This window comes from Oncorhynchus masou, chromosome 5 (assembly GCF_036934945.1).
Source record: "Oncorhynchus masou masou isolate Uvic2021 chromosome 5, UVic_Omas_1.1, whole genome shotgun sequence".
NCBI lineage: Eukaryota > Metazoa > Chordata > Actinopteri > Salmoniformes > Salmonidae > Oncorhynchus > Oncorhynchus masou.
In genome coordinates this window covers 21,357,902-21,429,990 of record NC_088216.1, presented here as the reverse complement: position 1 = coordinate 21,429,990, position 72,089 = coordinate 21,357,902, and the positions used below count along the sequence as shown (strand labels likewise).

The window sequence follows — 72,089 nt, the reverse complement described above, 5'->3', positions numbered from 1 at the left end:
GGAAGGCGACGTGTCCGATAGGGCAGTAAATGATAACGCTGAGGGGAACTGCAGGGAATGTGTGTTTTATCCCTTAAGAAGGCAATGACCTCTGTCGCTTATGACATTTTCCCTCTGCACCATCTCAGTGTGCGTGTGTGTGTGTGTGTATGTGTGTGTGTGTGTGTGTGTGTGTGTGTGTTGTTGTGTATGCGGCTGCTTACAAGACCTAACAACACAACACGCCCTGAAGAGGTATACCTTTTTCAGTCACCAGCAGCCTTCCGAATCATTCAAGATGAAACCTCACAGGAGTATTAAGTGTTTTTGATAAATCACGTTTATGCGAGACGCTTTAAAACAAAACTGAGAACAAACTGCGGCAACGGAGAACATGAATTGAAGAAGAAAAATGTATCCTGTGTGTTCGTAGAGACACGTCCATTAGTCTTTCTCACTAACATATGGCACGGGCAAAAAAAAAGCACACAAAAAAACAGACATTTTCTTGGCAGAAGCTTAGTGTAAAGATGCTATATGCGGTACATGCTGTATTACCTCATCTTATCATTAGTATAGAGAGGAGGAGAGATGAGAGGATGAGGAAACATAACAAGAGAAAGAGAGGAGAAGACATAATACGAGAGAGAGAGAGAGAGAGAGAGAGACCGGGGAGAAGTTGTTTTAGCTCTCCTGAAAGATGTAAGATGGCGCCTCGCCAGCGCTGTAGTTTGGGTTGGAACCCTGAAGCATTAGCATCACACCATCAAGCTGTTCCAACAGCCTGAGCGCTAACGGGCTAATGCTGCTAATGGCTAATGGAGCTACCGCGTTAAAGACGGTGTCTAAAGAAAAGCTGGTCTACAACACAACACGAGATGCTACAGTCCATATAAAGTATATCAACACTTATTTCACTGCTGATTTTTATTGGTCACTGTCCATACAAAACACCTTTAAGAACAGCTGTTTTTCCCCTCAGCAACGAGTTAATGAGCTAATGGCTAATGGAGCTAATGTGTTAAAGACTGTGATCTAAGAAAAGCTGCTTTATAACACTGTCCATGTAAAATATAGTCGTGGCCAAAAGATTTGGAAATGACACAAATATTAATTTACACAAAGTTTGCTGCTTCGGTGTCTTTACATATTTTTGTCAGATGTTACTATGGAATACTGAAGTATAATTACAAGCATTTCATAAGTGTCAAAGGCTTTTATTGACAATTACATGAAGTTGATGCAAAGAGTCAATATTTGCGGTGTTGACCCTTCTTTTTCAAGACCTCTGCAATCCGCCCTGGCATGCTGTCAATTAACTTCTGGGCCACGTCCTGACTGATGGCAGCCCCTTTTTGCATAATGAATGCTTGGAGTTTGTCAGAATGTGTTTTTTGTTCACCTATCTCTTGAGGATTGAGCACAAGTTCTCAATGGGATTAAGATCTGGGGAGTTTCCTGGTCATGGACCCAAAATATTGATGTTTTGTTCACAGAGCCACTTAGTTATCACTTTTGCCTTATGGCAAGGTGCTCCATCATGCTGGAAAAGTCATTGTTCTTCACCAAACTGTTCCTGTATGTTTGGGAGAAGTTGCTCTCAGAGGATGTGTTAGTATCATTCTTTATTCATGGCTGTGTTCTTAGGCAAAATTGTGAGTGAGCCCACTCCCTTGGCTGAGAAGCAACCCCACACATGAATGGTCTCAGGATGCTTTACTGTCGGCATGACACAGGACTGATGGTAGCGCTCACCTTGTCTTCTCCGGACAAGCTTTTTTCCAGATGCCCCAAACAATCGGAAAGGGGATTCATTAGAGAAAATAATTTTACCCTAGTCCTCAGCAGTCCAATCCCTGTACCTTTTGCAGAATATCAGTCTGTCCCTGATGGTTTTCCTTGAGAGAAGTGGTTTCTTTGCTGCCCTTCTTGACACCAGGCCATCCTCCAAAAGTCTTCTCCTCACTGTGCGTGCAGATGCACTCACACCTGCCTGCCATCCTGAGCAAGCTCTGTACTGGTGGTGCCCCGGTCCCGCAGCTGAATCAACTTTAGGAGACAGTCCTGGTGCTTGCTGGACTTTCTTGGGCACCCTGAAGCCTTCTTCACAACAAATGAACTGCTCTCCTTGAAGTTCTTGATGATCCGATAAATGGTTGATTTAGGTGCAATCTTACTGGCAGCAATATCCTTGCCTGTGAAGCCCTTTTTGTGCAAAGCAATGATGACGGCATGTGTTTCCTTGCAGGTAACCATGGTTGACAGAGGAAGAACAATGATTCCAAGCACCACCCTCCTTTTGAAGCTTACAGTCTGTTATTCGACCTCAATCAGCATGACAGAGTGATCTCCAGCCTTGTCCTCATCAACACTCACACCTGTGTTAACGAGAGAATCACTGACATGATGTCAGCTGGTCCTTTTGTGGCAGGGTCGAAATGCAGTGGAATTGTTTGGGGGGGATTCAGTTAATTTGCATGGCAAAGAGGGACTTTGCAATTAATTGCAATTCATCTGATCACTCTTCATAACATTCTGGAGTATATGCAAATTTCCATTATACAAACTGAGGCAGCAGACTGTGAAAATTAATATTTGTTTCATTCTCAAAACTTTTGGCCACGACTGTAGAAATAGAGAGAGAGTGTGAGAGTGAAAGAAAGATCGATACGTTAAGGTGGGAAGTTTACATACACCAGTTTTTCACAATTCCTGACATTTAAACCTTGTAAAAAATTCCCTGTTTTATGTCACCGCTTTATTTTAAGAATGTGAAATGTCAGAATAATACTAGAGAGAATGATTTATTTCAGCTTTTATTTATTTCATCACATTCCCAGTGGGTCAGAAGTTTACAAACACTAGAATTTGGTTGCATTGCCTTTAAATTGTTTAACTTGGGTCAAATGTTTTAGGTAGCCTTCCACAAGCTTCCCACAATAAGTTGGGTGAATTTTGGCCCATTCCTCCTGACAGAGCTGGTGTAACTGATTTAGGTTTGTAGGCCTCTTTGCTCACACACGCTTTTTCAGTTCTGTCCACACATTTTCTATAGGATTGAGGTCAGGGGTTTGTGATGGCCACACCAATACCTTGACTTTGTTGTCCTTAAGCCATTTTGTCACAACTTTGGAAGTATGCTTGGTGTTATTGTCCATTTGAAAGACCCATTTGCAACCAAGCTTAAACTTCCTGATTGATGTCTTGAGATGTTGCTTCAATATTTCCACATAATTCCCCATCCTCATGATGCCATCTATTTTGTCAAGTGCACCAGTCCCCCCTGCAGCAAAGCACCCCCACAACATGATGCTGCCACCCCCGTGCTTCACGGTTGGGATACTTTTCTTCGGCTTGCAAGCCTCCCCCTTTTTCCTCCAAACATAACAATGGTCATTATGGCAAAACAGTTCTATTTTTGTTTCATCAGCCCAGAGGACATTTCTCCAAAAAGTACGATCTTTGTCCCCATGTGCAGTTGCAAACCGTAGTCTGGATTTTTTTATGGCGGTTGTGGAGCATTGGCTTCTTCCTTGCTGAGCGGCCTTTCAGGTTATGTCGATATAGTACTTGTTTTCCTGTGGATATAGATACTTTGCACCTGTTTCCTCCAGCATCTTTAAAAGGTCCTTTGCTGTTGTTCTGGGATTGATTTGCACTTTTCACACCAAAGTACGTTAATCTCTAGGAGACAGAATGCGTCTCCTTCCTGAGCGGTATGACGGCTGCGTGGTCCCATGGTGTTTATGCTTACGTACTATTGTTTGTGTATGTATATTTCTGACCCACTGGAATAGTGATACAGCGAATTATAAGTGAAATAATCTGTCTGTTAATATTTTTTAGAAAAATTACTTGTGTCATGCACAAAGTAGATGTCCTAACCGACTTGCCAAAACTATAGCTAACAAGAAATTTGTAGAGTGGTTGAAAAACAAATTTTAATTACTCCAACCTAAGTGGATGTAAACTTCCAACTTCGATTGTAGATAGATAGTTAGCAGTTTAGTTAATGGGCTAATAGATAATGGAGTTTGTATGTGCTTGTATGAGAACCTGCTACAACACAGATACGTTCATACACAACTAGCAAACACAAGAATCTGCCATTTTGGGTAGTTAGTTTAGAACATGTTTCCACTGTAATGTGGAGATTCACTCATTAGGCTAATCCCTAACGGCTAATTGTAGTGCATCAGTGAACACCTGTAGTACAACACAGAAACAACAGGCCAAGTACAGCAACATTTTACAGAACACACTGCTGTTCTGTTTGTCCCGAATCCCCATCCATACAAAATACCTCTAAAAACAGGTTGTTCCTCCTAGCATCTTCTGTTTTCAAACATTTACGTTAAAATGCAGAGGTGAGTAAGACGTCCAATGTGTTCATTACACATGGCAAATAAACTTCAAACTTGGTAAAGTATTTATTTAAAAACAAGTATTTCACATAATGATGCCTTTAGAAGTTCGGTTCAATTACAAAACGTGTTCAGACTAGTCTACCTTCTCATCAGTCAGTTGACTGTCCTCATTGTATTGCAGACACTGTAGAAAACAGAGCAGGTTGACTGGACTCTGGGGCTTCTATTGTGTGCAGGCTACTGCTATCTAGTGGTGTGAGGCTCCATTGCACAACCAGGGTATCTATTTCTCCCAGGCCAGAGACTGACCTCTATTACAAAGCCAAAAACCAGTTACATTTCTCAATAGTACACACTTGGCATAAATAGTGAGAGAAGAGTACAGCCAACAATGTTCCATTAGGTTACGATAGAGTTTCATTAGAATGCTCATCATTTAATGCTACAATTCGCCAAGAACTGATACTGAAAAACCTACTCTCTCTTTCTCTCCCTCTTCCTCCCTCTCTCTCTCTCTCTCTCTCTCTCTCTCTCCTGTTCTCTCCCTCTCTCCCATTCTCTCTTTCTGTCTCTCTCTCTCCCATTTTCTCTTTCTCTCTCCCGCCAGCTACCCAGCTGAAGTGTGACTGTGGCAGCAGCAGTTCAGTGCAGCAGTGGTGGAGGGAGGGATGGCAGGATGAGATAGATGAGTGATGAGGCAGTGTTTGGGTTAATGACAGGACGGGGTGTTAAACCTGAAGTGTTTAATTAACGCTACAATGGGCCTGCATGTAACCCTGCCGCCCATTCCGCCTTGATTGAGACCTCAGTCCTCACACGCACATGCGTGCGAATGCACATGCACGCACACACACACCTCCTGCTATACGATCTGCAAAACAACGAGGGAGGAGGGAGGAGCGAGGGGTGGAAGGGAGGTAAAGGGATAATGCTCCGCCACAAACACAAGATTGCTTTTTTTTCTCCCTCTAAACTCCATTTTCCGGGTCACTGCTATTGAATTCATTACTGTCTATGAAGAAAACATTGGGGTGGAGGAAGGAATAATGCTCTCTCTCTCTCTCTTTCTCTCTCTTCCCCTCACAGAGGAGTTGTGACTAGAGAGAGCTAGGGGCCAGGGGCCTATGAGGAGGGGATGGAAGAAGGAGGAGTAGAGGGGAGAGTAGTTTAATATGTGACATCTTTATCTAGTTTTAATTTCGGTCATAAATATTGAATGGTTTATTTGCTCATCTGCAGCTGTCTGCTCTGCTCTCCACATCTCTCTCTCTATCTCCCACTCTCTCTCTCTCTCTCTCTCTCTCTCTCTCTCTCTCCTCTCTCTCTATCTCTCACTCTCTCTTTCCCTCTTTCTCTCTCTCTCTCTCTTTCTCTCTCTCTCTCTCTCTCTCTCTCTCTCTCTCTCTCTCCCTCTCTCTTTCCCTCTCTCTCTCTCTCTCTCTCTCTCTCTCTCTGTCTCTCTCGCTTTCCCTCTCTCTTTCTTCCCCGCTCCCAGCTGTCTGCTCTGCTCTCCACATCTCTCTCTCTATCTCTCTCTCTCTCTCTCTCTCTCTCTCTCTCTCTCTCTCTCGCTCTCCTCTCTCTCTATCTCTCACTCTCTCTTTCCCTCTTTCTCTCTCTCTCTCTTTCTCACTCATTCCCTCTCTCTCCCTCTCTCTCTTGCTCACTCTCCCCCCCCCCCTCTCTCTCTCTCTCTCTCTCGCTCACTCACTCCCCCCCCCTCTCTCTCTTACTCTCACTCTCTGACTCTGCCTCTCTCTTTCTCACTCTCTCCGTTATTTAATTTGTTCTATCCTAGCAGCATCTCTCCAGTCTGTTTTATTCTCTTTCTCTTCCTCCAGGCCAAGCCGAGGCAATAGCATTAGATAACGATTTTTCTATTTTCAAATGAACTCAAAATGGACTTAGCAGATAGAAACAGGAAAAGCCAACCTCTGGTACAACTCTATAGATTAATATGAATAAACAACTGTTTGAAAATTGCTACATGACCAAATAGTGAATCCAATAAGCCACCCATCTCGTAAGACAATAGAGAGATGGAGGGATGGAGTAGTAGTAGTTCCTTGGTTTTAGGAGGATGGAGTTTGCTCTTTTCTATCCGATGCGTGATAGCGCTTTCTGCCACTAGCGCTTCCCCCTGTGAGGGGTGACAGTGTGCATTCTGGGAGATCACCTGCTTCCTCCCCTCAGTCCCCCAGTGAGTCAATAGGCGCCATATGACAGCAGCTCACCCATCACCCGGCACCCAGCGCGGCGACTGAGGCTGCTGCGAGAAATTTGCTTAAAGCCCATACCAATTAACTTCAGCCTGTCACGCCGGATACGAGCCGGATACGGGCAGCCAATGGGTGAGGGCCCTGTGTGCCTATTTGGCTGGCTTTCAGTCTGCCTCGGTGCGGACACAGAAGAGAAAAAGGGAAAGCTCAGCTGTTCTATGGATGGAATAGAGAGGGAGAGAAAGAGAAGGAGAGAGAGGGAGAGGGAGGGAGAAAGAGAGAGAGAGACACACACAGAGACAAAGAGGGAGAGTAAGAGATAAAGAGAGAGAGAGCGCGAACGACAGAGACAACGAGACCAAAAGAGAGTCAAAGAGAGAGATCAGTGGATGGGAGGAGTGAAAAGGAGGCGTTTCTTCTCTTTTTAAAGTGTATAAATCTGCAGCGATTCAGGCCTCTCTCTCGGTCTCTCTCTCTCTCTCTCTTGGTCGGTCTCGGTCTCCCTCCTTAATGATGATGTCAATCTATGAAAAGGCTTGGCACACATTGGAGCTGTCATGGGCCCATCCATCAGACAGGGGTTTGTCAAAGGAGCCAGGCCGCACAGCTCAGAGTAACGAGGCGCGCACAATGACAGCAAGCCCCCATTTGCATAGAAAATGACCCTCTTCTCTTTGGGAAAGTGATAGCGAGGATGAAGGGGATGGATGGTGTGTGGGAAAGGGGGAAGGGGGGGGAATAAAGAGATTGTTTTTGGCCATTGTGGGTGTTTGTTGTTGAAGTGCCTTGTTGTGAGTCGCGAATGGTTGTTGAAGTGCCTTGTTGTGAGTGAATGTGAATGGTAGTTGAAGTGCCTTGTTGTGAGTCAATGTGAATGGTTGTTGAAGTGCCTTGTTGTGAGTCAATGTGAATGGTTGTTGAAGTGCCTTGTTGTGAGTCAATGTGAATGGTTGTTGAAGTGCCTTGTTGTGAATCAATGTGAATGGTTGTTGAAGTGCCTTGTTGTGAGTCAATGTGAATGGTTGTTGAAGTGCCTTGTTGTGAGTCAATGTGAATGGTTGTTGAAGTGCCTTGTTGTGAGTCAATGTGAATGGTTGTTGAAGTGCCTTGTTGTGAGTCAGTGTGAATGGTTGTTGAAGTGCCTTGTTGTGAGTCAATGTGAATGGTTGTTGAAGTGCCTTGTTGTGAGTCAATGTGAATGGTTGTTGAAGTGCCTTGTTGTGAGTCAGTGTGAATGGTGTGAGCGTTGACTGGGATAGAAAAGGACAAGTCTTTGATGATTTCTCTCTTTCATTTCAAAGTGGAGATTGAGAACAATAATAGTTTGGTTGTTTGTTGCTGTTTCAAAATGTTTATTTGTTTAATCCTCAGCTAATATGTATCTATAGCTATCTCTATATATTTCAATTCTACTCAATTAAACCATGTCACTTGATTAGGTTGATTAGTTGAGTGATAAATCCAAGCCCAGTAGTTTATGTTCAGAGTGGTTGCCTCACCTCCACATCCCCAAAAACACAGAGGTACCACGCACCATTGGGGCCCAAGCCCCTCACGTGCACTTTGTCCGCTTTCCTTTCTGGCCCAAATGAGACATTGAGTAATCCGGTGGGTTTTTCAACTTGTTTTTATGAACTACTCGAAGGCTACAGACTGACTTCATCTGCTAAACAAACACACCCACACACTCACACTGCTACCTCTACATCTACTGCCCCTCCCACTGTGTGCTGGGAAGACAATGGTTAAAGCTACACATTAACCCTGTCTGTTGTAGCGGCTATTCAGACACTAGTGCCATCTGGTCTGACTGGATTGTCCTTCTCCCTTCAGAGAGCGGACAGTGAGGGTCAGATCACCTGCAGGGTTAGGGCAGAGTACATTACAAAGTGCTGGTCTATAATGAAAGTGTGTGCGTGTGTGCGTGTGTGTGTGTGTGTGTGTGTGTGTGTGTGTGTGTGTGTGTGTGTGTGTGTGTGTGTGTGTGTGTGTGTGTGTGTGTGTGTGAGAGAGAGAGAGAGAGACAAAAAGAGCGAAAAGGGGGCAAAAGAGGGAGCGGATGTGAATGGGTGCACGTGCACCAACCCTAACCCTGTATGCCCCTGTGTGGATAGTGGTGGGGGTCCTCCTGTTCCTCCTCCTGAACAGAGCCAGGGGACAGTAAAGGTGTCAGCATCATGATGGAAAGAGTGCTCCTCCACGGGACATCAGCAGCTGCCAGCCAGCCTTCCAGCAGCTTGGCCCTGCATGGTCCCCCTGGTCACGCCACACCAGCCAGTGGTCTGGCCAGAGGTAAGACTGGTTAAGATAAAGGACCGTAAGGGCTGGACCCTCTATTGGTCTAGAGGAGTCAAGAGGTTGGAGGTCAGTGTGAGGAAGGTCAGATTATAGGTGCTTGAGTGCACGCTCAAAAGCATAGACACACACACTTCTGAAATACAAGTGCTGCATACAGCTGTGATGCAGCTGCTCAGATTAGCTGAAGTTGGGCCACCAGGACAACTATCATGGAGGGAAATTAAAAGCCATACCATGGATACTATTAACACAGACTAAAACAGGAACTCTCCAAGTCTTGTGACTCGCAATACCTTGAACTATGTCTCGTTATAGAGTTCTAACCAAGCAGAGGCTCCAGCACATAGTTTTATCTACCCCAAACAACTTATAAACAACTTATTTTGGACTAGAACGTTCACCATCGTCAGCAGTACCTCCTTTACAATTGTCAAATCTAAACAAATGCTACCTAAACAAACACTCCAACACTACCACTGCACCAGCAACAATGTCTGGTTCGTAACTACCCTTTAACCCAAGCTTTACTAGCACAAACCTCTGTCCAAATCTCTCTTCAGTTGGATAGTTCAGCTTCCACGAGTCCAGTGTGTGTGTGCGTGTGTGTGTGTGTGTGTGTGTGTGTGTGTGTGTGTGTGTGTGTGTGTGTGTGTGTGTGTGTGTGTGTGTGTGTGTGTGTGTGTGTTTGAATAGGTAGCATCATTAATCACATGCATACCAGAAAAGACAGTTAAAAGCCTACTAGACAGTACACTTGGCAGACTTCCTTATTACATTGTCATGGACCAATAAGCATCGAGCCGCAATCCCGCTTTTATCCAATCAAACAGCTGGCTTCCCCGGGTCGTTAGGGAGGTGACGAATCAAAACGCTCCATACTCGGCCCGTTGCCTAATCTCACCAATGGGAGCACTGCGCTCTTGTAATCCAATTATAGAGCAGATAAGCGATTTGTTAGACACTGTGTGTTGGTCTGGCAGCTAGCCAATATGGTGGGTCTGTCTGGTTGGTAATAGCGTGGCTGGGGATAGGAGCAGAGAACGAGCACAGGAATAGAGATGAAAACACACACACAAGAGCAGGATGATACAACAGGAGGGTGTAATGTACTAGCAGCACTAGCAGGATCAGTACATTTTCATGCAGGGTTTCTCCAGCGGTCTTTTGGAGAATGAGTCTCATTGATGCCATGCTGTATGATGACTGTAGCACAGGGACTATTAAGCTGATTATTGGGTTGTAACAGCAGGTTGACCAGCTCATCGTGGGAACAACCCCTGTGTTAATTACGAGAACAGTTGTAGAAGCGAAAAGCATGACTTCTGCACGTTAATTCCGCCATAGGCCTGCTGTGAAAATTGGTGGATATATGCATAATATATGGGTAATCAAATCAAACCAAATGTTTATTGGTTGCGTTCACAGATTTGCCGATGTCATCGCGGGTGAAGCGAAAGGCTTGTGTTTCTCGCTCCAACAGTTCAGTAATGCCTGGCAATAAATAAACAAAATACACACATAATCCAGAGCAATTAAGAAATGAAGAAATATCAGAATGAGCAATATCCGAGAATATAAATATATGACGTGTATAGATAATGTATACAGTGGTGTGTATTGACTGAATGGACAGTGTATGATCAGAAGAGGTGGCTACATCAGTAGTTATATAGGATAGAGCCATGACTAGAATACAGTATATACATATAAAGTGAGTAAAACATTATGTAAACATTATTCAAGTGACCAGTCTTCAATTACTCTATGTACCATGCCTTCGGAAAGTATTCAGACCCCTTGACCTTTCCACATTTTGTTAGGTTACAGATATATTCTAAAATTGATCCATTATTTTTCCCTCATCAATCTGCACACAATACCCTGTAACGACAAAGCAAAAACAGGACTTTATCAATTCTTGCTAATTTATACAAAATAAAAACTGGAATATAAAGTATTCAGACCCTTTACTCAGTACTTTGTTGAAGCACCTTTGACAGCGATTGCGGTCTCGGGTCTTCTTGGGTATGACACTACAAGCTTGGCACACCTGTATTTGGGGAGTTTCTCCCATTCTTCTCTACAGATCCTCTCAAACTCTGTCAGGTTGGATAGGGAGTGTTGCTGCACAGCTATTTTCAGGTCTCTCCAGAGATGTTAGATCGGGTTTAAGTCCAGGCTCTGGCTGGGCCACTCAAGGACATTCAGAGACTTGTCCCGAAGCCAATCCTGTGTTGTCTTGGCTGTGCAATTAGGGCTGTTGTCCTGTTGGAAGGTGAACCTTCGCCCCCAATATGAAGTCCTGAGAGCTCTGGAGCAGGTTTCCATCAAGGATCTCTCTGTACTTTGCTCTGTTCATCTTTCCCTCAATCATGACTAGTCTCCCAGTCCCTGCCGCTGAAAAACATCCTCACAGCATGATGCTGCCATTACCATGCTTCACCGAAGGGATGGTGCCAGGTTTACTCCAGACGTGACGCTTGGCATTCAGGCCAAAGAGCTCAATCTTGGGTTCATCAGACCAGATAATATTGTTTCTCGTGGTCTGAGTCTTTAGGTGCCTTTTGGCAAACTCCAAGCAGGCTGTCATGTGCATTTTACTGAGGAGTTGCTTTCGTCTGGCCACTCTACCATAAAGGCCCGATTGGTGGAGTGCTGCAGAGATGGTTGTCCTTCTGGAAGGTTCTCCCATCCCCACAGAGGAACTCTAGAGCTCTGTCAGTGTGACCATCAGGTTCTTGGTCAACTCCCTGACCAAGGCTCTTGTCCCCCAATTGCTCAGTTTGGCCAGGCGGCCAGCTCTAGGAAGAGTCTTGGTGGTTCCAAACTTCTTCCATATAAGATTGATGGAGGTCACTGTGTTCTTGGGAACCTTCATTGCTGCAGACATGTTTTGGTAAACTTCCTCAGATCTTTGCCTCGACACAATCCTGTCTCGGAGCTCTGCCTTGTATAGACAGGTGTGTGCTTTTCCAAATCATGTCCAATCAAATGAATTTACCGCAGGTGGACTCCAGTCAAATTGTAGAAACATCTCAAGGATGATCAATGGCAACAGGATGCACCTCAAAGGGTCTGAATACTTCAATTTTCATTATGGGGTATTGTGATGTCATTAAGGGGTATTGTGATGTCATTAAGGGGTATTGTGATGTCATTATGGGGTATTGTGATGTTATTAAGGGGTATTGTGATGTCATTATTGGGTATTGTGTGTAGATTGCGGAGGATTTTTATTTATTTAATCCATTTTAGAATAGGGCTGTAATGTAACAAAATGTGGAAAAAGTCAAGGGGTCTGAATACTTTCCGAAGGCACTGTACATAGGGCAGCAGTCTCTAAGACTCTAAGACAAGTGTACAGACATGCAAACCGATTCTGCATTCGGATACTAGGTCACTTCCCATTTCCCGTAGATGTGGCAGTGTGTGAACACCTTGTTCTTGACACGATAGGACTTAATCATATCCTCTTCTCTCTTCGGAGAAGTACTGTACTGAACATAATTAGATGCTACATCACCTCTGAAAGGGGGTGTGCGTGTGTTCGCATACTGGTGCATGTCTGCGTGAGTTCTTGCCTGTGTGTCTCTGTGTGTGTGTGTGTGTGTGTGTGTGTGTGTGTGTGTGTGTGTGTGTGTGTGTGTGTGTGTGTGTGTGTGTGTGTGTGTGTGTGTGTGTGTGTGTGTAGCAAATCTTATTAAGAACACTTTCCTTCACATCCACCCTGTTTCCCTCCACTCACTCTCCACCACCGCTCTCTGAAAAAAGCCCCTCCGAGACGCCTTCCCAGCAGCCTCTGTAACTAATGACAGCCCTGGACAGATCTGACAGTGAGCTGTGTCTGTATATTGTGCTTAATATCATCATAATAATGAGAGCAAATTAGAACAATCAATTTCCACGGGCTGGTGCTTGATTGGACGAGAAGAGGGAAGTGACAAGGGGTGATCCATCATTCCACGGACCAGTCACATTAAGGGGAGCGCCGGGGAGTGTGGTGGGGGCAGGTGGGCTGGTGGCCAGTAACAGCCAATAGGGACGAGGCTGAGGAGAGCGAGGAGGGCAGGGCTAGGAATTAGATGCAGTGTTCTAGAAGCAAGCGTTATTTCAGCTGTGGTATGGACTGGACAGTGGGTTTGCTTTGCTCTCCATGACAAAAGGTCGTTTAAATGACAATAACATTGTGTAAACACAATCAATTACATTACCTCCAGCCAGCAACAAAACTACCATCACTCTATATTTTAAAACACATCACCAATGACCTTGCTCTCACCTCTGACCTTAGGACCACCTCCAATTCAAAACGAAAACATTCTGAAAACCATGACATTGAGTTAATTTCAAAATCTATTTTTCTCTGTTGAGAGACTCAGTCAGTCGCTTGACAGCACGTCACCATTGCGGGCCCAGTCGGGGGTTCCCCCGGCCCGTTTGCAGGGGATGTGTGTGTAGATGGAAGCAGCAGCAGTTAGAGAGACAGGGAGCAGCATCGTTTCATTCCCCATCATCTGATCTACCATAACGCTCCATTGCACCAGGCTGCGTGACAATACCTCACGGTGAACTGTCACCAGACCTTTGCTTGAAAATGGTTGTGGAAAACAGGCCTGTGCGCGGCTGAATGTAACGTTTGAGGTAGTTCTCTGAAGATGTTTACCGGAGGTAAAAGTTCACCTCACCGAAAGATATGATTTAAAGGGGCAATCTGGGACTTAAACAACAAAGCGTTCTCCCGCCACTTTTTTTGGGGTAGCAGCTAAGTATTTGTGCACACAACACCTCAAATGGTTGTAGCCTACCAGTTGAGAATTGCAGTTGATGGAAGTTCAACAGAGAAACCCACTATTGAACATGTAGTCTAGAGCAGTGGAGTGGACCCTGTTCAAAAGTAGTGCGCTACATAGGGAATAGGGTGGCATTTGGGACACTGCCCTTGTCATGATGAAGGTTGTGTCTGATCTTGCCTGATTGACGACCCAAATGTAAAATCTGACCTGTATTGTGACTTGTCAGGGCTGAAAAACATGATAACACTATGATGCACCATAACCAAAAAAACATGAAACATGTTCAAGCATATTTATTCATATCATTTACATACATTTGAATACAAAACGACAAAGTACTTTTTACTCAACTCTCTACAATATACAATAGATGTTGCAGAAATAGTTAAACATTAAAATATTCCAAAAGTGAATACAATGACTCTAAACAAATCTATACAGTTACTTTGATACTCGGAGCGTATGTTCAGTGGCTTGCGAAAGTATCCACCCCCCCTTGGAATTTTTCCTCTTTTGTTACCTTACAACTTGGAATTAAAATAGATTTGGGGGGGGGGGATTGTATGATATGATTTACACAACATGCCTACCACTTTGAAGATACAAAATATTTTCTATTGTGAATCAATAACTTGAGCGTGCATTACTATTCACCCCTCCCCACCCCCCAAAGTCCATACTTTGTAGAGCCACCTTTTGCAGCAATTACAGCTGCAAGTCTCTTGGGGTATGTCTCTATAAGATTGGCACATCTAGTCACTGGGATTTTTGCCCATTCTTCAAGGCAAAACTGCTCCAGCTCATTCAAGGCTGATGGGTTCCGCTGGTATACAGCAATATTTAAGTCATACCACCGATTCTCAATTGGATTGAAGTCTGGGCTTTGACTAGGCCATTCCAAGACATGTCATTGTTTCTGCTTAAACCACTCGAGTGTTGCTTTAGCAGTGTGTTTAGGGTAATTGTCCTGCTGGATGGTGAACCTCTGTCCCAGTCTCAAATCTCTGGAAGACTGAAACAGGTTTCCCTCAAGAATTTTCCTGTATTGAGTGCCATCCATCATTCCTTCAATTCTGACCAGTTTCCCTGTCCCTACCGATGAAAAACATCCCCACAGCATGATGATGCCACCACCATGCTTTACTGTGTCAATGGTGTTCTCTGGGTGATGAGAGGTGTTGGATTTGTGACATAGTGTTTTCCTAGACAGCCAAAAAGCAAAATTTTAGTCTCATCTGACCAGAGTAACTTCTTCCATATGTTTGGGGATTCTCCCACATGCCTTTTGGCGAACACCAAACGTGTTTGCTTATTTTTTCTTTAAGCAATGGCTTATTTCTGGTCACTCTTCCGTAAAGCCCAGCTCTGTGGAGTGTACAACTTACAGTAGTCCTATGGACAGATACTCCAATCTCCGCTGTGGAGCTTTGCAGCTGCTTCAGGGTTTTCTTTGGTCTCTTTTTGTCTCTCTGATTAATGCCCTCCTTGCCTGGTCCGTGTGTTTTTGTGGGCGGCCCTCTCTTGGCAGGTTTGTTGTGGTGCCATATTCTTTCCATTTTTTAATAATGGATTTAATCGTGCTCCGTGGGATGGTCAAAGTTTCAGATATTTTTTTATAACCCAACCCTGATCTGTACTTCTCCAGAACTTTGTCCCTGACCTGTAAGGAGAGCTCCTTGGTCTTCATGGTGCTGCTTGCTTGGTGGTGCCTCTTGCTTAGTGGTGTTGCAGACTCTGGGGCCTTTCAGAACAGGTGTATATATACTGAGATCATGTGACAGATCATGTGACACTTAGATTGCACACAGGGGAACTTTATTTAAGTAATTATGTGACTTTTGGAGGTAATTGGTTGCGCACCAGATCTTATTTAGGGGCTTCATAGCAAAGGAGGCGAATACACATGCACACACCACTTTTCCATTTTTTTATTTGTTTTTGAAACAAGTAATTTTTTTTATTTCACGTCACCAATTTTGACTATTTTGTGTATGTCCATTCCATGAAATCCCCAAAAAATCTATTTAAATTACAGGTTGTAATGCAACAAAATAGGAAAAATGCCAAGGGGGTTGAATACTTTCGCAAGGCACTGTATAAATATATACAGTAGCAGTCAAAAGTTTGGACACACCATTATTCCACAAATTAACTTTTATCAAGGCAGACCTGTTAAATTAAATGTATTCCAGGTGACTACCTCATGAAGCTGGTTGAGAGAATGCCAAGAGTGTGCAAAGCTGTTATCAAGGCAAAGGCTGTTTAACACTTTTCTGGTTACTACATGATTCCATGTGTTATTTCACAGTTTTGATATTTTCACTATTATTCTAGGTACAATATAACGCACGATATTCACTGAGTGTACAAAACATTAAGGACACCTGCTCTTTCCATGACATAGACTGACCTGGTGAATAGTAGTAGGTGGTAGTAGGTGCCAGGCGAGTATGGTAGTTGGTGCCAGGCGCACCGGTTTGGGTGTGTCAAGAACTGCAACGCTGCTGTTTTTTTCACACTCAACAGTGTCCTGTGTGTATCAACAATGGTCCACCACCCAAAGGACATCCAGACAACTTGGCACAAGTGTGGGAAGCATTAGATCAACAGGGGCCAGCATCCATGTGGAACGCTTTCGACACCTTGTAGAGTCCATGCCCCAACTAATTGAGGCTGTTCTGATGGTAAAAGGGGGTGCAACTCAATATTAGGAAGGTGTTCCTCATGTTTTGTACACTGTATACAGTGTATACTGTATATATCCTCCTACACACTTTCTTGTGCATATCTGTTTAACATGTACGATATAACGTATGATATAGAACTTATCTTGCCTCGGGAATATGGATGACTACTACAGTAGCCACATTTGCAAACTCTCTTACGCAAAAGAGAGAAGAAAAAAACATGAACAAGCAAACTTATTGGTTATTAAGTTATTACGTTAAGTTATTGGTTCTCTCTTCAGCTAAGCAAGGTAAACATGATCAAAGACACTGACACTTGGAGCGCCTTCTTATGAAGCCTTATAAGGGATCATAGCACCTCATAATGTGCTATGGATATGTTGTTAAGGCATTATAACACCTGAAAGGGTTTCTAAAACTATACCATTCACGTGACGTGTTCTGACCTCATTTTCTGTCAAAACCAGAGATCAGGAAAATGGTAAAGTCAGATACTGCATTCATATCGTGATACTGTTGCGGTGTCATTAAATAAATACATTCTCTCTGTACTGTACATTGTCGGAAAAGGTTTTCAGTCAGATTGAGAAAAGAAGACTTCCAGCGTGATTCACAGAAAGAGAGGCACATATAACCGAGAGGAGAGTGAAACCTAATGGTTGTAGATGTGCTGACTTCCAAACAGCACATAGAGTCAATGTAGGTTACTGTACAACTGGTGACATTAAAATGTTACATTTTGGAACGGTATTTTCTGTCCGAAAATGTTTTTCATTTCCATAGATATGGACACAATTCAACTTATTGAGAAAACATTAAAACACCACCACAGACACTATCCTAGAGCTCTTACATCAGACGTTTTGTAGACTGACACAGGAGTCTGTAATGCATGAACACAGATTCAGAAGAAGAACAAAATGAAATACTGAACCGAAATAGATGATTTTGTCCGTTGTCTGCACTAACTGGGCAGAGGAAAGCCAAGTCCACCACATTGCTTTCACCTACTCTGTCCCACTGGGCAAAAACTGGTTGAATCAACTTTGTTTCCACATCATTTCAACAAATATATTCAGTGTGATGACGTTGAATCAATGTGGGAAACGATTTAGATTTGCAAAAAGGAATTTTGCCTTTTTTTCAACTAACTTTTAACCTAAAGCCAATATCATGGTGACATTTTATGTTGATGTCACATTGACTTCACGTTAGTTGACAACTCAACCAAGTGGAAATCAAAAATAGACATTTAACTGACGTCTGTGCCCAGTGGGGTGTTTTCAGATCAGTACAGATAAAGAGACACTAAGACTACTGACGTCTCTCTCTCTCTCTCTCTTTCCCCTTCTCTACTTCTTATTCTCTATCACTTCGTACTCCAGGTCGACGGCACCATAGCCGTTCATCTTGGCGAGTTTGAGGCTGTTAAAGACGCCCAGTTCGCTGCTCTCCTCCTCCAGCATGCCGTTCCTGGCCGCGAACATCTGGCTGATCTCCACAAATGTCTTGTTCTTGGTCTCAGGGACGATGAAGAAGACGTAGGCCGCCACTGCCGTGCACACGCCAAAGAACACCAGGTAGCAGTAGGCCCCTGCCGACATCTGGGGGTGGGGGGAGGGGGGGGGAGAGTTGTTTGTTGAATGAATTGAATGGATTATTAGGGGGAACAGTAACAGAACATGATGCGAATTGGTTCTTCAGACGATGACACTTATTTAATTCAAACATTTGCTACTATTTGCTAATGGACTACTGCTATACCACTTGTATACTACTAGTACTACTGCTATACTACTAGTATACTGCTACTTTCCTACTACTATACTGCTAGTATACTACTACTATATTACTACTATACTACTGTTTTACTACTACAGATGAGTTTGAGTGGAGTTTGAGGGAATAGGGAGCTGGATCGAGAGCTGTCGCAAAACAAATGCACGACTAAAATGCCAACATGCAGCGGTAAAACGTGTGTACAGGGGTAATTATAGGCCAGTAGTTCTGACCTGTAGGAAGGGGAAGACAAAGCCGATGGTGAAGTTGGACAGCCAGTTGAGGCATCCAGCCACGGTGTAGGCAGCCGGACGATGGGACTGTTTAAACAGCTCTGCTGTAATCAGGAAGGGCACTCCAGCTGCACAGGGACAGAGACACACAGACACACGGGCTGCATTTAGACACGCAAACCCAACTCGGATCATTTGTCCACAAACAGGTCTTTTGACCAATCAGATCAACTCTGAAAAAGATCTGATGTGAAAAGATCTGATGTGATTGGCCAAAAGAACAATATCAGAACACAGACATAGTCTACAAAAGTATACTTCTCAAGCCATGATAGAATCACATCATGGGCTACTAGTTATAGTCACATGTGAAGTTGGGCAAACTACCAAACCACTGATATTGATAACAGCAAGACTTTAGAGTAAGGATAGTACATTGAGGATTGAAACCACCATTATATTCCCTCGGTGTAAGACAGATGTATGATCTTAATTTGATCCGTATTGTCACAGCCAAATAATCAGGCAGCAACCAGATTTGAACATTTAGTCCATTATATTGCCTTGATTGGTGGTTAGGCTATTAGCTGGCCAAAAGTAGCCTACATGAAAAGTACAATATTGTCAATGTAACCATGTCACGAAGCTCATCTGAAAATTCTCAGCAACAAAAGAGGGTTCAAATTAAGGTCCTACATCTGTATCTCAATATGTTAACTCTATAATATGTAGAATCTATAGACGGTTTCATTGCTCCATATCTCATTGAGGAATAGTACATTAGTAAAAGCCTAATGATGAACGTGTGACATTAAGTCCTCATTATTTGAGCATGATAATGACATGGGGAGAAGGCCTGATAATATAGTCAATAAGTAGGGCTCTGCAATTTGTCTACATCTGCAGTACTATGAGCTCCTTCACATTGTTTATGCAAGTTTTGTCTCAAGGAGGCATATTCATCACACACACACACACACACCAAAATATTCATTATGAACAATGAGCCATTGAAAATCTAATTGCGGCAAACAGAAAATCCTCATCTGAGCTTGATGTATGGATTTTGGCTGCTTGACGGATTACATTTAAACTGGTGTTGGTCCAATTCATCATGCTTATAGCCACCATCAACATTCTAATAAACTGTTGCGTTCAGCCGACGAGCCACAAACAAATGGGTGTAAGAATGGATGTTCCTGTTACCGTGGCAATTATGATTTCCTCATTTAGTGGATTAATGAAATACAATAGAGTAGCTATTTATGTTGGGTAAACAGTGAGGCTGCCTTTCCTAGAGCACTTCTACATTCCACCACCAGAGAGCAGTGTTTCCTAGTTAGAAAATAACTGGCTGTGTCTATTGGATAAAGTGGAAAGTTCAAAGTGCTATAGGTATCCTGGAGGTTAAGAGTATTGGGTCAGCAACTGAAATGTTTCTGGTTCGAATCCCTGAGCCAACTTGGTGAGAAATCTGTTGATGTGCCCTTGAGAAAGACAGCATCTGCTAAATAACTTAAATGTACTTCTTAGAGTAGCATTATAGCCCCTTGCGCTAAAAGAGGAAGTACCCACTCTTCTATTGAGAGCGATATACGTCCTGAGTATAGAGCCTTGTTTTGAAGGAGAGAAACAGAGAGAGATAAACAAACAAGCAGACCACCAGGGTAGATGTCTTACCTGGTCCTATACAGAAGCCAGCGATGATCCCCACCACACAGGCAACACTGATGTAGTGGGACTTAATGGGCGGCGAATGGAAGCATAGGACAGTCAATATCAGAGACCATAGGACAGTCATCACATTACAAATAATAATCGACTGACTGGTTACTGATTGTACTCATTAAAAGAGACAGTCAAAGACACGGAGACAGTAACTATCAACAAAGAGAGTCTGCACGATTCAGACTAATAGTAATGAAGATGCCATTGTTCTTCAATAAACTGACCTGAAATCAGATTTTCACTTTTCACAGAAAATGCAGAATTCCAGGTCTGGTGAACTGATCCTAGACCTGTGTCTATAGGGGAAGATTGATGGGTAGATGAACGTACCTGGAACATGAGGGAGAGTGTGATCCCTGCGCAGCAAATTCCCATGAAGGTGAATCCACCAATCATCAGAGGTCTTCTGCCCAGCCGTTCAATGGTGAAGCACTGGAGGCGGGACAAAGGAGAACACGTTATTTCTATTGGCCAATGGCTTAGCATGTCAATGCTACGCTTCTGCATGGGAAAACTGGCAAACTGCTACCCAGAGACTGTGTTTCTTGGAATAGCTCAGCACCCAGTTGTATGTCCACTGACCTATATGTCTCTTTAGAAACTGTAGCCATGGTCTGCACCCCAAATGACACCCTATTTCCTTTGTAGTGCACTACTTTTGACCAGGGCTCAAAGGGGGATATATAGGGAAAAGTGTGCCATTTGGGACAGACACAGTCTGAACCAGAGCCATACTGTATAGAATGTATACATCATTTACTATATATAATATAGCTGTGGTTTGACTATAGTATCTCAGTGGATATATGCTGAACAGTTCCCGAGGGCCTTATAGCTAAAGTACAGGCTTGTCCAAAAGGAGTGTTGAAGTGAGTATTACCACCAGCTACCAGACAATAATAATAACACCTCAGACTAGAGTAGGCTAGCTAATGTTAGCCTGGTTAAACCAGACTGAATGCTTCACTCACCTATGAGAACAGTTTTCAGTCTGGTGAACCAGGCTAAGCTAGCATGCTCAGCTGTTGTGCTCACACAGTAATCCAATGACAGCTTGCTTACCCCTACGCATCCAGCGATAACCTCGATGGCTCCGGTTCCAACCGTGGTGTACTGGATCTGAGGGACTGGGATACCTGCGTTCTCAAAGATGGCGTTGGTATAGAACCAGATCTGAAGAGAGAGAGAGAGAGATGTAGATCAGTAGCTGAACTGTGAGCATTGAACATGTACATTGTTGAATACACATATTGTATGGCTACATCAATGAATACTCCGTTGTTCAGTGTTCTGGGGTGTACAGCGCTCACATCATCATCATCATCAACACCAACATTAGTAACTGAGTGTACATATTAAATATGGCCGTCTGTTTTAACCTGGCTAAACAAATATGCAACGTTCAGCTAACGGTCGTTTTTAAAGCTCTTATTACTCATGGCTGATCATCATAATTGCTGTCACAACCATCCTAAATCCCATCTGTCAAATCAGATACATTTAATAAATGCTGTGGTCCAGCATGTCAACATTGGCTTATAGTATTCCCAGTGAAATGAATGAATGTCATTATCTCATTCGTCATACTTCACTACAACAACACACATCCTCTAATACGGACAAGATCAGGAAAAGTAGATGAAATGGACACATATAGTTGGTTTCAGTAACCATCCATACACATACATCAATATATCCACACACTCATGGAAATATGTCACATCCACACATGGTATTTGCCCGTCCCTGTGTAGAATTCTGAATGGACTTCTAGAATCTAGTATTACCAAGCAGGGAATGGGTTGCAAAGACCTCATCGGAATTCTAAAAGGTGGACATTGGGATTCTTTGATATCACATTAGAGCTTCTGTGCTCCGTGTCTGGAGCAGCTGCAACAGTAGAAAGCAGCATAGCGTGGCCGTGCTGTGAAATGGGGACCAGCATGAGAACATGTACACGAGTGCTTATCCACATGGTGCTGAAGGGCCAAGAGCCCATGTCACTAGGACAAGTGTGTGTGGGGATCCATTTAGACTATGAAATAAGGATGTGTGTGTGTGTGTGTCTAGGGTGTATTGTACAGTAATGAGGATCAGTGTGTGTGTGTGTCTAGGGTGTATTGTACAGTAATGAGGACCAGTGTGTGTGTGTGTGTGTGTGTGTGTGTGTGTGTGTGTGTGTGTGTGTGTGTGTGTGTGTGTGTGTGTGTGTCTAGGGTGTATTGTACAGTAATGAGGACCAGTGTGTGTGTGTGTGTCTAGGGTGTATTGTACAGTAATGAGGACCAGTGTGTGTGTGTGTATCTAGGGTGTATTGTACAGTAATGAGGACCAGTGTGTGTGTGTGTGTGTGTCTAGGGTGTATTGTACAGTAATGAGGATCAGTGTGTGTGTGTCTAGGGTGTATTGTACAGTAATGAGGATTGGTGTGTGTGTGTGTGTCTAGGGTGTATTGTACAGTAATGAGGACCAGTGTGTGTGTGTGTGTGTGTGTGTCTAGGGTATATTGTACAGTAATGAGGACCAGTGTGTGGGTGTGTGTGTGTGTGTGTGTCTAGGGTATATTGTACAGTAATGAGGACCAGTGTGTGTGTGTGTGTGTGTGTCTAGGGTGTATTGTACAGTAATGAGGCGTGCCCCTGCTTTGTCACTCAGCACTAGTGGTTCTAAGTTAAGTGAGGCTGTAATATATAGTGGTGGTGGTGATAGGGGCATATAGTGTATCCACACACACAGGGACACACACTCTCCTGCATGTATGCATGAATGTATGGACACACAGACCCACCGCGTCGATACCGGACAGCTGCATGCCAATATTGACCACCACTATAGTGATGACCTGCCAGCGGACGCTCCGGTCCTTCAGCAGACCGATGACCGACACGGTCTGGACCGAGGACATGGACCGCTGCTCCTCCTGCATCTCCTCGATCTCTGCCTGGATGTTCACTTTGGACCGGTACCACTTCAGAGCTGGGGAGAGAATTTCACTTCACTAGACTGGTGAGTACAGCACAGCTAGGGTTGTATACAGTATGGACAGTATTGAAATACTAGTCTTTGTTGTATTGGTCTGTGGTCACAGCTTTCCCCCCAAAATAATACTCCTTACAGTAGCAATTCAGGTCTTTAAGGTCTTTTACAGTCTACTCTATATGCCAAGAAAATAAATAAAGAACTATCAACTAGATCCTCCTAATGGATGGCGCCTCCTCACCTGTGATGGTGGCGTGGACATTTCTCTTCTCTATGAGCAGGTACCGCGGGCTCTCTGGGAACCATGGCAACAGCATCAGCTGGAACATTGTGGGGATCACCACCAGAGACAGGAAGAGGGGCCAGTACTCTTCCTGTTGAGGGGTTAGAGGCCAAAGGATATAAGGTCAGCAAGAGGTCAATATGAGTTTGATATCATTAAAACAATTATATGACAAAGTTTGAAAGAAGGTAGAAACTCTGGTATAAAAAGCAGCCAAATCGTGTGCTGAATGGAGATGATCGTAAAATATGAGTCTGCCACGTGGGTCGATACTACTGACTGATCTGATTACTGGAGAACTGGGACACACTGCAAATATATTCAGATCACATTCCTTGATAGTTCCGCCTTGAGAGGAGGATAGCATTTCTCCAAAGAAAGTTCTGAAATAAAATGAATGTCACATACTCTTCTCTCATTGCAGTGTACTTTTAATATACCTCCAATGTTTAGGCTTTACCAGCACATCACAGGGGGAGTTTATTTTGTCAAACTCTGAGCGGTTGATTTGGGCCCGGTACAGAGCCCAGAAGGTTTGGGGGGGTCCCCCCCACATTTATTTATAAATAAATAGGTCAGAAAATAGAGTGACATATCATTTGATAGACATAGACATTGCCTTTTTGGATATTGAATTAAAATATTACTGCTGGCAATGTTATAAAGATCTCTCCTCCCCACCACCGCCCCACCATAAAGGCCATATATCATGGATATATTCATAGAGTATGCAATGTAGGTCAAGTCACCAAAAGTGCAAACATTTAGTATGCATGGAAAGGGTACACCCTGATGGTCAATGTAAAGCAATGTATTCTTTCTCTATCCACATTGCCTTGTATGCATCCTCTACATACATCCTTAACTCTCACTCATTTACAATAGGACAAGTGAATGGGATAATAAGTTAGACGTTTCTTCACTTGTTTGCGTCTTATTTTTGATGTCAGATTTGAAAATCCGTTCAACCATTTTGGAACAGTGACTCGCTACCCTAACCAGACACAACTGGTTTCATGTGGCCATGAGACGTCATGTGTTCTCGTATCTAGTGGACGAACTAGGAATCAGACAGGGGATATATTTACATCAATGGATAGGTAGAGACTTCATCTTTCTCTTCGTATGCATATAATTGTTGTAATACGAACAATGAAGGCTGTTTTCCTATGAAAATGTGTGCATGTTTAGAGTGCCACCATTACTTAAAATATATACATATTTTGGGGGGAATAGTAATTGGTGACATATTTTATTTCAAACCTAGACTTTAAAAAGGTCTTATTCCCCATCCCCCCCTCCGTGAAGAAACAAACAACATTTTTCATTTGTCTTTACCTCACCAAAATTTCTTCATCTATTTACGCCAAAGAAAAGACCAACAAAGAAGCTTAACTATGAACTAAGATATTAAGGATCGGATTTTACTGCACCTTTCCCAGTAGTTCATGTAGCCCCAGGATCTGAGCAATGAAGACTCCTAGACAGATAAAGATGCTAGGCACGAGGCCCAGGAAGCCTCGCAGGTTCTTTGGTGCTATCTCCCCAAGATACATTGGCACCACACTCAGAGAGATACCTGGTGGGAGGGGAACAGAGGTGAGAGGTCATAGAGGTTCTTCGGTGCTATCACCCCCAGGTACATAGGTACCACACTCAGAGAGATACCTGGAGGGAGGGGGATATGTACATTACACAGATCAGATTCAGCATTAGCACAGCTAGCATTGTTGCTGATAAGAGCTGATAATGTGTTGTGGAGCAACAGAAAGAAGACCTGATTCATTCAGATAAGTAAAACACAACACACAGAAATGCATACATCAAATGTGTTTATTTAAAGCCCTTTACATCAGCAGAAACCAAGCCTAAAACTCCAAAAACCAAGCAATGCAGATGTAGAAGCACGGTGGCTAGGAAAAACTCCCTAGAAATGCAGGAACCTAAGAAGCCAGTCCTTTTCTGGCTGTGCCGGGTGGAGATTAGAAACCTAGAGAGGAACCAGGTTCTGAGGGGAGGCCAGTCCTCTTCTGGCTGTGCCGGGTGGAGATTATAAGAATATATGGCCATTATGGCCAGATTGTTCTTCAAGATGTTCAAACGTTCTTAGATGACCACCAGGGTCAAATAATAATCACAGTGGTTATAGAGGGTGCAACAGATCAGCACCTCAGGAGTAAATGTCAGTTGGCTGTTCATAGCCGAGCATTCAGAGGTCGAGACAGCAGGTGCGGTAGAGAGAGAGACCGAGAGAGAGAGTACTTGTGTCAGGTGTCAAGTTACGTACAGTACGTGCTATGAACGCCTTAAGATTACCCACTCAAATAGTGCTTCCTAATCCTTACTCAACATGTTAAGGACGGTAGGACATAATGGTATTATTCTCTGATTTGATTTGATGTATTATCTGTTACTGCATTACCTGAGTGTACCCCTGTGATGAAGCGTCCAACAATGATCATCTCTGGAGAGCCGAAGGTTCTGCTGAAGCCCATGAAGGCTCCACCTATAAACACCAGACATGTGATTCTCACCAGGGTGCCTTTCCTGTAGACAGCAGAACAGTCAGCCTGAGAAACCTTCTACAAACCTTAAACAAACCATTGGCTTCTACATACTGGAAGTCCAATATTCTCAAACACTGAATTTAAATGTAAGACTTTCGTAACACGAAGAGATGTAGCCTAAGTATGCATAAATGTCTGAATGATTTCCAGCATATATAATTTTTCCACAGAGTAAATCAATAGTTTTAGATGTTTGACCAGTTTTCCATTGACTTCTCTTTTCCTTTCCCCATTTTCGCATTAATCTTAATCAAAATCCAGTTCTCAGTCGAGGATCTCAAACCCCTTGGCATTTTCATTGATGCAGAAAAGATGCACAACTTGATATTTTTCCACATTTTGCTGCCTTAAAATTACATCTAAAAAGGGATTCAATTATTTTTCCTTCCATACACATCTAAACAACTTACTCCACATTTTAAAAGTCAGAGAAAGTTATAGAACATTTTCCAAATTAGGAAAATATTAAATATCATAAATTGACAAGTCTCTACCCCCTAGGAAAATACTTGGTGGAAGGACCTTTGTGTTGATGGAATTTACATAAATGACTAGAATATTCCACCCTGAAGCCATATAAGCATATGAAATTGGTTAGAATCATGTATAACCATAATTTGTACATATGTCTAGTCTGCACAATATGTCTATAATAGTATCTTAAAAACCGACTGTGAGCAAGATTCGGTGCCGACCTTGGCTGGGGCCACAGAGTACTTCCCAGGGTCTCGGTCTCCCTATCTTGAGGGAGAATGGGGAGTAAGTCTCACGGATTCCCTAATCTTTGTTGGCTGGGTAGCAGGACATTGTGTGCTAACATTAGTGTGAATGTGTGCCCGTATGTTTGTGTGAATGTGTGTGCGTGAGAAGACAGTATAAAATTAATTGTTTTGTACAACAGACCAGAATGTTCCCGTGAATAACTATTTTAGCTGGGCCTCTGTCTGCTTAATTTCAATCAGTATCTTACAAATCCTGATCTAGCAGACTGAGTAGTTTGATTGAATTGGTTTATGAACATGGAGAACATAATTCTCTTAACAATTGGTCCTTGAGAGCGGGATTCCAATATCTGTCCCTGCCGTCCGAAGGTACTACACCGAAAACCGTGCGCCGAAAACCGTGCACGGGCGGGTCATTGACCCGTAAATTAAAGACTTGTCCCCTAACATTGGGGTTTTATAACAGGCCGGTATATATCTAAGGTCGGCAGAGACGGTGACGGAATCTAAACAACATTGCTTTTCCCAGTCTACGAGAAGGTCAGTAAATCTTTATTCATGAAATATGGGGAATTGACGCTCGGGCTACATTCAGAAATATATTTGATTGTTTCTGTGTAGTTTAGGTGTTGATTTTAAAAATCCCACAGGGAATTCTTACCTGGTGACCTATTTTTAGAATTTTGTGTAAAGAACCCTGATATAGGTAGTATTGTAGGCAATTGGAAAATAGGAATTGGGTGTAGAGCCACCTCGGCAGCAGGAGAAGGGGGTCCGTAATGACCCAGAGTTTATTGGTAGTGGCCACAGATACTATCTAATGTTGAGACCTAACCGCTAAATTCGTTAAGATACATTAGCCGGTTTAACATACTAAGATCTAACAGCAATAGATCTGATGTATATTAGCAGAAAGGTGAGAGTCAGATCTACGCACACCTAGGTCTGATTATCCAACGAAGAAGGGAAGCCTAATATAGCGCAGGGAGATACGAGATATTAACGTCAAATGTACAAGCGTCAATAGACAAATAGGCTGCTGACTAGGGACCCCTGGAACATAGCTAATAGGTTGTAATACGGGTGAGACCTAATGTGCGATCGACACCTCTATAGATAAAGTTTCAAGAAAGGAAAAACACAGATCCGTAATGGCGCGAAGGTATCTGCACTAAACTATTTATGTTGAGACCTAACCGTTAACTTGGCCAATATACATTAGCCGATCTAACAGTAATAGATCTAAAGTATATTAGCAGGGAGAGAGGCAAGAACTACCGGAGGCGCGCAAAATGGGTCTGACTATCCCACGAAAAGAGACACACATAGATTGTGCAGAAATAACAACTATAGTAATTGGATAACGGGAAAGGGCACATACTTAGATCATAGAAATACATACACACAGATTGAGAATAGATATAGGAACTACACGGGTTACTAACAATGGGCAGCAAATCCTCAAAGGAGGTCCCGGAATTAACGGGAGATGAGAAATATATGCAGGGAAAAGATAAGAGGAACACCTATTTTGGCCCCACATGGAGGAGTAAGTACGAATTTGACGATGTTTAAATATAGAAAAACTGGAATCAATGATTAAAACAAATAAATAGGGTTTGTGGGGACAAGGCAGATGGGCAGAGGGGCTAGACACAGCGAGGGTATGGTTGGCCGAGGCGAGGAAGAGAGCTGAGGGAGAAAGGAAAAAGAAGGAACATGGAAGTTGCAAGTTGCCAGCAACAGAGAGCAATAACTCCCACGGCTCCTCTGGAGGTCCCTCATAAGCCTAAATTATAACCCACCCGGATAGACCAGGTGTGGAGAGAGAATCCTGATGATGAGACCGTGGTGGTGAGGAGACGGCAGCCAGGGCTTCCCGTCCCACCACCCCCATATGGGGAACCTCCTGGAGCTGAGGGCGGGGTAGAGACGGATGAGGATAGGATAGGGCTAGCTACCATAGGGAAGGTCATGAAAGATTTAACCGAATGAGGACGTAGGATGAACAAGGGGGAAAGAAGTAGAGACAGGGCTTTACCACTCAGAAGGCTGAGGTCGCATAACCAGAGCCCAGTGAGGAGAGGAGTAGCAGAGTGGCTGGATGACGAAGATGAAAAGGAGGCTAGTCAGTATCCTCTAATTGCCTCGCCCAACCCACGGGCTGGGGAAGCAGGACAGGAACCTATTTTAGAAGTGTATAGGGCATGGACGGCAGTTGGTGGAGAAGGACTGGGCAGCTGTACGAGGGAAATGGGTGCATAACAATTTAATCACAGTGCCATGGGCGGCAGAGGGTGATTACGTTGTTAAAATTACAGAATTGTATAATAATTTGAGGGATTATTATCACCGACACGCACATGGTTTCTGAATGCAGGCAGGGAGATGGTGAGACCATCAGTCAGTACTTAGAGTGGCTGAAGGAGGTGTTCACCGCCGACAGTGGTTTAACAGAGCCCCCCATGGCAGATGGTTTTAACACTGCATATCACCAGCAGCTGAAGAAAGCTTTCCTCAGCGGAATGTGCCCCGAGATTAGCAGTACCATAAAGAGAATCTTGGTGGGGTGGGGACTAGCAGAACTGGGGGAGGTAAAAAGATATGCAATTCATTATGAACAGCATGGTGAACAGCATGGTAAAAGCGAGGAGACTAAGAAGAAGCTGAAAGGGGCAGAACACTTGATGGCCACTCTGGGTGAGATAGCCAGTAAGGCCCCTGACAGAAAGGGATGGAAGGCTAACAGAAGAGGAGATAAGGACAGAGATAGAGATAATGATAGATGTCTTAATGTAACAAGTCAGGTCACTTTGCTCGGGATTGTGAGGCACCATGCAGGCACTGCAAGAAAGTAGGACACAATCACCGTGACTGTCGTAATAAGAAAGATAGAAGGGACAAAAGAAGCAGGCGCCCACAGCCTAAGTCAGAGGAGGAAGAGGAGGAGTGACTAGATTCAGGGGTAGAGGATAGTGGTAGCCAGACAGGAGAGAGGTCTGAAAAGTTGAATCGTAAAGATCATGGGATAGTTTCTGGTTATTGATTCTTGGTTTGATAGTTTAGGTAACACCAGTGAATTGGAACAGAAAGTGCAAGTATTCTAACATTATAATCTGTTTGCATTTCGTGGAACCATGTCAGGTCGGTAAAGGGGATTGCAGGTTGAGTTAATTTCATTTTAAAGGGACAGTGCACATTAATCACAGTTGTGTGGTGGAGACAAAAAGGGGCCTGACACTGAACCCTTGCCTAGAAATTATTCGGAACAATAGGCAGAAATAGTAGCATTGACTAGTGCCTGTGAAATAAGAAAGGAGAGAAAGGTTACAGTTTACATAGACAAGCACGTATACATTTAAGACCATACAAAGCAGCACAGGTGGGGCGGCAGGGTAGCCTAGTGGTTAGAGACTTGGACTAGTTACCGGAAGGTTGCAAGTTCAAATCCCCAAGCTGACAGATCACTCTTAAAGTAGATAAGACACTTGACAGAGAATTGTTAAAGGATAGCCATGACCAAAGGCCCCAGGGAGAATTGGACATGTAGAGAAAGAAAGGGGCGCTGCTACAAGATAATGTAAGACATAAGGATAATTTACTAATCTTACCTATGTCATTGTTTAGATATGTGGCAATATTGATACATGGGCAGAACCATGTATCAAAGGGGGGATAGAATAGGACACTTTGTGACCTTTTGGATGATAAACGAATAAAAAATGTTTTTATAGCGTTCCCAATTTACTTGGCGGACACGATTATGGTAACTGAAATATTAGCTCAAGATATTATCCCTAGAGTTCGTTTGCTAGGATCTATTTCTTTAAATAATGGATGACAGTTTGGCTAATCAGGTATCACAAATAGAAGGCCAGAGTTAGGGACCAGGACAAGTAGACATAGAAGACTGGAAGCAGCCACGGTGGGAGGGGCCATACCAAGTACTCCTGGTGACAGCCTTCGCAGTGAGAATAGCTGAAAGAGCTACCTGGGTTCATATCACGCATTGCAAGAGGGTAAGACACACGGACATTGTCGGCCAAATAGGGTCTCTGACCCCGTGGCAGTCTAGGACTATGAGCCATTATGGAAGATATCTGTGCAGGTCCCCGTGTAGTTCATGGAAACAGGTCTTAGCCCACACACACACAGAGAGAGAGAGCGAGAGAGCGAGAGAGAGCGAGCGAGCGAGAGATACATAAATCCACATACCCAGTATGGAAGAAGATGAAGGTGAGAGTTTTTGACTGTAATCCTGAGTGAGGGAAATATTGCGTAAGCTATCCTCAACATTGTGACCACGCAATTGCACTGTTTGTCTACATAACCTGGTTCAAGAATTCATGACATTACCCTGAAGAAGGCAAAGTGATGCCGCAACATTGGTGTTTTTTTTACCAAATAAATGACTGGGATGTTATACATATGGACTGTTCAACTCTATTTTCATAGCTTACAGTTTTATAGTTTATTCTCTGTTAGTCAGAACCTCTACACTAAATAATTTTCTCTGGGTGTGCGCCAGCTCATGCTTTTTATTATGTCAGTGACGTTATGTCAGTGGCGTTATGTCAGTGGCGTTATGTCAATTATGGCTGGAGGGGCAAGTCTAAGACTTGGGGATAAGTCTTACCTTCCAAATCTGGTGACTAGTATGCCCACCATGAGGCTGCCCACCATGCCCCCGATGGCAAACACAGACACAGTGACAGAGTAGAACAACGTAAGAGTCTTGTCGTCCAGACCCGTCCCGTTCCTTGCTACCATCGTCTGGTTATAGAATGCCTTGATGTACTGGGAGAGGAGGAAGAGAGGGAGGAAGAGTCAAACATACCATAGATACCATGTCAAGTCAGAAGAAATAGCTAGAAGCAGACACCATTGTCTGGTTGTAAAGCTGCTTTATCAAATCAAATTTTATTGGTCACATACACATGGTTAGCAGATTTTAATGCGAGTGTAGCGAGATGCTTGTGCTTCTAGTTCCGACAGTGCAGTAATATCTAACAAGTCATCTAACAATTCCCCAACAACTACCTAATACACACAAATCTAAAGGGGTGAATGAGAATATGTACATATAATTATATGGATAAGCGATGGCCAAGCGGCATAGGCAAGGTGCAATAGATGGTTATCAAATACAGTATATACATGTGATATGAGTAATGTAAGATATGTAAATATTATTAAAGTGGCATTATTTAGAGTGACATTGTTTAAAGTGACTAGTGATCCATTTATTAAATGTAGGCAGCAGCCTCTCTGAGTTAGTGATTACTGTTTAGCAGTCTGATGGCCTTGAGATAGTATATAGAAGCTGTTTTTCAGTCTTAGGAAGGCAAGGAGAAGGAGTAGAATGTAGATAAGGAAGTCATATCAAAACAATAGAGTCTAGAAGTGATGGGATCAACAGACAATACCCAGGCCTTGATTTTCTAACTATTTACATGTGTGTCTTTTGGCATCGTTAAGTTTGTCTGTAGCGCTTTCGTTCCCTTTTAAGAGAGATTATGAAGGAAAATCTATTTCCACTCAATTTCAGTGCAGGCACATACAGTGCATTCGGAAAGTATTCAGACCCCATCACTTTTTCCACATTTTGTTATGATACAGCACCCCAAAAGACTCGAGGGTGTAATCGCTGCCAAAGGTGCTTCAACAAAGTAACGAGTAAAGGGTCTGAATTCTTATGTAAATAAGATATTCCTGTTTTTGTTATACATTTCTAAAAAACAGTTTTTGCTTTGTCATGATTGGGGTATTGTGTGTAGATTGATGAGAATTTGTATTTATTTAATCCATTTTAGAACAAGGCTGTAATGTCACAAAATGTGGAAAAAGCCAAGGGGTCTGAATACTTTCCGAATGCACTGTACGCCTGGCTATGCACCTCCATTCCTGTCCTCTTTTTCTAATACTGGCCTCTCTTCTTCTCTAATGACGTTATTGTCTCTGTATCAGCGTGGTGTTACTATGATGTAATTCATTCATGTTCTCTCTGCTTCTCTCTAGCCTTAGCAGAAACAGAGCAGCAGAATACAACTCTCTCAGTGGAAGAGACAGACCTGGGTCCAAATACTATTGGAAATCATTTCAAACACGTAAGCTGGGCTTGATTGAGCTTGCCTGGCACAATGGACCCAATAGGATAGTTACAAATGTGCTAAACTCACTCACCCGACAATCCGGGTGGACTAAAACAAGCGGGCAAAGTATTTGAAAGATTTCAAATCGGATTTGAACCCAGGTCTGTGAATAGACAATGCAGTCTCGTGACAACCCATTTGGCAGGAAGGAGGGTCATTGATGGTCCTGATTACCCCATGTGACTTCCACATTAATGACAAAATATTGCCACCAATTTGTTGGTGAAGTGTCAGGCAGTTCTTCGGCTTGTTTTCCAGATGTGAAAGACTAGGTTGTGTTTTGGAGTTCTAATTATACTGTATGTCCACTGGGGAATTTGATGCAAGGACAATAAAAGGAGAGAACCAACAATTGGCCAAGGGATTGTGTGACAGAGATGTAATGGATAAACATTCCTAAAATGGTTGTAAGAAGAGGACGTGAACAGATTTGACAATGGGATTGAAATTAAAAACATTGCAATATCACTATAGAAAACAACCCTGTCCTCATCATCCCCATCATCTTCATCATCACCATTATCAACTACAACCACAAGAACAGTAGCATCAGGTATCCATGAGACAGGGACGTGGTATCATTTTCACTAATTTCACCATGCAACGATGCGTCATGTATGGCCTGATTTGCCCCAGTGTCTGTGGGTTAGAGAGGAGTATGATGCGTCTCTTCCTTAACGCCCAGGAACCTCCGATTCAAACTCCCATTAGTCAGCTCTGCAAGTAGCCAGCGGTAGGTAGCCTAGTGGTTTGAGCGTTGGGCCAGTAATCAGAAGGTCACCGGTTCTAATACCTGAGCTGAAATGGTGAAACTCTACTATGGCTGACCCTGTAAAAAAAAAAAAGATTCCCTGCACCTATCCGGTGTGTGACTTTTTTTTTCCATGTACAAGCAACCGAAAAAAACTCATATTCGTCACCTCCAATGTAAATCACTCATTAATGCGACGCAGAAGTCAGCTGAATACATTGGAGGTGCCGTTGCTTTCACATTTTTACTTCAACTTTTTTTTCTAACATACTGGCCGTAACAGGAGTACATTCAAATAGTTGCTCAGCGAAACACCATATTTGGAAACAAACGCATTTTGACAGCATAGCGCTTGCAGAGCTGTCTAATGGGAGTTAGGCAAGAGTCGCGGCACACTCATCATCTCTAACCCAGAGACACTGGGCTGATTCAACTTCAGATACCAATAATTGCTGTAAAAATGTGCGACTATATTGTCTATGGAAGTGTACGTCAATGGTCATTGTGTGTTATGTTTTTATGACACCATTTTGTCTCCCGTAGACAAATCAATTTAGCTTATAAGATCCCTATCCAAGTCTAAGATGGAAACGCTCTGCAGGAGCAGGCCTTACAGCGTCAACCGTTCCCCATTGTGGAAATAACACGGTCTAATGTGAGGCTGACTGAATTGACACAGTTCACACTGAACTGGTTCAACCATCCGGGTCAACACAAATCTACCACAACCAGGAAATCAAGAAACAAGACTCATGGCTCGACTCACGGGTGAAGTTTCCCCTCTGGGTACAGACATAGGATCAGCTTCCCCTCCCCTAATGTAAACGTTAACCAATAGTGGGGGAAATGCAAAAATGATCAGATCAGCAATTTCACACTACTCCCATGACTCTAGATGCGAGGAGAGTAGTAACACGGCGTGAACAGAATACTCATGGTGGTAAACCTATACAATACATATGGTGTCTTAGTTTGTGTAGCTCCTATGTTATATTCCACTAACTGCAGTACATATGTACTTATAAAAAGTATAGGTCCGGTCATGGAGTCTGTATATTCATAATAGGCCTATTCCTGTTGGCTGAAATTGTATATGTCCCTGTCCACAACCATTTCAGTGCATGTAGGCCTGCAGTGTCTTATTGCATAGAGATGTTACTGTGGTGCCTCCTACCTCTGCAGGAGAGTTGACCACGGCCAGGTTGTAGCCATAGAGCATGGAGCTACCGAACGAGGCCAGGAAAGCCACGGCCAGCAGCGACTTGGTGAGAGACTAGAGGAAGGAAAAGATGACACAACATTAGGAGATGCTGTACAGGTGTAGGGTCTTCTTTTGATCATCCTGTTGCTCCAGGATTATTTTCATGCTGTGAGAAACTGGTCAAATTAAGATCCTACACCTGTAGGAACACTGCAAAACCTGATGAGAAACATTCAAGACATCTGATAACATTTGGATAATTGTATCATACAATATGACCAGGGCCCAGGGTTTTTTTCTGAGCTCATATATTGACCAGGAAAACCCATAGGCCCTGGTTACAGGTTATCAGGTAAAACTGGCCTTCGTTGCAGGTTACTAGGTAAAACTGGGTCCTAGTTACAGGTTATCAGGTAAAACTCAGGGTCCTAAATACACTCTTAGAAAAAAGGGATCCAAAAGGATTATTTGGCTGTCCCAATAGGATAACCCTTTTTGGTTCCAGGTAGAACCCTTTTGGATTCCATGTAGACCCCTCTATGGAAAGGGTCCTACATGGAGCCCAAAAGGGTTCTACCTGGAACTAAAAGGGTTCTACCTGGAACTAAAAGGGGTTCTTCAAAGGGATCTCCAATGGGGACAGCAGAATAAGCATTTTAGGTTCTAGATAGCACAATTTCTGACCAATATATCTATGATTGTTTCATTAATAGAGTCGTGTGGTGTAGAGGCCTAAATGTTGGAGAGAACAGTACAAACTGTGACAATAAATACTACAAAACAGGTCATTGGGCATTTCAATAGAAAATATACCTAACCATAGTTCATTATGCTTAACGATGATTTAAAATCAACCTGTCAACATAACAGCTTTCTGTGATGTACTGTACAGAACCAGTTTTCATAGGGAAGCTGACCTGAATGTAGCTACACTACAACGCTTACAGTATAGTATTATTGATATTATGAGCATTAAACTGTAGGGTACACTTCATAGATCAGTTCTGGATAAACATTTCTGCAACGCAAGCAATTATTAAGTGAAGTATACAACTTTTACTGTTACTAGGCTACTTTAACCAACACAACCGCTGCCACAAAATGCGTTGCTATAGCCTTGTGACAGACTTATGACAAATCGAGTAGCTGGCTGGTATGCAAGATTTGGGTGCCGAGATTAGTGCCACTATACAATGACAGCATAGTGTATAAGGGTGTCAGAGTCCGAAATGGTTCATTTCAATTCTTCTATCGGTAGCCGGATAAGTATGGAATTATGAGATTAGTACATGATTTTGCATGTACAAGCATTTAATACATCATAAATAGGGTATGGGTTGGATACTGTCTGGGACAAGGAGAGCTGTACTGTACCTTGGCCGGACCTGGGTCATGTTCATTGGGCACAAAACAGAAGATAATAGATTGAAAAGGGGAGGGACAACCTGGACTTGTCCAATAAGAATGCTTGTTTAATTTTTCAGTTGCAAAACGTTTTGATTATTCATCTGTTGCGTGCCTGAATGAATACAGCCCTGGTTAGTCAGCCTGCTGGAACTGGTCCAACCCTCGAATCAGTTGGAAGCTACTCAGCTACCACCTGCCAAACACAGAATTACTGTACACTGTTTCAGGTGTTAGTTTTTTCCCCAACCTGGTGTAGCAAGAAAAGGCTTGAAGAAATGTTTTTTTTTTTAAATCGCACTACAGATAGTTGTAAAAACTATAAACATCTAGAATTGGTTAGGGACAAACTTGACAGTTCAATTGAAAAAATGTAATCTAAAATGTAAAGTTGACAGAAAATCCCTTCTACAAGGCCAAACTCTATTTTATTATATTATTCAGAGTGAGACAGAATCAGAGTAGGCTACTACGACCAATAACTACCAGAATCATTGTGTCAGCATACAAGATAACTACATTAACTTGATTGATGGTGTTATGAACTTGAGTGAAGACCCAAAAGCGGTTTTAACAGAAAACAGAGTTCTTTAATGAAAATACAGGAATGGCATAAATCCTCTTCCAACGTTGTCAGCGGAACAAAAGAACGTTAGTATAGTGCAGGATGCTCCTGCCAGGCAGACTCCGACAGGACAGGACAAGGTGGAAGCAAACGAGACGACAGCTTGCTTCTGGCATCAAAAAACACAAACAAGAATCAGACACTGAAAGTAGCAGGAACAGAGAAAGAAATAGAGACCTAATCAGAGGGGGAAGAGAGAACAGGTGTGAAAGAGTGAATGAGCTAGTTAGAGGAGATGTAGAACAGCTGAAGAATGAGAGACAGAGAAGGTAACCTAAAAAGACCAGCAGAGAGAGAGAATGAAGAGAAAGGACAGGAACAGACATAACAAGACATGACAGTACCCCCCCACTCACCGAGCGCCTCCTGGCGCACTCGAGGAGGAAACCTGGCGGCAACGGAGGAAATCATCGATCAGCGAACGGTCCAGCACGTCCCGAGAGGGAACCCAACTCCTCTCCTCAGGACCGTACCCCTCCCAATCCACTAGGTACTGATGACCACGGCCCCGAGGGCGCATGTCCAAAATCTTACGAACCCTGTAGATGGGTGCGCCTCGACAAGGATGGGGGGAGGGACGAGCGGGGGCGCGAAGAACGGGCTTAACACAGGAGACATGGAAGACCGGGTGAACGCGACGAAGATAGCGGGAGAAGAAGTCGCACTGCGACAGGATTAATGACCTGAGAAATACGGAACGGACCAATGAACCGCGGGGCCAACTTGCGAGAAGCTGTCTTAAGGGGAAGGTTCTGAGTGGAGAGCCATACTCTCTGACCGCAACAATATCTAGGACTCTTGGTCCTACGCTTATTAGCGGCCCTCACAGTCTGCGCCCTATTACGGCAAAGTGCCGACCTGACCCCTTCCAGGTGCGCTCGCAACGCTGGACAAAAGCCTGAGCGGAGGGGACGCAGGACTCGGCGAGCTGAGATGAGAACAGCGGAGGCTGGTACCCGAGGCTACACTGAAAAGGGGATAGACCGGTAGCAGACGAGGGAAGCGAGTTGTGGGCGTACTCTGCCCAGGGAGCTGTTCTGACCAAGACGCAGGGTTACGAAAAGAAAGACTGCGTAAAAATGCGACCAACAGTCTGATTGGCCCGTTCGGCTTGACCGTTAGACTGGGGATGAAAGCCGGACGAGAGACTGACGGAAGCCCCAATCAAACGGCAAAACTCCCTCCAAAATTGAGACGTGAACTGCGGGCCTCTGTCGGAAACGACGTCAGACGGAAGGCCATGAATTCGGAAAACATTCTCGATAATGATCTGAGCCGTCTCCTTAGCAGAAGGGAGCTTATCGAGAGGAATGAAATGAGCCGCCTTAGAGAATCTATCGACAACCGTAAGAATAACTGTCTTCCCCGCTGATGAAGGCAGTCCGGTGATAAAATCTAAAGCGATGTGAGACCACGGTCGAGAGGGAATGGGAAGCGGTCTGAGACGGCCGGCAGGAGGAGAGTTCCCAGATTTAGTCTGCGCGCAGACCGAACAAGCGGCGACAAATCGACGCGCGTCACGTTCCCGAGTGGGCCACCAGAAACGCTGGCGAATGGAAGCGAGCGTACCCGAACGCCGGGGTGGCCGGCTAACTTGGCAGAGTGGGCCCACTGAAGAACGGCCGGACGAGTAGGAACGGGAACGAACAGAAGGTTCCTAGGACAAGCTCGCGGCGACGGAGTGTGAGCGAGTGCTTGCTTTACCTGCCTCTCAATTCCCCAGACAGTCAACCCGACAACACGCCCCTCAGGGAGAATCCCATCGGGGTCGTTGGAGACCTCAGAAGAACTGAAGAGACGAGATAAAGCATCAGGCTTGGTGTTTTTGAGCCCGGACGATAAGAAATAACAAACTCGAAACGAGCGAAAAACAGAGCCCAACGAGCCTGACGCGCATTAAGTCGTTTGGCTGAACGGATGTACTCAAGGTTCCTATGGTCAGTCCAAACGACAAAAGGAACGGTCGCCCCTCCAACCACTGTCGCCATTCGCCTAGGGCTAAACGGATGGCGAGCAGTTCGCGATTACCAACATCATAGTTACGTTCTGACGGCGATAAGCGATGAGAGAAAACGCGCAAGGATGGACCTTGCCGTCAGAGAGAGAGCGCTGAGAAAGAATGGCTCCCACGCCCACCTCTGACGCGTCAACCTCAACAACAAACTGTCTAGAGATGTCAGGTGTAACAAGAATAGGTGCGGATGTAAAACGATTCTTAAGAAGATCAAAAGCTCCCTGGGCGGAAACAGACCACTTAAAGCACGTCTTAACAGAAGTAAGGGCTGTGAGAGGAGCTGCCACCTGACCGAAATTACGGATGAAACGACGGTAGAAATTAGCGAAGCCCAGAAAGCGCTGCAGCTCGACGCGTGACTTAGGAACGGGCCAATCAATGACAGCCTGGACCTTAGCGGGATCCATCTTAATGCCCTCAGCGGAAATAACGGAACCGAGAAAAGGGACAGAGGCGGCATGAAAAGTGCACTTCTCAGCCTTCACATAAAGACAGTTCTCCAAAAGGCGCTGGAGGACGCGTCGCACGTGCTGAACATGAATCGAGAGAGACGGTGAAAAAATCAGGATATCGTCCATGTAAACGAAAACAAAAATGTTCAGCATGTCTCTCAGGACGTCGTTAACTAGTGCCTGAAAGACAGCTGGAGCGTTAACGAGGCCGAAAGGAAGAACCCGGTATTCAAAGTGCCCTAACGGAGTGTTAAACGCCGTCTTCCACTCGTCCCCCTCCCTGATGCGCACGAGATGGTAGGCGTTACGAAGGTCCAATTTGGTGAAAAACCTGGCTCCCTGCAGGATCTCGAAGGCTGAAGACATAAGAGGAAGCGGATAACGATTCTTAACTGTTATGTCATTCAGCCCTCGATAATCCACGCATGGGCGCAGGGACCCGTCCTTCTTCTGAACAAAAAAAAACCCCGCTCCGGCGGGGGAGGAGGAGGAGACTATGGTACCGGCGTCGAGCGAAACCGACAAATAATCCTCGAGAGCCTTACGTTCGGGAGCCGACAGAGAGTATAATCTACCCCGGGGGAGTAGTTCCCGGAAGGAGATCAATACTAGTCATACGACCGGTGTGGAGGGAGAGAAGTGGCCTTGGAACGACTGAACACCGTGCGCAGATCGTGATACTCCTCCGGCACCCCTGTCAAATCGCCAGGCTCCTCCTGTGAAGAAGAGACAGAGGAAACAGGAGGGATAGCAGACATTAAACAGGTTACATGACAAGAAACATTCCAGGATAGGATAGTATTACTAGACCAATTAATAGAAGGGTTATGGCGCACTAGCCAGGGATGACCCAAAACAACAGGTGTAAAAGGTGAACGAAAAATTAAAAAAGAAATGGTTTCGCTATGATTACCAGAGACAGTGAGGGTTAAAGGCAGCGTCTCACGCTGAATCTTGGGGAGAGAACTACCATCTAAAGCGAACAAGGCCCTGGGCTCCCCTAACTGTCTGAGAGGAATGTCATGTTCCCGAGCCCAGGTCTCGTCCATAAAACAGCCCTCCGCCCCAGAGTCTATCAAGGCACTGCAGGAAGCAGATGAACCGGGCCAGCGGAGATGGACCGGAAAGGTAGTGCGTGATCCAGAAGGAGAGGCCTGAGTAGTTGCGCTCACCAGTAGCCCTCCTCTTACTGATGAGCTCTGGCTTTTACTGGACATGAGGTGTCAAAATGACCAGCGGAGCCGCAGTAGAGACAGAGGCGATTGGTGATTCTCCGTTCCCTCTCCTTGGCCGAGATGCGAATACCCCCAGCTGCATAGGCTCAGCATCCGAGCCGGCGGAGGAGGGTGGCAGTGATGCGGCAGGTGGCAGTGATGTGGAGAGGGGAGCAACGGAGAACGTGAGCTCCTTTCCACGAGCTCGGCGACGAAGATCAAACCGTCGCTCTATGCGAATAGCGAGAGCTATTAAGGAGTCCAGACTGGAAGGAACCTCCCGGGAGAGGATCTCATCCTTAACCTCGACGTGGAGACCCTCCAGAAAACGAGCGAGCAAAGCCGGCTCGTTCCAGTCACTAGAGGCAGCGAGAGTGCGAAACTCAATAGAATAATCCGTTATGGATCTATTCCCCTGACATAGGGAAGACAGGGCCCTGGAAGCCTCCTCACCAAAAACAGAACGGTCAAAAACCCGTATCATCTCCTCCTTAAAGTCCTGATACTGGTTAATACACTCAGCCCTCGCCTCCCAGACTGCCGTGCCCCACTCACGCGCCCGTCCGGTAAGGAGAGAAATGACGTAGGCGATGCGGGCTGCGCTCCTGGAGTAAGTGTTGGGCTGGAGAGAGAACACCACATCACACTGAGTGAGGAATGAGCGGCACTCAGTGGGCTCCCCAGAGTAACACGGCGGGTTGTTGATCCTGGGCTCCGGAGACTCGGAAACCCTGGAAGTGGGCGGTGGATCGAGGTGGAGTTGGTGAACCTGTCTTGTGAGGTCGGAGACTTGGACGGCCAGGGTCTCAACGGCATGTTGAGCAGCAGACAATTCCTCCTTGTGTCTGCCTAGCATCGCTCCCTGGATCTCGACGGCGGAGTGAAAAGGGTCCGGAGCCGCTGGGTCCATTCTTGGTCTGATTCTTCTGTTATGAACTTGAGTGAAGACCCAAAAGTGGTTTTAACAGAAAACAGAGTTCTTTAATGAAAATACAGGAATGGCATAAATCCTCTTCCAACGTTGTCAGCGGAACAAAAGAACGTTAGTATAGTGCAGGATGCTCCTGCCAGGCAGACTCCGACAGGACAGGACAAGGTGGAAGCAAACGAGACGACAGCTTGCTTCTGGCATCAAAAAACACAAACAAGAATCAGACACTGAAAGTAGCAGGAACAGAGAAAGAAATAGAGACCTAATCAGAGGGGGAAGAGAGAACAGGTGTGAAAGAGTGAATGAGCTAGTTAGAGGAGATGTAGAACAGCTGAAGAATGAGAGACAGAGAAGGTAACCTAAAAAGACCAGCAGAGAGAGAGAATGAAGAGAAAGGACAGGAACAGACATAACAAGACATGACAGATGGCTTGCAATGGCTTCTTGATAGCTAGCTATAAGGTTGGGAGACTGGGAACCTACTGTAGCTGGGCTAGCTAAAGCAAACTTCATAACATATCTAGGTGGCTAGTAGCATTACAGAGAAACAACACAAAATTAAAACAAAAAATACTAAAAATATGCTGAGGGGGCACGTGCCCCTGTACCCCTATGGGCATGACGGCTCTGCATAAACTGAGACATACTAGGCTAAGTAGAAGTACTGCGTTATTGTATTCCTAGTGGTGGTGTAGTCGTCAGGAGCCCTGCCTGAACTTATTCCCCTGTCCAGATGCTGAACTCCAGCACAGCCAGTTTAACTGACACCCCCAGTACGCAGGGTCAGTAGCTGAGAGAGGATTTAACTACACCCTACTAACCAAACTTAACCAAACCTCATCAGGAGTACAGCAGAAAGCAACAGAAGCTGCCATATTGCTTTTGGGAGAGTCAGCTGTGGAGAGTAGGTATGGGGGTGAATGGTTGAGTGGACTGTAGGTATGGGGGTGAATGGTTGAGTGGACTGTAGGTATGGGGTGAATGGTTGAGTGGACTGTAGGTATGGGGGTGAATGGTTGAGTAGACTGTAGGTATGGGGGTGAATGGTTGAGTAGACTGTAGGTATGGGGGTGAATGGTTGAGTAGACTGTAGGTATGGGGGTGAATGGTTGAGTGGACTGTAGGTATGGGGGTGAATGGTTGAGTGGACTGTAGGTATGGGGGTGAATGGTTGAGTAGACTGTAGGTATGGGGGTGAATGGTTGAGTGGACTGTAGGTATGGGGGTGAATGGTTGAGGCAGAGTACAACAACAATACATAAGGCCAAGAGCTAAAATAATGATCTGGATATGATAGGCTACAACTCCACAGCAGGTGTACAGTAGTAGCCTATAGCATGATGACAAACGCTCAAGATGTACTAATATTTATATTGGGTGAATGAATAGACGAGTGTAAACAAAGGTACCCAGGGCCATTTTATAGTCCCGTACAGTGTTCATGGACTCAAAACATCCTGATGTAAATGTATTATTAACATAGATGAGATATGGAGCTCAATCCAAAACAAAAGCTGTCCTTGTCTAAACTGCCTATAAGGATTACTCAAACACTTTGGGGCCTCCCACTCACGTAGTTTTGAGGTTTCCTCTATCTTGCGATCATCGTAAAACAAATAGGCAGAGAAGTTAGGGTGAACAATAAAAAGCATAGTGGAGCATGGCTAGCTTAGGAACCTAATTCAATCTTCTTAAAAGGGCCAGCGGGAGAGACTAACAGACAACCACACATGGAAATGGCCGAAGAGAGACAATGCAGCATTGTAACATCCAATCGGTCGCTCTAGTCTTCTGACAAGCCTGGATTCAGTGGCTTGTATTGAAGTTCATAAGAGGCTTTAATGATCTTAAAAACACATATTTGTTCCCATTAAAAGTCCCAGTTACAAGGTATCCTTTTCTGAGTAAAACGTTGAAAAGGTTGCCACTTATAAGCTCAAGTTGCAGCACTTAGATGTTCGGATGCTTTAGCTGGTCTAGATGAGCTGCATTCCTTAGTGAATTGAAAGCACTGGCTGAGAGATGAATGCAGAGAGGTTTAAACCACGGAGCAGAATGCACTGTAGGCTACAACAACACATGCACAGTAATGTGTATTGGGCTATGGTTTGAGGTCCACTACAATAGGCCAACAACGTTGCCATGCCATGATATACATTCAAAGAAATCTGAAATTAAGCCATACTGTATATAAGACATTTGTAGCCTACCATATATGCCCATAAAAGGGAAATGGCAAGCATGCTTTTAAGGGCCAAAAATATATTGAAAGCCAGTTAGATCTCCAATGTGTAGTGTATCTCATATTCCTTATGAAAATGGAAAAAGTGATATACTTGTCGAGAAGACACAACTGTTAGAAAAGTGCTGATAGAAAATCTAGTCAGTCTTTGTATGAAATAATCAAAAATCTAGAGGAATCAATAAGCCAATTATTAAAACAGAATCAACACTTACCCCCACATATTTCCCATCTTCTGCTAATAATACTTCCTCTGCCATCTATGAACTCATCAATAAATGCTCCCCCGGGTTTGGAGTGCGGTTTTAAGAGAAAGGAATGTTTATCCTACAAAACTTTTTATACCACAGGCATCTCCATCCATGTTATTTTGGGTGGAAAGAGGCGGGTTTTGACTGACATAATTGAGAAGTTGTGAAAGCTTCTGCCCACCAATCCGCGGAGCACAAAGCCTACAGGTCCCTCCCAGTAGCAAACCAACCTCCTCGGTTCTGCAGACCATCACATGATGGTTGTCAGCGTGACTCTCCAAGGCGAGGGCGACTACCATAGTGAATTCAATCAGCTTTGCCTCTGTTAATGTGTTGTTTAAGAGCCTTCTGAGAAAAACCGACTGGAGGTAAGACACATAAGTGCATTGAAAGAAATACCTAAAAGGACAACAATGCTTCCTGCTAGTCTAAAGAGCATTATTGTATAAAAAAATAAATAATCGCCAACATTAAAGGCCTACAACCTACAATGTCCTTCATATATTTAGGCTATACATCGTTCTCAAATTGTCATTCAGTAGACACTGTGTAACAAGTGTGCTGAGAGTCGGGAAGCAAGTTCAGTGAGTGTTTTAATAAATAAAATAAACAACGCACCAACCTGCAAACAGAGTCAACAACACCTGAGGAAAGAACCAAGGGGAGTGACAGATATAGGGAAGGTAATCAAGGAGGTGATGGAGTCCAGGTGAGTGTCATGAGGCACAGGTGTGCGGGACGATGGTGACGGGTGTGTGGGATAATCAGCAGGCTGATGACCTAGAGGCCGGGGAGGGAGTATATGTGACACACTGATTCATAAACATTGTAGATAGGTTAGCCTACGATACATATTAATGTATCAAATTAAATCAAATGTTTTTGGTCACATACACATATTTAGCAGATGTTACTGCCGGGGTAGCAAAATGCTTGTGTTCCTAACAGTGTAGTAGTATATCACAATTCATGTACAGTACCAGTCAAAGGTTTGGACACACCTACTCATTGCAGGTTTTGTGTTTATTTTACTATTTTCTACATTGTAGAATAGTAGTGAAGACATCCAAACTTTGAAAAAACTCAAATGGAATCATATAGTAACCAAAAAAGTGTTAAACAAATCAAAATATGTTTTATATTTGAGATTCTTCAAAGTAGTTAACCTTTGCCTTGATGACAGCTTGGCACACTTAAGATTTGAAAATCAGCTTCATGCGGTAGTCTTTTCAATGAACAGGTGTGACTTGTTAATAGTTAATTTGTGGAATTTCTTTCCTTCTTAATGTGTTTGAGCCAATTAGTTGTGTTCTGACAAGGTAGGGTTGGTATACAGAAGATAGCCCTATTTGGTAAAAGACCAAGTACATATTATGGCAAGAACAGCTCAAATAAGCAAAGAGAAACAACAGTCCATCATGACTTTAAGACAAAGGTCAGTCAATCCGGAAAATTTCAAGAACTTTGAAAGTTTCTTCAAGTGCAGTAGCAAAACCATCAAGTGCTATGATGAAACTAGCTCTCATGAGGACCTCCACAGGAAAGGAAGACCCAGAGTTACCTGCTGCAGATGATAAGTTCATTAGATTTACCAGTCTCAGAAATTGGCAATCAACTGCACCTCAGATTGCAGCCCAAATAAATGCTTCACAGAGTTCAAGTAACAGACGCATCTCAACATCAACTGTCCAGAGGAGACTGTTTAAATCAGGCTTTCATGGTTGAATTGCTGCAAATAAACCACTACTAAAGGATGCCAATAATAAGAAGAGACTTTCTTGGGCCAAGAAACCCAAGCAATATACATTAGACTGGTGGAAATCGGTCCTTTTGGTCTGCAGTCCAAATTTAACATTTTTGGTTCCAACAGTGTCTTTGTAGGTGAACAGATGATCTCCGCATGTGTGGTTCCCACCGTGAAGCATGGAGGAGGTGTGGGGGTGCTTTGCTCGTGACACTGTCAGTGATTTTATTTAGAATTCACGGCACACTTAACCAGCATGGCTACCACAGCATTCTGCAGCGATACGCCATCCCATCTGGTTTGAGTTTAGTGGGACTATCATTTGCTTTTCCTCAGGACAATGACCCAAGACACACCTCCAGGATGTGTAAGGGCTATTTGACCAAGAAGGAGAGTGATGGAGTGCTGCATCAGATGACCTGGCCTCCACAATCACCCAGCCTCAACCCAATTGAGATGGTTTGGGATGAGTTAGACTTCAGAGTGAAGGAAAAGCAGCCAACAAGTGCTCAGCATATGTTGGGAACTCCTTCAAGACAGTTGGGAAAGCATTCCAGGTGACTACTTCAAGAAGCTGGTTGAGAAAATGCCAAGAGTGTGCAAAGCTGTCATCAAGGCAAAGAGTGATGAGAGAGAATTTAAAATATATATTTGTTTAACACTTTTTTTTTTTGGTTACCACATGATTCCATGCGTTATTTCATAGTTGTGATGTCTTCCCTATTATTCTACAATGTAGAAAAAAAATTGAAATAAAGAAAAACCCTTGAATTAGTAGGTGTGTCCAAACTTTTGACTGGTACTGTATGCTATGATTGTGATGTAATCCCGTATTATTTGCACAGTAGGCCTGAATACAGTAAGCGCCCTCTTCAGTTATTCGTAAAAGATACGACGCCAGATCAAATGTAATATTTGTGACTGTCTTTAGCTGTGTGTCATTCAAAATATGCAGTCTTAGGACAGTGACCGGTCCACCACCATGAGATCCTCACACTAGGTCATTAGTGTCTGCTGTCAGAACAAGTGTCACATTAACAGGCTATAGTGAAACCCCCTGAGATGACCTGCTCTACTGTCTACATAACCTCTACCTTGTGATGCTGTGACGTTAGTCCCTCAAGCCAACAGCAATGGCACCTGTGAAATTTTCACTTCTGGATTGTTTTGTAGGAGTCATTCATTCGTTTGTTTGTTCATTCATTTATAAATTCTTATTTGTTCTAGTGTCTAATAGCAACGGCTGATTTCCAACACCTCTTTCGCACAGTCCCTCAATAAAAAAAACCATGTTGTTCCCCAACGACCTCGAAGCGAGAGCCCTGCATTACTGACGTCCTCCGCCTCACCAGCCGTCTCAGGTCTGTTGTTGACAGTCTGACAGTAGATCAATCAGATCCTCACTCATGACTCTCAGCAGGACGCCTCTGTTGAGTGTCTATTGGACACAGTAACCTCACTGAGTCGCACATGACTCAGCTCTACTATTTCATGTTCGACAGTTCTCAGAGGCATCCGGTCGGGTCAACCTCGTGTGAGGTTGTGGAGGGAGCAGAGCTAATATTTGCACTAATTGGAGCAATTTGACATGGAAATGGATGTTAGCATAGCTATGAATTGAGCAGGCGCTTTATCAAGTTTAAGTGAAGAGATGTAAAGAGGATTACTTGTCTTTTCTAAGCAGTCTTTCTCATGGGCCTGCAATTTCAGTGTTTTGTTGTTCCAATATACATACATTATGTTGTTGATCCATTATCCTAAAAATGCTAACCTAATGTAAATCATGTTTGTTTATCATAAGTGGGTTTAGTTGCTCACACACTCGCGTTCACATACACACACACACGTGAACACTTACACCAAAGACCACCAGGCACTTTCTAACAAAGCACAATACCATTTCCAAAAGGTCCTTTTTGGATTCTGGGCATATTCTGCAGTCCTGTGACTAACTATTTATTATGTAAAACGTTTTACTGTACGCAAGAGGCATAGATAGAGCTCTCATTTAGGACAAACAGACCCTGGTCATGTGCATACCATGGCACTAGCCAAGTACAGTTCAGATGGTTTTGAAGAAGCAATAATGATAACACACACACACGGATACTCAGACACGGCTGTCTGAAAGACAGCCACCTAAATAGAGTCTCCATCATCCTTCCATTGCCCTCGCGCTCTCTCTCTCTCTGCTGTCCCTACTGTAACCCAACAGTACAGTATCCTCACAGAGGGAAGGATGGAATGATCCTTGGCAGCCCCCCAGGCATGTGCTTCATCCCACCAAGCTCTCTCTCTCTCTCTCTCTCTCTGTGTCCCTGTCTCAGGTCAAATGGTTTGTGTCATATGACTCCCATTACCGTACACTGTCTGTGGCATCATGCTGCTTTTTGGTGAAAAATCAATTACACTTTTTAACATAAGGGCACTGTTCATGGTGCAGGCAAGGGGTGGAGTGGAAGGGTGTGTGTGTGTGTGTGTGTGTGTGTGTGTGTGTGTGTGTGTGTGTGTGTGTGTGTGTGTGTGTGTGTGTGTGTGTGTGTGTGTGTGTGTGTGTGTGTGTGTGTGTGTGTGTGTGTGTGTGTGTGTGTGTGTTTCTCCCCTACTGGGGCACGACACATGAAACAAATGTGCCAAGGCTGACTGATGGCCATAGTGATGTGTCGCAGGGATGGGGATGAGTATTGTGGGACGGGAAACTGATTCTAGATCTGTACCTAGAGGACACTTCACCCTGGAGCGCTATAATTGAGGATGTAGGCAGAAAAGGAAGCACAATGTTTATAACTGTCAGAAAACCAATCAAAGGCTTTTTACTTCCTCCTCATTTCAGCAGTCTTTCTGTACGCCCCTGTGGGCTGTATCCATAAAGCGTCTCAGAGTAGGAGCGCTGATCTAGGATCAGGTCCCCCTCCCCTTTCATCTTATTCATTATATTAGGATCTAAAAGGCCAAACTGATCCTAGATCAGCCCTCTTAGTCTGAGCCGCTTTATGAATCCTGATCCACTTCCCTAGAGCATTGCTCTCCCAGTCCCAGTCCTTCATGGTAACACAACAATACAGATCACATGTGTCAGGCACCACTGGATCCAGGAGGAAAATACGCCATGTGAAAAGTATCTACCACCACAGGTTACCTGTCCACACAGACCTTCTGAGAAAGTATCCACATGAATCAAATCAAGTCGAGTTTGATTGGTCCCATACACATATTTAGCAGATGTTATTGCGGGTGTAGCAAAATGCTAGAGGCCCCATTTATCACAGAAAAAGATTTATGGAGTCAAAGGTACTTATTCCCCATTCAACATAACTAAGATTCAGACAGGAGCTAGGGTCTGTCATGGGATAAGCAATATGTCATGGGATAAGCAGTATATCACCATTATAACTAAATTGGATTACTGGGCGAGTGAGTATTTTCATGCTTGTCAGAAGTGTTCTTTTTGTGGTTCCCCAGTTCCCCTACTGTCTCCTCTAGATTGTCTGTACTGGTGAGGACCGGCAATGAGTTACACATGCTGCCTATGATGACAGTCAATCCTGTTAGTTTTGAGAAGGAGAGAACACACGGGAAACTAGGTACAAGTCACAATCCCACTTAAAACTTTGAACATTTTGACAATGCAGTGTTTGTCAAGAGAGTGCTAGTTTTTGCTGCAATCTTTGATACATAATTGTCAGTTGGTTAAGGGCATTATCATGTTTCTTGGAGCCCCCCACCACCCCACAGCTCCACAGTATACAGTCCACTTGGAATGTATTCAAACCCCTTCACTTTTTCCACATTTTGTGACATTTGTTACATTGCAGAATGACAAAGGATGGGGAGCGTCGCTGTACAGCTATTTTCAGGTCTCTCCAGACATGTTCGATCGGATTCAAGTCCAGGCTTTGGCTGGGCCACTCAAGGACATTCAGAGACTTGTTCCAAAGCCACTTCTGCGTTGTCTTGGCTGTGTGTTTAGGGTTGTTGTCCTGTTGGAAGGTAAAGAGTCACCCCAGTCTGAGGTCCTGAGCAGGTTTTCATCAAGGATCTCTCTGTACTTTGTACATCCCCACAGCATGATGCTGCTACCTCCGTGCTTCATCATAGGGATGGTATTGGCCAGGGGATGAGCGGTGCCTGGTTTCCTCCAGATGTGACGGTTGGCACTCTTGGTTTCATTAGACCAGATAATCTTGTTTCTCATGGTCGGAGAGTCCTTTAGGTGCCTTTTGGCAAACTCCAAGCGGGCTGTCATGTACCTTTTACTGAGGAGTGGCTTCCGTCTGGCCACTCTACCATAAAGGCCTGATTGGTGCTGCAGAGATGGTTGTCCTTCTGGAAGGTTCCCCCATCTCCACAGAGGAACCCTGGATCTCTGTCAGAGTGACCATTGGGTTCTTGGTCACCTCTCTGACCCTGACAACAGGTGGACTCCAATCAAGTTGTTGAAACATCTCGAGAATGATAAATGGAAACAGGATGCGCATGAGATGAATTTTGAGTCTCATAAGCAAAGGGTCTAAATACTTATGTAAATAAGGTATTTCTGTTTTTTATATTTTATACATTTGTAAACATTTATAAAATCATGATTTTGCTTTGTCATTATGGGGTGTTGTGTGTAGATTGATGAAGACATTTGTTTCTTTAATTGATTTCAGAATAAGTCTGTAATGTAACAAAATGTGGGAAAAGTGAAGGCGTCTGAGTACTTTCCAAATGCAGTCTAAGTGAATGGAGGAGACATTGCGATACTGAGAGGTCTTTATCAGTAATCAACATCAGGTCACTACTTAGCTCATTTGCAGCTCCCTGGACCACTGAAGTATGGCCTTTCTGAGAGAGAGAGAGAGAGAGAGAGAGAGAGAGAGAGAGAGAGAGAGAGAGAGAGAGAGAGAGAGAGAGAGAGAGAGAGAGAGAGAGAGAGAGAGAGAGAGAGAGAGAGAGAGAGAGAGAGAGAGAGAGAGAGAGAGAGAGAGAGAGAGAGAGAGAGAGAGAGAGAGAGAGAGAGAGAGAGAGAGAGAGAGAGAGAGAGAGAGAGAGAGAGAGAGAGAGAGAGAGAGAGAGAGAGAGAGAGAGAGAGAGAGAGAGAGAGAGAGAGAGAGAGAGAGAGAGAGAGAGAGAGAGAGAGACTGTGAACAATTATCCTGTCTCTTTTTTTTACACTGTCTCCTTCCTTTTCTCTTCTTTTCCCTCCTTAACAACATTCTGTGACTCCACTTAGCATGACTGAAAAAAGGGTAGTATTCCTACTCTGGTTTTGTCACCTGTGGAATGACTCTGCAAATGTTACCACTATCGATACATGCAATTATTTGAATTTGTATTCATCATGGTCCAGCAAAATTAAGGCAATTATACTTTCTTTTTTTCATGACAAGATTTAGTTGAGGTTTTGTCACATCTGCTCCTGCCACACCCCCTAGTGGACATCCGATGTCTCCTTGACCTGCAGCCACTCCTCCAGTACACACTCTCTCTCCCTCCCTTTCTGTTTGTGTGTGATTGTGTGGTTGGAGACAGGTGTGCTGGAGCCAGAGCAGATCCTCCATAATCAAGACCTCTACAAATACTCAGTCCTGCCACTTCCACTCTGCCAGATCGTAATCTCTGATCCGTCAGTTTATAAGTCTAGATATTTATGATTAATCAAGATCCTGTTACCCTGCTGTGTCTGTTTCCCTGCCTGACGGTGTTTATCCTTTCACTGCAGTTTTGCCACTCTGACTCTGTCCCCCGTTTCCACATCTCACCAACCTGCTACCATGTTCTGGATTCACCATACCACCACTCCATTGGATTCCTCCCCGGACCTGTTTACCCTGTTCCAACCCAGCTCACTCCAACCTCAGCATCCACATCTAGTTTCCTACCACTCATCTGAGCTTCCCCAGTTCTGCACTCCATATCTCCCTGTGTTACAATAAATACCTTGGTTCATTCATCCCTGTTTCTTGGTATGAGTCTGCTCTTGGGTTCCCCTGTGCTGCTCCGCTTAACAGGTTTAGAGTTTAATGAACGATTTGTCCCAAATACAATGCTTTTAGTTTTGAAATATTTAGGACTAACTTATTCCATGCCACCCATGCTGAAACTAAATGCAGCACTTTTATGTGTTGCTGTCATTTCAGTCACTGTGGTAGCTGACGTGTATAGTGTTGAGTCATCCGCATACATAGACACACTGGCTTTACTCAAAGTGTTAGTAAAGATTGAACATTGTTAGGAGGCCTAGACAGCTGCCCTGGTGAATTCTTGGATTTTGTTGGAGAGGCTTCCATTAAAGAACACCCTCTGGTAGCTCTTTATCCACAATATAGCAGGGGGCATAAATCCATAACACATATGTTTTTCCAGCAACAGAATATGATCGATAATGTCAAAAGAAGCACTGAAGTCTAACAAAACAGAAGCCACAAACGTGTCAATTTCTCTAGGCCAATCATCAGTCATTTGTGTAAGTGCTGTGCTAGTTGAATATCCTTCGCTATAAGCATGCTGAATGTCTGTTGTCATTTCTTTTTCTCTGTAAAATAGCATTGCATCTAGTCAAACACATTTTTTTCCAAAAGTTTACTAAGGGTTGGTAGCAGGCTGATTGGTCGGCTATTTGAGCCAGTTAAGGGGGCTTTACTATTCTTAGGTAGCATTTGTCTACACCCGCAATAACATCTGATAAATATGTGTATGTGACAGATTAAATTTGATTTGATATTTGAATAACTTTTGCTTCTCTCCATGTCTGAGGACACACACTTTCCAGTAGGCTTAAATTTAAGATAGGGCAAATGGGAGTGGCAATATGGTCCGCTATTATTCTCAGTCATTTCACATCCACATTGTCAGATCCCGGTGGCTTGTCATTGTTCATAGACAACCATCTTTTATTCACCTCTTTCACATTTACTTTACGGAATTCAAAATTACAACACATTTCTTTCATAATTTCTTTAGATATACTTGGATGTGTAGTGTCAGCATTTGTTGCTGGCATGTCATGCCTAAGTTTGCTAATCTTGCCAATGAAAAAATCATTAAAGTAGTTGGCAATATCAGTGGGTTTTGTGATGAATGAGCCATCTGATTCAATGAATGATAGAGCAGAGTTTGCCTTTTTGCCCAAAATTCCATTTAAGGTGCTCCAAAGCTTTTTACTATTATTCTTTATGTAATTTATCTTTGTTTCAAAGTGTAGTTTTCTTCTTTTTATTCAGTTTACTCACATGATTTCTCAATTTGCAATATGTTTGGTAATTGGTTGTACAACCAGACCTGTTTGCCATTTCTTTTGTCTCATCCCTCTCAACCATACATTTTTTTTCAATTCCTCATCAGTTCATGGGGATTTAACAGTTTTTACAGTCATTTTCTTAATAGGTGCATCCTTGTTAGTAACTGGGATATGCAATGTGTCAAGTGCAGCATCTGGTTGTTCGTCATAACACACCACGGACCAACAAATATTCTTCACATCAACAAAATAGGAATCACTACAAAGCTTCCTGTGTGCCCTCTTATAAACAATATTAGGCCAAGCCTATGGAATTCTGGTCTTCCTAGATATGGCTGCTACATTGTGATCACTACATCCGATGGATTTGGATACCGCCTTCAAACAAATTTCTGCAACATCAGTAAAGATCTGATCAATACATGTTGATGATGTCATTCCTGTAGTGTTTGAAACTACCCTGGTAGGTTGATTGATAACCTGAACCAGGTTGCAGGCAGTAGTTACAGTTTGAAGCTTTCTCTTGAGTGGGCAGCTTGATGAAAGCGAAGTCAATATTTAAATCACCCAGACAATATACCTCTCTATTGATATCACATACATTATCAAGCATTTCACGCGTTACCCAGATACTGACTGTTCACACTTGGTGGTTTATAGCAGCTTCCCACCAGAATAAGCTTTAGATGAGGCAGATGAACCTGTGAACATATTACTTCAACAGTATTTAACATGAGATACTCTCTAATCTTTACAGGAATGTGGTTCTGAATATAAACAGCCACACCTTCACCACTGGCACTTCAGTTACAAGATTGAAAATGACCAAGGATGCTTTCACTTTAAATCTTGTTGTCTCAATCAGGTCATTTCACTCCATGATTCATTGTAATATTCTCATCAAGTTGGAACAAGCTCCGCTCTGATAAATTACCCATCGATACCAGACAGTGGGTGGTGTGTGTGTGTGTGTGTGTGTGTGTGTGTGTGTGTGTGTGTGTGTGTGTGTGTGTGTGTGTGTGTGTGTGTGTGTGTGTGTGTGTGTGTGTGTGTGTGTGTGTGTGTGTGTGTGTGTGTGTGTGTGTGTGGTGTAACACAACTCCACACTAACGTCCCATTTAATTCTAATAATTCCAACATATCGTCGATGACAGATCTTCTCCCTCATCTTCTCTCATCTCCTGTCTCTTAATCAGTCTCTCCTCTGAGCCCCAGTCTCGCACCAGTCTCTTGTGCAGTATTTCAATTCCTCATTGACTCTGTTAGAGCCGGGAAGAGACTGTCCCCCATTGTTTTGCACTGAAAAGAACGGGGGAGCTGATCATGTTAAGTGCGGCCATGATGGATGAGGAGAGAGGGAACCTAATATCCTCGCCCCATGCCATCGTTTAGCAGAGATATGATTAGAGAGAGAGAGTGCGAGAATGACTGATAGAGAGAAGACTGTCTATTGTTTCTATCTCTATGTAATTGAGGAATTCAGCAGTCTAAAAGAAGACTGACTATCATTAGAGGTGATAGGAAATCTTGTTGACTTGTTTCAAACTCTTTCTTCCTCCTCTGTTTTAATTAAGGAATTTGGCAGTGACTCAGTGAGTCCTACTGGGAGTACTGCTATTAACTGTTGACCGATGGTTGGACATGTAGATGGAGTGTCTACTGAATATGATCAAAGGATGGGCTGGTAGTGTGTGTGTGAGTGCGTTCGTGCGTGCGTGTGTGAGTGTGTGTGTGTGTGTGTTTGTATTCACACATGTTTGAGGTCACTGCAGAATGACAATTTATTCTGTTATTAAGCCTGATGGAGTGAGTCAGGAACCAATCCAGTTGGTTTCACAGCACTCCGGTTGGTTTCACACCACACCGGTTGGTTTCACACCACTCCGGTTGGTTTCACACCCCTCCAGGTGACACTCATAGAGGCAATTACATGTCTTTCCACTTAGAGGTCAGGAGTTAAAGACATAAAGGTGTAAGAGTATCCTATTGTAGTTACACATACATGGTTATTGGGAGTCAGGGCTACATGATATTTGCATGTAAAACTTTCCCATTTGACACCTTGGTGTGAGAAGCAGCCCTCGAATTGTTGCATGGAAATGTATGATTTTACTGACCCCTTGTGGCAAATGCAGGGAACTTTAGGATGAAAGAGTAACAGAATAAGACTAGTATAAAATATATAAAAAAAATATATATATTACTCTCCCATGAGACCAACCCATTGGCCTGAAGATGGACCAGCCCACTTCCCTATGGCCATTTGTGCAGACAGCCTGGGGGAGTGCCTGGAAGACAGGGATGAGAGCAAGGTCAAGTGTGAGGTCAGAAAGGATGATTGGTGCTTAAGGCAAAGTACACAACTGAGTTTGTCATGCAGAGCAAAGGGATTTTTGTCATGCAAAGCAAAGTATATGCATCAAATATCGCACACACACACACACACACACACACACACACACACACACACACACACACACACACACACACACACACACACACACACACACACACACACACACACACACACACACACACACACACACACACACACACACACACCCGGCTGGCATTGGGCATAAATCAAACAAATGGCATCACAGCCTTAAAAGGGCAACATTCCAACAGATATACTACTCTCCCACACAACAAAGCCACACTCACAGCATAATTAATTGCAACAAATTACCTCCTATCCCCTTCCCTGTCTCACCTCCCCTTTGCTCTCTCTCTCTCACACACACTCACACGCATGCATGCAAACGCACACACACAGGCACGCAGACACACACACACAACCTCCCCTCTCAGCACACACACCCCACACACACACCCTCCACCACCCATAAGTGCTTTAATGTGGCTTATTGCCGTGGTAGCGGCAGGTCCCGGGTCCCATTGGCCGCGGAAATATTCCGTTGACGGATGTTCTGCTGTCTTCAGGCGGATTCTACCCTCCCCAGACAGACCCAGCTGTCACTAGGAGATGATAACATTAACATTGTGTGTGTGTGTGAATGTGTGTTTGTGGGTGTGTGTTTGTGTGTGTGTACGTGTACGGGCTTGTCTTTGTGTGTGTGTGTAGTACGGGAACGTTCGGCGATGACTAATGCCAGTCATCAGCGAACGAGGCCGGTGACAAATCGAACGGCAGCCCTGGCGCGCCGTAATAAAAAATAAGATGGATGGCCCGGCTCAGGCTAGGGCCCACGTTAATGTGATTTCCACCGCTCTCTGTGGCTCCCAATTAAGAGATTGGGGAGAGAAGGAGGGAGGGAATGGAGAGAGGGAGGGGAGAGAAGAGAAGAGAAGAGGAGAGGGAGGGAGGGAGGGAGGGAGGGAGGGAGGGAGGGAGGGAGGGAGGGAGGGAGGGAGGGAGGGAGGGGGAGGGAGGGAGGGAGGGAGGGAGGAGAAGAGAAGAGAAGAGGAGAGGAGAGGAGGGAGGGAGGGAGGGAGGGAGGGAGGGAGGGAGGGAGGGAGGAGAGAGAGAGAGGAAGGGAGGAGAGAGGGAGGAGAGAGGAGAAGGGAGGGAGGGAGAGAGATAAAGAGGGTAGAGCAAAAGAAAGACAGAAGGGAGGAGGGAGTGATGGATATAGAGAGAGACTGTAGATGAGGGTGAGAATGAGGAAAATGCAGAGAAAGAGAGAAAAAATTACACAAGCTTCACTAATTGTTATCTGTAGTGCCAAAGGCAACTGTCTCTCTCTCTTTTCTCTCTCTCCCTTCTCCCCTTCCCTTTCTTCCTTCCTTCCTTTCGTTCTCCCTCTCTCTCTTCCCTCTTTCTGCCCAAGGGCTAAATGTTATGGTAGTGATGAGCACAGCCCACTCTCTCACCAACTGACTGATGAACACAGCCCACTCTCTCACCAACTGGCTGATGAACACAGCCCACTCTCTCACCAACTGACTGATGAACACAGCCCACTCTCTCACCAACTGACTGATGAACACAGCCCACTCTCTCACCAACTGGCTGATGAACACAGCCCACTCTCTCACCAACTGACTGATGAACACAGCCCACTCTCTTACCAACTGACTGATGAACACAGCCCACTCTCTCACCAACTGAATGATGAACACAGCCCACTCTCTCACCAACTGACTGATGAACACAGCCCACTCTCTCACCAACTGACTGATGAACACAGCCCACTCTCTCACCAACTGACTGATGAACACAGCCCACTCTCTCACCAACTCACTGATGAACACAGCCCACTCTCTCACCAACTCACTGATGAACACAGCCCACTCTCTCACCAACTCACTGATGAACACAGCCCACTCTCTCACCAACTGACTGATGAACACAGCCCACTCTCTCACCAACTGACTGATGAACACAGCCCACTCTCTCACCAACTGACTGATGAACACAGCCCACTCTCTCACCAACTGACTGATGAACACAGCCCACTCTCTCACCAACTGACTGATGAACACAGCCCACTCTCTCACCAACTGACTGATGAACACAGCCCACTCTCTCACCAACTGACTGATGAACACAGCCCACTCTCTCACCAACTGACTGATGAACACAGCCCACTCTCTCACCAACTGACTGATGAACACAGCCCACTCTCTCACCAACTGACTGATGAACACAGCCCACTCTCTCACCAACTGACTGATGAACACAGCCCACTCTCTCACCAACTGACTGATGAACACAGCCCACTCTCTCACCAACTGACTGATGAACACAGCCCACTCTCTCACCAACTGACTGATGAACACAGCCCACTCTCTCACCAACTGACTGATGAACACAGCCCACTCTCTCACCAACTGACTGATGAACACAGCCCACTCTCTCACCAACTGACTGATGAACACAGCCCACTCTCTCACCAACTGACTGATGAACACAGCCCACTCTCTCACCAACTGACTGATGAACACAGCCCACTCTCTCACCAACTGACTGATGAACACAGCCCACTCTCTCACCAACTGACTGATGAACACAGCCCACTCTCTCACCAACTGACTGATGAACACAGCCCACTCTCTCACCAACTGACTGATGAACACAGCCCACTCTCTCACCAACTGACTGATGAACACAGCCCACTCTCTCACCAACTGACTGATGAACACAGCCCACTCTCTCACCAACTGACTGATGAACACAGCCCACTCTCACCAACTGACTGATGAACACAGCCCACTCTCTCACCAACTGACTGATGAACACAGCCCACTCTCTCACCAACTGACTGATGAACACAGCCCACTCTCTCACCAACTGACTGATGAACACAGCCCACTCTCTCACCAACTGACTGATGAACACAGCCCACTCTCTCACCAACTGACTGATGAACACAGCCCACTCTCTCACCAACTGACTGATGAACACAGCCCACTCTCTCACCAACTGACTGATGAACACAGCCCACTCTCTCACCAACTGACTGATGAACACAGCCCACTCTCTCACCAACTGACTGATGAACACAGCCCACTCTCTCACCAACTGACTGATGAACACAGCCCACTCTCTCACCAACTGACTGATGAACACAGCCCACTCTCTCACCAACTGACTGATGAACACAGCCCACTCTCTCACCAACTGACTGATGAACACAGCCCACTCTCTCACCAACTGACTGATGAACACAGCCCACTCTCTCACCAACTGACTGATGAACACAGCCCACTCTCTCACCAACTGACTGATGAACACAGCCCACTCTCTCACCAACTGACTGATGAACACAGCCCACTCTCTCACCAACTGACTGATGAACACAGCCCACTCTCTCACCAACTGACTGATGAACACAGCCCACTCTCTCACCAACTGGCTGATGAACACAGCCCACTCTCTCACCAACTGACTGATGAACACAGCCCACTCTCTCACCAACTGACTGATGAACACAGCCCACTCTCTCACCAACTGACTGATGAACACAGCCCACTCTTCACCAACTGGCTGATGAACACAGCCCACTCTCTCACCAACTGACTGATGAACACAGCCCACTCTCTCACCAACTGACTGATGAACACAGCCCACTCTCTCACCAACTGACTGATGAACACAGCCCACTCTCTCACCAACTGGCTGATGAACACAGCCCACTCTCTCACCAACTGACTGATGAACACAGCCCACTCTCTTACCAACTGACTGATGAACACAGCCCACTCTCTCACCAACTGACTGATGAACACAGCCCACTCTCTCACCAACTGACTGATGAACACAGCCCACTCTCTCACCAACTGACTGATGAACACAGCCCACTCTCTCACCAACTGACTGATGAACACAGCCCACTCTCTCACCAACTGACTGATGAACACAGCCCACTCTCTCACCAACTGACTGATGAACACAGCCCACTCTCTCACCAACTGACTGATGAACACAGCCCACTCTCTCACCAACTGACTGATGAACACAGCCCACTCTCTCACCAACTGACTGATGAACACAGCCCACTCTCTCACCAACTGACTGATGAACACAGCCCACTCTCTCACCAACTGACTGATGAACACAGCCCACTCTCTCACCAACTGACTGATGAACACAGCCCACTCTCTCACCAACTGACTGATGAACACAGCCCACTCTCTCACCAACTGACTGATGAACACAGCCCACTCTCTCACCAACTGACTGATGAACACAGCCCACTCTCTCACCAACTGACTGATGAACACAGCCCACTCTCTCACCAACTGACTGATGAACACAGCCCACTCTCTCACCAACTGACTGATGAACACACACACAGATGGGAGAGAACAGGGACAGATCACAGGCTGATAGACACAGACAGAGTGGAAGATGGCTGTATTATGCAGAAAATGCTTCCCAATCTATTTTGTGGATGCAAAAATGACGGTATGGGCACCTGTTGGCAAGAAGAGATGTGTGTATATCGGACAAGAAACCCAAATGTAATTACTAGTAGACAAGCTACAGCACCTCACAAACATGTCCAGTGATACCTGCAGGTTCCCCGTCTGGTAAACATCGGCTTCCTAAATCAGTGTTGTTCAAGTTCTTCTTCCAACCCAGCAGAAACACACCTGATTCATCTAACCAATAATCAAGCCCTTGATTAATGGAATTAGGTGTGTTGGCACCAGGCTGGAACAAAAGCCTGCACACACGGGACTGAAAAGCCGTCCCTTCCTAAATCACCACTTAAGAACAGTGGTGTCAGGGAAGCAGCCTGTGGGCCCGGACCTTCCAGATGAGCTATGTTTCTGTCCAGACAGAAGGTAAACTGCCCTTCTGTCCAAGTGCCCCAGCTGTGTGTGTGTGTGTGTGTGTGTGTGTGTGTGTGTGTGTGTGTGTGTGTGTGTGTGTGTGTGTGTGTGTGTGTGTGTGTGTGTGTGCATGTTGACGCACACCCCAATATGACCCCAGCTGCTGTCTCACACTAAGAGGATCAGTCCTAGACAGATTGCATTGTGGGAAAAAGAGGGCATATCCCATCCGTCGTTCATACCCAAGGGCCGCTTTTTTGTCACTCTGTCAGTGTGAACTCTTAAACCCCTTCTGCAGCCAGAACACCGCAGAAGCTGGGCTATATGTCTCTCACCATTATATCGACCTAAGGAGAGGGTGAAATGACAATGAAATATAGCTCCCTCTCAACCAGGAAAAAGCGCACAGCCTAAAGAGGACGGGCTAAGTCTCCTCGGACCCTAAAGCGGCCACGTTCCAAATCAGAGACAGATAGATGCGTACTAGTCTTGGACACTCTTTTTCAGTCTTTCCTCACATCCTATCTCCTTGCCTCCTTCTCAACTGTATTGGAGAAGACAGTTCAAGGTCCCTCCCCTCAGACTTTCTTCTCCAATGATCTTGAAGCAGATGAGACGAGAGGATGCAAGGAATCAAGGAAAGACAAATTGAGAAAGATCCTACTGCAATGCAGGTAAAACTAAAAAGAAATGTAGCTCAAATAAGTAATAAGTGAACTCCTGAGAGAGATGGACAGATATTGCTCTGAAGGTGCGTCTCCAACGAGGAGAAATTATTAGAACACTTCTGAGCTGGTCCCAAATCGAGGCCAAGGCCTCCACGTCGTTAACTTGTCACCTGGATGGAGCACCGGAATATGACTTGAAGTTATTGCAGTAGGGAGCTCATGCACACACACACACACACACACACACACACACACACACACACACACACACACACACACACACATGCGCACACACACACACACACACACACACACACACACACACAAACAAACAAGCACCTATCAATCCCCCTCCCCCCCCGCCCCCACACACACACGCACCTATCCATCCCCCCACCCCCCGCCCACCCCCACACACACACACACACGCACCTATCCGTCCCCCCACCCTCTGCCCATACACACATCACAGTGATGATGATCTAAGAATTACTGTACATGGATCAACAGTGGATCGATTCGGTGGACAAAGTCATTATTGCAGAGGCAGAGTTCAATGCCTCCCTCAGGTCTCGGAGATGGGAGCTAAACCCTTGTATTTATCATCCTGGCAATGATATAAGCTGTGTGTATCCAAGCACAACAAGCCGCCTGGTTATATTTTGCTGGTTCCTCTTATTTCCACTGCTACCTAATCCACCTTTATTGACTTGAGAAGCTGATTGTATTGATGCAGATCTGAGGAGCCACACAGTAAAATGTCACACTTTGGTATTATGGAGTTAATATGACTACTGTGCCCAATACAGGAAGGTGTGTGTGAGCGACGACTCTGTTAATTAAGTGTGTGTGTGTGTGTGTGTGTGTGTGTGTGTGTGTGTGTGTGTGTGTGTGTGTGTGTGTGTGTGTGTGTGTGTGTGTGTGTGTGTGTGTGTGTGTGTGTGTGTGTGTGTGTGCGTGCGTGCGTACGTGCGTGCGTGTGTGTGTGTGCGTGTGTGTGTGCGTGTGTGTGTTTGTGTGTGCCTACATTCACATGTGAAGGATGACCCTGTTAGAGCTAGTGAGAGTGGACTTTTACTCTTACCCAGCAGTAGAGAGATCACATGGATCAGAGTGATCACAGACAGGCAGAGTTAGGATCGATTCTCTAGACCAGGAGGAATTAGCCAGGAAATCAAAGCTGGTCGTCAAAAGGCCAAAGCGATGATAGAGAGAGAGGATGAGAGAGAGTGAGAGAGAGAATGAGAGATGGGAGAGAGAGAGAGAGAGAGAGAGAGAGAGAGAGAGAGAGAGAGAGAGAGAGAGAGAGAGAGAGAGAGAGAGAAAGGTCTGAGGTCATCTGCCTTTGGCCTGAAGAGCACGGAACCCAGACTTCATCAAATACATTGGACAAAATTCAAACAGAAAACCATAGAAAATTTGATGAAGAATGCAAAAACCTAAGAACAAACTTAAGAAACCTATCCAACCAAAAACGTAGAGACCCAGAAAACCTGAGTCTACACCTTCACTATGGTGAATCACTAAAACAATACAGAAATACACTACGGAAAAAGAAGGACCAGCACATCAGGAATCAGCTCAAGGTAATTGAAGAATCTACAAAATCTAACCACTTCTGGGAAAATTGGAACACACTAAACACACAACAACACAAAGAGCAAATCCAAAACAGAGATGTATGGATAAACCACTTCTCCAATCATTTTGTCTCTATAAAAAACAAATGGAAAAAACATACATGATCAAATACAAATCTTAGAATCAACTATTAAAGACTGCCAGAACCACTGGATTCTCCAATGACATTGAATGAACTACAGGACAAAATACAAACCCTCCAAGGCTATGGTGTTGATGGTATCCTAAATTAAATGATAAAATATACAGACCACAAATTCCAATTGGGTATACTTAAACTCTTTAACATCATCCTCAGCTCTGGCATCCTACCCAGTATTTGGAACCAAGGACTGATCACCCCAATCCACAAAATGTGGAAACAAATTTAACCTCAATAACTACTGTGGGATATGAGTCAACAACAACCTTGGGAAAATCCTCTGTATTATCATTAACAGCAGACTCCAACATATCCTCCGTGAAAACCACATGCTGAGCAAATGTACATTTGACTTTTTACCAAATTACTGTACGACAGACCACGTATTCATCCTGTACACCCTAACTGATAAACAAACTTAAACAAAGGCAAAGTCTTCTAATGCTTTGCCTATTTCAAAAAATCTTTTGACTACATATGGCATGACGGTCTGCTATACAAATTGATGGAAAGCGGGGTTGGGGGGAAAACATACAACATTATAAAATGGATGTACACAAACAGCAAGTGTGAAGTTAAAATTAGCAAAAACACAAATATCTTTCCATAGAGCTGTGGGGTGAGACAGGGATGCAGGTTGAGCCCCACCTTCTTCAACATATATATCGAATTGTCGAAGGCACCCGGCCTTACCCTACTAGAATCTGAAGTCAAATGTCTACTGTTTGCTGATGATCTGGTGCTTCTGTCCCCAACCAAGGAGGACCTACAGCAGAACCCAGATCTTCTGCACAGATTCTGTCAGACAAAATAATAGTGTTCCAAAAAAGATCCAGTTGTCAGGACCACAAATACAAATTCCATCTAGACACTGTTGCCCATGAGCTCACAAAAAACTATACATACCTCGGGCTACAGGTAACTTCCACAAAGCTGTGAACGAGCTGAGAGACAAGGCAAAAAGGGCCTTCTACACCATCAAAAGGAACATAAAATTCGACACACCAATTAAGATCTGACTAAATATACTTTAATCAGTTATATAACCCATTGCCCTTTATGGTTGTGAGGTCTGGGGTCTGCTCACCAACCAAGAATTCACAAAATGGGAGAAACACAAAAACTATACTCTGTGCACAATGAAAAACACCAAATAATGCACGCAGAGCAGAATCAGGTCAATACCCACTAATTATCAAATTCCAGAAAAGAGCTGTTCAATTCTACAACCACCTAAAAGGAAGTGATTACCAAATCTTCCTTAACAAAGCCATCACTTACATAGAGATGAACCTGGAGAAGAGTCCCTTTAGCAAGCTGGTCCTGGGGCTCTGTTCACAAACACAAACAAACCCTACAGAGCCCCAGGTCAGCAACACAATTAAACCCAACCAAATCATGAAAAAACAAGAAAATAATTACATGACACATTGGAAAGAATTAACAAAAAAAACTGAGCAAACTAGAATGCTATTTGGCACTTAACAGAGAGTACACAGTGGCAGAATACCTGACCACTCTGACTGACCCAAAATTAAGGAAAGCTTTGACTATGTACAGACTCAGTGGGCATAGTCTTGTTGTTGAGAGAGGCTGCCGTAGGCAGGCCTGGCTCTCAAGAGAAGACAGGCTAATCACACATTGCCCACAGAATGAGGTGGAAACTGAGCTGCACTTCCTAACTTCCTGTCAAATGTATGACCATATTAGAAACACATATTTCCCTCAGATTACACACTCCCATATCTATTGGGTGAAATACCACAGTGTGTCATCACAGCAGTAATATTTGTGACCTTTTGCCACAAAAAAAGGGCAACAAGTGAATAAAAAACACCATTGTAAATACAACCCATATTTATGTTTATTCATTTTCCCTTTTGTACTTTAACTATTTTGCACTCCATTACAATTCTTGGACCGACTCTCTTCTCTGTATACATCAATGATGTCGCTCTTGCTGCTGGTGAGTCTCTGATCCACCTCTACACAGACGACACCATTCTGTATACTTCTGGCCCTTCTTTGGACACTGTGTTAACAACCCTCCAGGCAAGCTTCAATGCCATACAACTCTCCTTCTGTGGCCTCCAATTGCTCTTAAATACAAGTAAAACTAAATGCATGCTCTTCAACCGATCGCTGCCTGCACCTACCTGCCTGTCCAACATCACTACTCTGGACGGCTCTGACTTAGAATACGTGGACAACTACAAATACCTAGGTGTCTGGTTAGACTGTAAACTCTCCTTCCAGACCCACATCAAACATCTCCAATCCAAAGTTAAATATAAAATTGGTTTCCTATTTCGCAACAAAGCATCCTTCACTCATGCTGCCAAACATACCCTTGTAAAACTGACCATCCTACCAATCCTCGACTTCGGTGATGTCATTTACAAAATAGCCTCCAATACCCTACTCAACAAATTGGATGCAGTCTATCACAGTGCCATCCGTTTTGTCACCAAAGCCCCATATACTACCCACCATTGCGACCTGTACGCTCTCGTTGGCTGGCCCTCGCTTCATACTCGTCGCCAAACCCACTGGCTCCATGTCATCTACAAGACCCTGCTAGGTAATGTCCCCCCTTATCTCAGCTCGCTGGTCACCATAGCATCACCCACCTGTAGCATGCGCTCCAGCAGGTATATCTCTCTGGTCACCCACAAAACCAATTCTTTCTTTGGCCGCCTCTCCTTCCAGTTCTCTGCTGCCAATGACTGGAACGAACTACAAAAATCTCTGAAACTGGAAACACTTATCTCCCTCACTAGCTTTAAGCACCAACTGTCAGAGCAGCTCACAGATTACTGCACCTGTACATAGCCCACCTATAATTTAGCCCAAACAACTACCTCTTTCCCTACTGTATTTATTTTATTGATTTATTTTGCTCCTTTGCACCCCATTATTTTTATTTCTACTTTGCATATTCTTCTACTGCAAATCTACCATTCCAGTGTTTTACTTGCTATATTGTATTTACTTCGCCACCATGGCCTTTTTTTGCCTTTACCTCCCTTATCTCACCTCACTTGCTCACATTGTATATAGACTTGTTTCTACTGTATTATTGACTGTATGTTTGTTTTACTCCATGTGTAACTCTGTTGTTGTACCTGTCAAACTGCTTTGCTTTATCTTGGCCAGGTCGCAATTGTAAATGAGAACTTGTTCTCAACTTGCCTACCTGGTTAAATAAAGGTGAAATAGAAAAATAAACAAATAAAAAGAATTACAACACTGTACAGTATATAGACATATGACATTTGAAATGTCTTTATTCTTTTGGAACTTTGTGAGTGTAAGGTTCTTCATTTTTGATTGTTTATTTCACTTTTGTTTATAATCTATTTCACTTGCTTTGACAATGTAAACACATGTTTCCCATGCCAATAAAGCCCTTTGAATTGAATTAAGAGAGAGAGAGAGAGAGAGAAGGAGAGAGAGATAGAGAGAGAGAGAAGGATAGAGAGAGAGAAGGAGAGAGAGATAGAGAGAGAGAGAGGGGGAGAGTGAGGGAGGGACAGAGAGAGAGAGAGAGAGAGAGAGAAGGAGAGAGAGATAGAGAGAGAGAAGGAGAGAGAGATAGAGAGAGAGAGAGATAGAGAGGGGGAGAGAGAGGGAGGGAGAGAGAGGGGGAGAGAGAGGGAGGGAGAGATGGAAGAGGGGGAAATAAGAAAAAAAGGAGAGAAACTGAGAGACATTCTGCACACTAACAATGCAGTACCTGTGAGCAAGACCATTAGAGTGCTTTCCTCTTCTCTCCTCTTTCCTCCCTCCATCCCTCCATCCTCAGTGGCTCTGACCTGCCATTATTTATACAGCCAGCCAGCAGGGCCCAAGTGGAAGGTTGGCCCGGGGCCTGAGCCCCCATCAATCACCTCTCTCTCTCTGCTGGACGGAGGGTTGGAGGGAGAGAAGGCCAGGGTCAACACCACTCGCCATCTACTGATGAGAGACTATTTATAGATCACATCACGGATAGGAGGAGGTTGGGGTAGAGGGGGAGGAGGAGAAGGAGAGGAGGTAGGGATAGAGGGGGAGGAGGTAGGGGAGGAGGAGATGGAGGGGAGGTAGGGATAGAGGGGGAGGAAGTAGGGGAGGAGGAGAAGGAGAGGGGGTAGGGATAGACGGGGAGGAGGTCGGGGAGGAGGAGAAGGAGAGGAGGTAGGGATAAAGGGGGAGGAGGTAGGGGAGGAGGAGAAGGAGAGAGGTAGGGTGGGGTAGGGGAGTAGGTGAAGGATAGGAGGTAAGGAGGGAGGGGGGAGGAGGAGAAGATGAGCTGGGGGGGTTTCTCTTTACAGTCATTGGTGTGTCTGTGTGTTTTGCGGTTGATGTGAGAACAATACAAGATTTCAAGATTGAATTACAACGCTACAATCGCGTAGCATGGGAATGACAAATACAAAAGTGTTGTTTTCAAAAGGTAAAATGTCCTGATGCACATCGTATCAATAGTAAACAAATGATTTGACTAATATCAAATGTATAAAGAGTACCATTGACTAACGGGTACTATTGTACTAATGATTGTGCAGTGTAGTGGTTATTAAGCCTCTTGCTGCATTGGCATAATTGTCCTGTATGATACACATTTAACAGTAGAGGGAGCTAACTAACCACAGATGGGAAAACTCACGTAACAGCCGAAATGAGATTCGTCAACAGTTTGAGAGGCTGATATCAAAGCCACAATACAACGTAAGAAAGTGTAAATGATAGTCAAGTGATAGAGAAGAAGAAAACGAAACGATCAAAACGCAGACAACATCTAGGATTCCAAAATCTCACAGCACAGCAGTTAAGTTTAAGATCACCTCTGGCCCGTTCTGTCACCGTCCTGCTGCCAAACGTACTGTTGTGACGCCACCGCCATGGTGCTAGAATGATAATGACCACTGGTTATAGAGGTGGTATAGGCTCTCCTGGCCAAACTGGCTACAGGCAAAGGATCTTCATTTGACCAGTATCTGTCAGCAGGAAAATAATCCTGCAGCAACAGAACATCTGAATTAGTGTGTGGATTATAATGAATGGACATTTTTTTGTAGGGGTTGATACATTTTTGCAAATCAGGTGTGACATATTTAGGTGGAAATTACAAAGGTCAGAAGCCTTTTTAAACCTTGAATTACACTACAAATGTGCATTTCCTGCTGTGTGGGAAATTTCTTGCAACCACTGGGTGATCGATTTAAGATCCTTCATCTGTATGTACCGGAAGACCACAAGATTACTGGTTGTCTTTCTCTCCGTGTCCTCCTTAATCACAACTGTTGGTATTATGGTTTCCTGACACAATATACAAACATCTCTGGAGTCAAAAATAGACTATGGCGCTATCCCAATTTCTTAAGCTTCTTTTTTTTGTGTGTGTGAAAATGAACAAAAGTGTGTTTTGTCAATAACCAACGTTTACTTTGGGATTTTCAGGTCATTTCGAGCAATACAAAGACATTTAATGAGATCAAGCAGATCCCAAATGCACAGTTTGTAATAGACTAATAAGGATTGGGTTATACAGGAGGGACTGGTGTAAAACTGTGGTAAAAACAACAGGCTACTTTTGCCTTCAGAAAGTATTCACACCCCTTGACTTTCTCCACATTTTGTTGTGCTACAGCCTGAATTTAAAATGGATTCAATTGAGATCACCCGCCTACACACAACACCCCATAATGTCAATGTGGAATTGTGTTTTTAGAATTGTTGACATATTAATGACAAATGAAAAGCTGAAAGGTCATGAGTCAATAACTATTCATCCCCTTTGTTATGAGAAGCCTAAATACGTTCAGGAGTTTAAAAAGAAATATCCTTAACAAGTCACATAAGTTGCATGGAATCACTCTGCGTGCCATCATCGTGTTTACCATGGCTTTTGAATGACTACCTCATCTCTGTATCCCACACATACAATTATCTGTAAGGTCCCTCAGTCGACAGTGAATTTCAAACACAGATTCAACCACAAAGACCAGGGAGGTTTTCCAATGCCTCGCAAAGAAGGGCCCCTATTGGTAGATGGGTAAAGAAAAAGCAGACATTAAATATCCTTTTGAGCCTGGTGAAGTTGTTCATTACACTTTGGATGGTGTATCAATTCACCCAGTCAAAGATACAAGCATCCTTTATTAATTCAGTTGCCGGAGAGGAAGGAAACCACTCAGGGTTTTCCACATAGTGACTTTAAAACAAGTACAGGGTTTAATGGCTGTGATAGGAGAAAACTAAGGATGGATCAACAACATTGTAGTTACTTCACAATATTAACCTAAAATCCAGAGTGGAAAGAAGTAAGCCTGGTAGAATAAAAAATATTTCAAAACATGCATCTGGTTTGCATTAAGCATCTAAACTGCCTATCGCAGTTTTCTCCTGCAAAAAAAAATGTGGTACAGAAATTAATTTTATGTCCTGAATACAAAGTGTTACATTTGGGGCAAATCCATCACAACACATTACTGAGGACCACTTCATATTTTCAAGCATGATGGTGGCTGCATCCTGTTATGGGTATGCTTGTCATCGGCAAGGACTAGGGAATGCTTTGGCATTAAAATAAATGGAATAAAGCTAAGCACAGGCAAAATCGTAGAGGAAAACCTGGTTCAGTCTGCTTTCCAACAGACACTGGGAGATGAATTCACCTTTCAGCAGGAAAATAACCTAAAAGACAAGGCCAAGTATAAACTGGAGTTGCTTACCAAGATGATGATGAATGTTCCTGAGTGGCCTAGTTACAGTTTTGACTTAAAATGGCTTGAAAATCTATGACAATACTTGAAAATGGTTATCTAGCAATGATCAACAACCATCTTGACAGAATTTTAAAAATATTAATATGCTAATATTGTAAAATCCAGGTGAGCAACGCTCTTAGAGACTTACCCAGAAAGACACACAGCTGTAATTGCTGCCAAATGTGATTCTAACATGCATTGACTCAGGGGGTTGAATACTTATCTAATCAAGATATATTAGTATTTATTTATTTTATTTTTTGGGGGGGCCAAATGTTCAAATTTTTCTTCCACTTTGACATTGGAATACTCTGTGTACATCATTGACAAAAAAATACAATTAAATCATTTTTGATCTCACTTTGTAACAACGAAATGTGGAAAAAGTCAAGGGTTGTGAATACTTTCTGAAGGCTTTGTTATTGTACTCTAACTCTCTTCAACAATGAGATGGTGACTTGTATTAGATTACATCTGTAGGGGGATGTCTACATATTGTCTGTATATTCAGGGCAAAAGTGCAATGAGCAAATGTTAAAGTTCTCTCCAGTTTAGGTCGTTCCCTCTGATGTTACCCTGTGCCCCCTACCCTCACCCCTCACCCCCTCACCCTAGGCAGTAAGAGCACAGTAACATGAGGCCAGGGTGCCATGTCCTAACGATCCAAGCTAGACAGCAGAGGTGTTGTCATGACACACACCCACACACACACACGCACACACAACCCAGTCCCTAACCTTATCCAAACACGACCCCCCAGGATTTGACGGACAGCGCGGCAGATAGGGGTGGGTCTTTGATGGATAAGAACCCCACCCTGCCCCCACCTCGCCCTCCCACCACTCCAACGACAGCTCCTGTCAGGGTGTCCAGTGAGAACCAGTATCAAATGGATCAACCTCTTTCCCACCCCTTTCGCCCCTCCTCTCCCCCTCCTGTCCCCTCTAAAGGGGAACTGTCACTGACTGACACTATGGCAGACTGTCACATAGCAGTCAGGTGCTTTCAACACACTGATAATGTGCCATGTGGAATCTGGGCCCCCGACTGTTATCCCAACTGTAAAGGACAGAGAGAGATGGCGAGAGAGAGAGCGAGAGGGAGAGATGGAGAAAAGATGTTTGGCATAGTTGTGCTTGAAGTTGGTTCCATGTGTTTCCCCCAACTTCCTGACCTGACCACCCTATTACCCGGATGCAGAGGCATCGTCTGATCCATGGGTCAATCAAAGCCGAACTACCACACACACACAGACATATACATTTGCACAGTGTATGCATACACACACACACACACACACACACACACACACACACACACACACACACACACACACACACACACACACACACACACACACACACACACACACACACACACACACACACAGCCACACTGTCTGGACTACTAGCTGATGTCGGAGGTTGTGTGGGATTGTGTTAGATGTCAGCGGTTGAGAAATTCCCCTTGAGTAGAACGCATGTTAGTGTTCTTTGTCATGAATCTTGTTCTAGAGGCAGCTATGCAGAGTGGTCACTAGCTGGCATAGCCATAAAATCAGATTTTAAGCCTAAATCTAACCATAACCCTAACCACACTGCTAACTCCAATGCCCAACTTTAACTTTGAATTTAGACCAAAAAGCAGTTTTTTTCACATACATTTTTACAATATTGTCCATTTTGACATTGCAGCTAGCCTATCTAAGAGGAGATCAATCAGTTCTGCCTCCAAGATTTAGACTAAATGGAGGCCGGTGGGAGGAGGCCAGTGGGAGGAGCTATAGGAGGATGGGCTCATTAAAATTGGCTGGAATTAGAATGAATGGAACCGTATCAAACACATCAAACATATAGAAAGCACCTGCTTGATACCTTCCATTTATTCCATTACAGCAATTACAATGAGACCATCCTCCTATAGCTCCTCCCAACAGCCTCCTCTGATGTCCACCTAATGATACAGAAGAGGTCATGAGGATTTCTAAAGCTCAACAGAATTAATAACATCTATTGTTGCTTTACGATTACTAGAATTAAACAAACAGTAGGCAATCCATAGAGCCAGCGGTTTATCTTGTCTTCCTGATCAGGAAATACTGTGGGACCTAGGTATCACCTAAAATGTAATTCAAGACCATTCGGGTCCTTGGGTAGAGACATTAAAGTGACTCTTTAGTTATTCACATGGTCAGGTAGATGTCAAGACCCTGAGCATCAACTAACACACTGGTGGAGACGTTTAAGGACTTGTAGGTGATTCACAAAAAAAAATGTTTAGGGCACTCTGTGTAGCTATTTAAAAGAGACATCTTCCTTTACATTTTTCACCAGACGAGAGGTTTTCCATGATCCAGAACGCAGATGGTTGGGGCAGACAGGACCTCTGATGTCCAGAGGGTTCGGGTGTGTTTGCGTTTGGGTCTGTGTAAAGCTGCATTCTTAGGCGATTAGTACATCGACGCCTCAGTCGGATCCCAAACTGGGACGTAGAGAGACGGGACTCTGGACCGGGGGGGGGGGGGGCGAGAAAGAGATAGTAGCGTTGACTGAGGTTTGAAGAGCAACAAAAATGCCCCCCTGGAATGCGTCAATCTCTGGAGGTCTCGTGTTCCAATATGTCCAACAGCATATTGTTAAAAGCATTCCTTCCAGCCTGTTAGGGTTCTGTCCTGAGTGTCCTGCCACGCTAACAGAAGACTTCTTTTGTTTGTTTACCTCTAAAGAGGATGAACCGTATCCTGACAACCAAACTCACTGATAACCTCTATTCTGAAGATAAAGGGAAGACATAGTCAAAGTACAAAA

The 72,089-nt window shown here is 44.2% G+C and overlaps 1 protein-coding gene across 1 annotated transcript; it reads right to left on the bottom strand.

Annotated features, from left to right (window-relative positions):
- Positions 1-17,604: 17,604 nt before the first annotated feature.
- Positions 17,605-43,964, bottom strand: LOC135526400 (solute carrier family 2, facilitated glucose transporter member 9-like). The gene is made up of 12 exons (XM_064954747.1): positions 43,836-43,964; positions 34,712-34,810; positions 31,271-31,431; positions 25,768-25,892; positions 24,779-24,924; positions 23,304-23,436; positions 22,872-23,059; positions 21,146-21,256; positions 20,414-20,515; positions 20,036-20,096; positions 18,356-18,483; positions 17,605-17,947 (listed from the first exon to the last, which is right to left on the bottom strand). Exons 1-12 carry the CDS (start codon positions 43,878-43,880, stop codon positions 17,696-17,698), a joined length of 1,551 nt encoding a protein of 516 aa, XP_064810819.1. The 5' UTR covers positions 43,881-43,964; the 3' UTR covers positions 17,605-17,695.
- Positions 43,965-72,089: the final 28,125 nt, after the last annotated feature.

Excerpts from the sequence above, each read along its gene's own strand:
- LOC135526400 (XM_064954747.1), bottom strand. The coding sequence starts at position 43,880 with ATGGCAGAGGAAGTATTATTAGCAGAAGATGGGAAATATGTGGGG. Across the intron at positions 24,925-25,767 it reads CATCACAGGGGTACACTCAG|GTATCTCTCTGAGTGTGGTG; the intron begins GTAATGCAGTAA and ends CCCTCCCACCAG. Across the intron at positions 23,437-24,778 it reads TACATGAACTACTGGGAAAG|GAAGAGTACTGGCCCCTCTT; the intron begins GTGCAGTAAAAT and ends ACCCCTCAACAG.